This window comes from Numenius arquata, chromosome 9, assembly GCF_964106895.1.
Source record: "Numenius arquata chromosome 9, bNumArq3.hap1.1, whole genome shotgun sequence".
NCBI classification, from domain to species: Eukaryota; Metazoa; Chordata; class Aves; order Charadriiformes; family Scolopacidae; genus Numenius; species Numenius arquata.
The window spans coordinates 23250972-23321908 of NC_133584.1; the positions used below are offsets into that span (position 1 = coordinate 23250972).

General features: G+C 40.6%; 2 protein-coding genes across 4 annotated transcripts; one reads left to right on the forward strand and one right to left on the reverse strand.

Annotated features, from left to right (window-relative positions):
- Positions 1-4038: 4038 nt before the first annotated feature.
- PER2 (period circadian regulator 2) lies at positions 4039-46277 on the forward strand. Its single transcript, XM_074152984.1, has 24 exons — positions 4039-4205; positions 9507-9608; positions 10893-11367; positions 11932-12000; positions 14981-15135; positions 15637-15758; positions 17388-17589; positions 22406-22457; positions 23845-23987; positions 24321-24399; positions 28352-28458; positions 29072-29225; positions 29628-29736; positions 30095-30226; positions 31742-31835; positions 32579-32735; positions 32818-32945; positions 34576-34749; positions 35001-35261; positions 37235-38082; positions 40567-40753; positions 41261-41453; positions 42559-42709; positions 43797-46277. Exons 3-24 carry the CDS (start codon positions 10994-10996, stop codon positions 43944-43946), a joined length of 4041 nt encoding a protein of 1346 aa, XP_074009085.1. The 5' UTR covers positions 4039-4205; positions 9507-9608; positions 10893-10993; the 3' UTR covers positions 43947-46277.
- Positions 46278-60479: 14202 nt separating this feature from the next.
- Positions 60480-63000, reverse strand: LOC141468391 (transcription cofactor HES-6-like). Of its 3 annotated transcripts, none has more exons than XM_074153454.1 (4): positions 62894-63000; positions 62718-62804; positions 62555-62636; positions 60480-62458 (listed from the first exon to the last, which is right to left on the reverse strand). In XM_074153454.1, exons 1-4 carry the CDS (start codon positions 62972-62974, stop codon positions 62049-62051), a joined length of 660 nt encoding a protein of 219 aa, XP_074009555.1. In that variant the 5' UTR covers positions 62975-63000; the 3' UTR covers positions 60480-62048. The 3 variants fall into 3 exon arrangements, with proteins under 3 accessions (XP_074009555.1, XP_074009556.1, XP_074009554.1); XM_074153455.1 differs by having other exon boundaries at positions 60486-62458; positions 62555-62630; XM_074153453.1 differs by having other exon boundaries at positions 60486-62636.
- Between the last annotated feature and the right edge of the window lie 7937 nt (positions 63001-70937).

Below are 70937 nucleotides of genomic sequence, written 5' to 3' on the forward strand. Positions count from 1 at the left end.
AATAGAAGTGACTGGTGACATAAGCTTGGGACCATTTAAGAAACGTCACTTGAGGACTGAGGGATTTATTTTTTTCCTGTTTTGCCCTCTGGGACGTAGCTAAGGAAGGTTATTTCTGTGATTTTTTTTCAAACTGCTGTAAGTAAAAGAAGTTTTTAGTAAGCTGGGAACAGCTCGTGCTTTAAGATTGCATACTTGTATTTTGGAATATGAAACTACTCTTGGTCACGATGTCAATACTTTTGCTTAGTTGAATTAGCTCTCTTCAGAGTTTTTCATCTACTAAGGCTAATTTGGAATTTGTATTTCGGTGGTGAAATGCTTTAAGATTGTAATCTGTGGAAGAAGAAACATAACTTGAATTCAAATATGTGATCCCAAATTTCATACTAAATAATACTCATTCTTCAGCTTGAATGCTGAGTAGTTGATTTTGAAATACACTGTGTTGTTATCTGTATTATCTAAACAATGGTCTAACAATAGATAAAGATCACGGAGATGGAATTTTGGGGGGTTTCTTATGTTTATAAAGGGAACAATTCAGTGAATAGTTGTTCTGTGCAGTGTTTAAGGAACTAATTGAGAAGTTAGGTTAAAATAATAAAATAATAGTAAATATTTTTATCAGTAAAATTTCTGGCCTTTCTCTCGTTTTGTATGTGTAGTCTTTATAACTGTTCATCTGTGGCATATGCATTTTACGTGATTGGACTTGCGTTGCTTTATTAAATGGACTTGATTTGTTTCATAAATAATGGGGTTTTTTTAGTATTGCTTATAAAAATTGGTGGGTTTTGTTTGTGTTTGTTTTTTTTTTTTAAACAGGAATATATTGATGACGCTTTCAGATTTGGAAAGATCTTGATTAGTTGATTCGTTAAGGTGAGTGTGTTATACTATCCCCAAGAAAGTGCTTTATAATATCAGTTCTTTCTCAGTGAGTTTGAACTTGGTTTTTTTTGTTGTTGCTTTGTATGATTCCTTTGAGCTGTAATGTCGGAATGCTGAAAAATAAAAATATATTCAGAGCATTACATTTTTAAAGACCTGTTATATGAATCATGAAGCACGTAGAAATGATGTGGCTTCTCTAAATCTTCAGGAAAGTGAAATTTAGTGTAGCGTCCAGTATCAAGTACTATATCTGCATTGTTTCCTGTGCAGAAGTTTATTAATAAACTTCCAGTCTTTTGGTTCCTCTTGCAGGTGTGTTAAGAAATTTTAATGATGAGGAAAATTCTGGGGTCCAGAAAACAAAGTAGCTAGTGTTAATCAGATAATCAAGATGATAGCTCCGGAGGAGAAAGGAAAATGTTATGCTTCTAAGCTTTGATTTAGAAAGCAGATCATAGCTTCCAACAGGACTTTTTGGCCAGTTGTGCTTTACTTTCTAACAGGCTGATACTATTCTAATCTGTTTCAGAAGTTGAATGCATGGCCTCAGAGATACTGATTTACACATGTTTATGTTCAATGTGTGAGAAGCTGATGACAAAAAACGCTAATTACACCTCAGGTGGGATGTGTGGTGGATTAAGAAAGCAGAATAGATGGTCAGAATTATGGAAATATTTTGAAAATGAAGAAAAGTTGATGGTTATTGAAGCAAAAAAATGACACAGCTGAGAGTTTAAAGGAGAAAGGTGGAGGCATGTCATCTGTGATGCAAAGACTATTTATCCAAGTGGTTTTGTTATATGCAATCTGATGATGGGACAGTATTGGCCCAAGATGGGAAAGGGAAGTACAGCAGTTCTGGATAGTACTGTAATATTGCAATACAGATGAAATTGTAACTGAGAATTTGAGGATTAATACTATAGCAAAACCTGTTTTTCTGTGGCTACAAAATGTGATTTGAATAGGTTCTTAAAGATGGCAATGTTCTTTTTTCAATGCTGCAGGTGTGACTTCAGTTCTCTACAGAAAGTGAACTTGGTGGCGATCCTGTAATACAGGTGTGTTCCCTAAAGCAGGTTGTTCATTCTTTTCTAATATTTGAAGTCTTCTATGCTTTGAATAGCTATATCTCAGTAACGAAGGAAATGTTGTCATAAGTTCTATATTCTTTTATACTGATCAAATTATACTTCTTTCTGTGGTAAAAACCTTCGTGAGATCCCATACATGGATGAACTCTTTCAGTTCTTTGGGATTTGGGCATACTCAGTCACCTATACATTTCCTTTGATAAATAATAGAAAACCAGAAGATTAGCTTTAACTACCTCTAATTCTACTCAAACTGATAAGATGCCTGGTTTGAATGACTTGTATTAGTTTTAGATAAAAATAATTTTGGCATAGAATTGTCCTAGCTTTCAGCTAAATTGTAGAAAGGCTTATCAGGAGAATTTTAAGTAGTTTACAAGGACTGTTTTTTCTACAGCAAATATCCTCTTCAAACCTAGACTCTGTTAAACTTTTTTTAATTTTTTTTTATCTATGAAAATGTCATGATGGAGGTCATCAAACTAGAGAAGTGTTATGTCACTTCATAAACAGTCAGGCAAGACATTGTGGCTAATTTCTTATAGATCTGATTAGTAAAGGTAGAAACTTAAACTTATTAAGGAAATACTGATTACAGGGAGATGAGTTAGTGTGAGGGAATTGGAAGAGCTGTTTTTCAAACTAGGATTTAACTAGGGCTGAAAGACATTCCACATTTTCAGCAACCAAGCTAAAAATTGCAAAATATGCAAGTAGCTCCAGGTACAGCAATTTCTAACAGTTCTCATGGTCAGAGATAGAGAACTTCTAACATAAATCCCGTTTTATCAATTTGTGATAAAGACAGAGGCAAAATATTTAAAGAACCAACATAAACAGATTTGTATCATAATCTTAAGACTTGTAGAATTCATATCAGCTTTGCAACGTTAGGCAGAATGGAATGTTGTGAATAAATTCTTCCTTAAATCTGGCCAACACAAATGTACTTTTAACAGTTGGTAGACGTGCAGCATTCTAAATTAAGGCATGTTAACATGGGCTGTCTTCCAAAATGGTTAGCTTGGGATTTAAACACTGTTCCAAATTTTTGTTCCAAACATTCCTTCTGCATATTCAAATGAAGCACTTAAAAGTGATGTAATTGTTTGCCACACAAATGTTAATCTTCTGAACTTCTGATTTTTATTCTACTATTTCTTTGTGTTACGTGGCAGTGGCATGTACCAGCACACTTGGCTTCCTAGATTTAATAGAAGAGCTTTCATATTTTCTTTTTCCTGCTGAAATTCCTGGTGTCTTTCTTGGGGAAACTGTTTTTATTAGGAAGAATAATAGTGTTGTTGGATTTTGTTAGTACAGACTTCTGAATGTAAGGAAACACTTTTTTAAATTTTTTTTTTTTTTTACACACTCTGAGGGTGAGTGAGCACCAGAACAAATTGCCCAGAGAGGCTATGGAATCTGCATCCTTGGAGATATTCAAAAGTCATTTGGAGATGGTCCTGGGCAGCCTGCTCTAAGTGACTTTGCCTGAACAGGGAGTTGGACAAGAAGACCATCCAGAGGTCACTTTTGGCCCCAGCTGTTCTGTGATTCTGTGAATTGAAATTTTGTAACTGCCTAGTAAATTCTTTAATGCTCATACCATGCCATCAGCAATGTAGATGAGTTTAGATGAGGTGTTAAAATGGTATTCTAATCAAACTTTTTGAGCACTTGGAGCTTCCGTGAACTACATCAGGCATTTTGCTCTATTATCTGCTGGAGAGGTTGGCCCTTCATTCTTAGTGGCTGCATCAGCCCATGCAGACATACATAGTATGATACAATACCAATAGTGAACAGGAAGGGTTATTTTATCTAGTGTTGAAGATTCTGTTGTTTTAAAACTCTATAAGACCTTATTTTAGACCAAAAGTGTTTAAAATGCAAATTTGTATCTGATTCCTCTGCCGGATGACAGTGTCATGTTTAACCAACATTTATCTGCATAGGCATGGCATAACTGTGAGCATCTCTCTGGTATCTGTTTGAAGAGGACACTGTTGGGGGGCCCAGGTATTTCTTTTATATTTTATAGTTATAGAGGTGTCCGGACTCTGTAATGGTCAAAGATTTCCAGTAGAAGAGGATGAGACAAGAATTAAATGCATGTGGGAGACTCTGGACCTAGGCACTTCATGCTTTTGATGCTAGCTGAGAGGGAGCTTGATAAACAGTTTTACCAACTTTTCATAGAAAAAACAGGTAAGAAACATGCATAATTGTTATGATTCACGTTAGTAGAAAGATGCTTCTCCTCCCACCCACCTAGAACTTACGCAGAAAATATATTGTTCTGTGTTTATCTTAGAACTGTGATTTCAGTCATATATATATATTCATTGACAACTATTTTTTAGGTATAAACTGGGAGTTGTGTTATTTGAAACTAAAATGTTTTTAGCCTAAACCCATACTTACTCTTTAATTTGGGTTTGAGTTTCTTCGCTCAAGAAGAAGCATCTGTTCGGAAGCATCCTTACTGTGGATGCAGGGTCCCTGGCCTAGTGCTTATGCTGACCTCTTCCTGTATAGGTGCTGTTATAAATTCAGGGCGGCACTTGGGTGGCTCTGGACCAAGGCTATGTCTTGATCAGCTCCTCTGTTGTAAAGTGGCGGCTGTAAGCAATGCTTAGTTAGGATCACCTTTATAAAAATATTACTAACTTTCATTTAAATAGCAGTCCTGTGTTCAGGATTCTCTTGAACTGAAAGTTGAATCCTTATCAACAAATTGTGAAATGAATGCTGTGAAATTCAGTTTTTATGGAAGCACTTGCGATATTCTAGACGCTGTTGATAATTGTATTGATATAAGTAGAAAATTGACTTACATCTCATTCCTCGTCAAGAAAAAGAGCGAAACTTCTTTATGATGACTTGCAGTGAGATGAGGAATCTATTAAAAAAAAAAAGTCTCCCAGGATTGCCATCCTTTGCTTTTTCTTTCCCCTTCCTAGAAAGTGTCCTAGTGAAGGTATTCTGTTAATTGTTCTGTCTCTTGCCACAGAAAAAGTGAAGTTCTCAATGTTATTGCTGCTGAAGTAGTGCAGTTAGACAAGTCACTTCTTGGATTATTGTTTGTTTTTCAACATTTTTTCCTAACGTTTTGCTACTGCCAAACACCTAATTATTGTCTAATAGCACTAGGAGGATGCATTCATTGTAGATGTTAATTTTCAATTTTCTCTGAAATTGCATGATATGATTAAACCCCTGCTAGTTATTTGTCATACAAACGAGAGAACTTTTACCATTTTGCAAAACAATCATCCAGAAGACCTGGGAACTTTTCTTGTTCATAAGATCCTCAGTAAAATTGAATCTTAACCATTAGGGATGTCTCCTATTGGTGCTAGTATGGTTAAGAGTCCTCAAATACGTCTGAAGTGTAGTCATGAGCAGGTACCCTCCTGCTTCATTTGGGAATGTTGCTGAGTTCATATTAGTTACAAATTTAGACTCAAATCTTCAGATGTTTTCCTCTTACTCAGTTCTTGAATTAGATTTTGACTCAGGATTTTCAGTTTTTCATTCTTTAAATGCCAGTACTAGACATTATATTTTTTGTGTGAAAAGAAATCTGGAAAAATCTATTCTCTGAATGTAACCACATCTCTGCTGAAACAAGATTTTTGATCTTAAATGCCATAGTTTCAAAAGAAATCTGCCACCTTGGTGTTCTACAGTCCTTCTTAGGAGGGTTTTTCAAAAGCATAAAGCCATTATTTCTTCAAGCGTTTGTCCATATGTATCTTGGTGTGTTTTTCTGGTAACACTGAAGTTCAGGCTGTTTCCATTGTCTAACTGCAGGATAAAGGAGCTACCGTAGCTAATGAATAACCAGGAGATGTTTTCTGCACATCTTACCTGGCATATTAATGCCTATGTTTGCCATTAGTGCTCAGTGGAATTATGTTGCCTTTTTCATACACTGCATCAGGATCTTAAGAGTTCTAGTTTTTGCCAGAGTGACTTTTCTAGACAGAGCAAACCCCCCACAGCAGTTTGGTTTTTGTGAGCCGCTTGCCTTAAAATCAACCTTAACTGGTGCCAATTTAAGATTAAAAAGAAGTTCTTTTTCACAGAGTCAAAATAGACAACCTCCCTTAGAAGTTTAGAAAGATGGAGCAGAAAATTAAGAACGAACTGGCTTAATGTGCTTCTCTCAAGATCAAACCTAAAAGAGCTCTTCCTCCGTTTCCATGTGACTGTCTGCACTTGCACTGAACTTGGTATGAAGTGCAATTACTGTCCTCAAACGGCAATAACAGGAGAGAACCTCAGATTGGGAAAGCGTGCTAGCTTTTGCCTTTTCATTCTTGTTTGGTTATTGATTGGAAACTTATTTGAGCATATAAGTGGGATGAATATGTGCAATTTATTATGGCATTTTGACTGAGACTAGTTTCAAGGTTAATTAATCTCTCTGGGATGACTGACCCTCTGTGCTTCTGAAGTGTTTGCATGGTGCTTGCGTATGCATGCAGATGTTCCACTTAAGGTCTTTCTCTGAGAGTAAAGTCTAGCTAGATGCATCAGTTCTTACCTAAATTACAGGCACAGAGCATGGTGTAGGGTAATCGCCAGCCTGTTCTTTTTTCACAGTTGTTCCAGTGTCATCTTAGAAATCTCTCCAAACTTATGGAATATAATAACATTGCTACTTTGAGGCATATTGGCTTTTTTATTTATTATACAAGCTCCTGTTTTAGAAACACTCCTTCCTTCTTTCCCCAGAAGCTCTTGGAAGTCTATCATAATGTTTTTCTTGTTCCTTCCTATTTATTCTTCCTGTATTCCTTACTCTGGTATGTGCCTCTGGCACTGAGGCTTTTGAGATTTTGAAACAGAAGAAATTTGGTGCAAGACTGACTTTCAGTGACACTAGTCTTCCAGTCTTGCCTAAGAACACCATTCCAACTTAAGGAGTTGAGCCGATTCTTCTTGAAAGATGCCTTTAAAAATGTCAAACTTGTATCTGCTCCATTACTGGGATACTCATTTTGGTTTCTGGCACCGTTATCTGTGGGCTCCATATTGTAGTCACTGTAATGTAGTTATGTAGGAACCGCGTAGATACTTGCTGTGGGCAAAGCTGCAGAAGCTCTGGCACGTTGCTAGTGAGAGAAAAAAGTAACACAACTTAAGCGTTTTCTGACACAAATTTCTGCCAGGTATCAAGAGGAAGAAAATTCACATGGTGTCTCATATAGGCCAGTACCTATTTCTTTTCTGTTGGCGATTGTCTTAATTTGAACTCATTGATTAAAATAAAAATAGTTTTAAAAACCCTGAATCTTCTCTGTCGTTGAATTACTCAACTCTTGTTCAAGGAGGCACAGGAAACTCCTCAAAAGTTATTGGTCAGCTTATATAGATACACACACACATATCTATATGTGTGTGTGTGTATCTATATGTGTGTGTGTGTATCTATATGTGTGTGTGTGTATCTATGTATGTATTTTGGGAACTGTTCTCTCCCACCTAAAGAAGCACTGTTGAAGTTCCCTACAAATACCTGGGCAAAGCTAGCCTAGGTGTCAGGGAAAGAAGAGAAGAGACAAGGCAATACATGATATTTGGAGGTGGAAAAAATTACTCATCAGTGGTTTAACATCTCGGAATTTCAAGCTGTAAGAATCCACATGCTTGCTATGGCACAATTCATCGTCTCTTAAATTTCCAAAGATTACAGAAAAGACTTTGGGGAAATAATTTTCCAAGGAAGGGTTGTTCCAAAAAAATATTTGCAGACAGCTCTTGAGGCTGGAAAAATATTATGGCATATGTAATACTCTTTAGCTTCAGAATTCAGGAGAAGAGATTTCTCACGCTTAAAGACTGTGTTTGCATTGCAAAATGTTTGCATTCAGAGTAGGAAAGCTGTGGTACAATCATTGTTCTTCCCATAAATAACACAATTTTCCTGATATGTGTTACTGTAATATTGCGCTAAATATCTTTAGAGAATTTAGGGCTATGCGAAGAGCCTGTCCTTTGGCAGTTCATGCTTATGAACATATGCATATATGCATATATGAGTAGTGATTTATATGGCTTTCTTTAAGGGATTTAAGTATAGCAGCCCGAAGTTGGGGTTTTGGTTTAGTGTGGATGTTTTTTTTTTTTTGTGTGTGTGGTTTTTTTTTTTTCTTTTTTTTGAGAGAGCTTTATTACCCTACCTCTAAAGAAATTATGTAACAGTTTGGTACCAAATAGTGTTGTTTTGGTTATGGCAGTATGGTTTTTTTTTTTTTTTTCGTATCTAAATTTAAGTAGCATTTGGTCAGCAAAGTAGGAGGAAACCCCTTCCTTGGACACAGATATAGTATGAGGAATGTTTGGTCTCGCCTTTTCAGGTGATGCTGTGGCTGTCTTTTTTCCAAAAGCTTAATTTTAATCATGGTGGGGTTAATTTGTGTAATTTTGGTGTGCATAAGGCACTTATTTGAAGTGCACAAAATGCTGTAGATTATCTCCAGGGTTACTCTTCACCTTCACAGAGAAGGTAAAAAGCCATCCTACTGCTAGGTGAGTAGTGTGCTGGAGTACCTTTACTCAATGAATCTTCTATAGAACTTTACAGCCTCAGCGTGCTCTGAGAAATAATAGTACGAATGACACATGAGAAGGGGCTTCTTCAGAGCGGGCTCAGTTATTTAACCAGACAGATGCTCTTATTTCTGTAACACTTGAAGTAGTGGTAAGAGCATTTCCTGGATGAGAATGGATGAACACATTTATAAAACGCTCCTTACCTTTACAGTAACAGGATGTTTGTCTCATGTACTGTCCATGTAGGTATTCCCGGTGCCGCCACCTGTGTTCACTCTCCTGAGCCCTTTGGTGTTTGCAGTCACTCTCAGACAAAATGAGTCACGGGTAGTCCTGCATGGTTAAACATAGGCCGTGATACTGCTGGTAGTAGCATGGGTACTACTAATCAGTCAGGTTCATGAGGAGCATGTGTGGCCAGAGTGGACTATAAGCAGGGTAAAATGTCTAGATAAGTAAGGCAAGTGAAAGTGTGAGCTCTATCAGAGAGATTAAATCAAAGATGAACTGTCTGATCTAGTTAATCATTGGCCACCAGAGTATATGCCATTGTGAAATACTACTAGAGTTTCATCTATGAGTAAATATTCTTTTATTGTATGTTCCAGTTATGTAATTTTTAAGATAGAAGTGGCTTACTTAGTTCAGAAAAAACTGTTAGAGGTACGAAAGTGTAATTTACAGTGTAACGTACTGTTCAATACAACAGCATAACAGGATGTCTATTTAGTGTGGGTTAGAGTACCTGAAGTGAATACATGCAGAAGTAAAATGTCAGTATATTTTACTCTACCAAAGGGTTTTTTGATTATTACCTATAATGAAGTACTAGTGAATAATCTTGTAAAAAAAAATATATATATTTATTTGTCTATGTTTGTATACCACTGCTGATAGCTTAAATGAATGTCCTTAAACTACACTTCCTCTTTCAAATGAAAACAGATATCTTGCGTATTACTTTGGCCAAACGAGGAGACGGGTAGTGTTTTCTTCTGAAAAACTCAAAATAAATGTAAAATGTCTGGAAAAACAGCAATTAGGAGGGTAAGAAAATAGTTTCAATTTTTTTGGGGGGGGGGGGAGTTGAATCATAGTGTGTTTTAAATTAATATTAAGTTCATGTTTTCTGTTACAGGCTTTCTAAAAAAAATATATATATATATTTGTGTTTACAAGGAAGCTGCTGTGGTTAATATTTGCAAAACTTAATTGCAGATTTTTTTTCATTGACTTTGTCATTCCAGTCAGAGGTTTTTTAGTCAACAATTGTAATATAGAGTGTTTTAAAGGAACAAAGAGGAAGGAACAAACATAGCTCTGTTTTAAAAACAAACCGTTTCTTTTCCCTGATAATGAATTACATTGTTCAGAGAATCTTAGTTCATGGTTTTGCAGTATTGTCTCTGTGGGTTGCTGAAATGGACAAGGAAATGAGTCAGATTAAATATCTTTATTTCATTCACAAAGTTGAACTGCTCTCTAGTACTAGTTCCTTCAGTATTAGTCTGTTCTTAGTTCACTGCCTTATACACTCTGATTTTGAGCCTGGTACATTAGAATTTGCTTTAAAAGCAGGGACTTCTTTGTTTGTTTGTTTGTTTTAAGCTTACTTTTCTAAATAATGCCGTATTTTTCTTTACCCCTGAATTTGTGGTAATCAATAGATAAAATTCTTCTCAGGCTTATTTGTGCCTTAGAATTTTTCTTGTTGATAAATAGGCAGGTTCATGTACGTAGTTTTCCTGTTCCTACTGTATGTTCAGTCTGTCTACCTACGTACATAGAAAGAAATGAAGAATTGGTCAAAATGGCAGAACTGATATTAAAAGAAAAAATCAAGACTAGGGATTGAAAAAAAAAAAACAACCACAAAACCAACAAACAAAAAAACCCACCCCAAACATCCTCCAAACTAAGTAAGGAATCCTCTGATGTCTGAATGGAATCCTTTTGTTTATCAAGGTAAACTGGAAGCCAGGGGAATGGTTTTACTGGGAGTAGTAATAGCTATTGCCCAAATCCAGGCAGTAAAATTGTTAACTGTTAAGAAGGAGAGTAGAAAATAAGTGAATATTTAAATTTTTAAGGAGTTTTTCTTGTTTATTCTACTTCTGGTGTGGGTTTTTACTTAAAAATAAATACCTTTTCCATGATAGAACATTGTTAGGTTTGCAATTATATTTAACTTAAAATTTTCAGTGTTCAAATGAATACGTTACCCATGAATATCACTTACCATTTGATTTCATCAGTCAGTAAGAATTTCAGTTTGTCAGCAAAGACAAACAAGAAAGTAATTTTTTTTTTCTTCCTTTCCTTCTTCCTCAGATTTGTGGGTCAGTACTTCTAAACAGAATTTGTACAGAGGGAGAATTCTGAATATGGCTTGATTTGCTCTTGATCTTGGCAGTGTTTCTAATGAGTATCCCATGGACTCTATCAAGTTCAGGGGGTTCTACTCTAGCACTGAGGAGCAGAACCCTGAGCAGCAACCTGGTATCAGTGAAAACATTTCTTCATCGTTCTCTGTAGAAGAGCAACAGAAAATGAGTGATTATTCTGGACTTGCAACTAATCATAGCCAGATGATTGCTGAAGATTCAGAAATTCAGACAAAGCCTGAACACTCTCATGAAGTTCTTCAGGAAGATATTGAAATGAGCAGTGGTTCCAGTGGAAATGACTTCAGTGGAAATGACACAAATGAGAATTACTCAAGTGGGCATGATTCTCATGGCCATGAATCTGATGAAAATGGGAAAGATTCAGCAATGCTCATGGAATCTTCAGACTGTCATAAAAGGTAGTTGCTAATCTTAAATAAATATCATTTTTGTCACTATAGACATTTTTCATTTGAATCCAATATGAATGATAACTACAGTATAAAGTGTATATTCAGATTGAAACTGAGTGTTCTAGTTAACTTATACACTCATGTGATGTAAATTGTGTAATATTATAATTCATAAAGAGAAGGTCTGTAGTATTCGTGGGGCCAGCTTCATTTGAATCTTTCTTCTTATCATCCTGTGTTTAATTATTTATAAATTTTCTTGTAAACCAACTTCTCTAATTGTATATCAAAATCTGTCAGTCTGTTCTTATGTGTAAGGCTGCAACTGTGCTATTTTCATCTCTTAAATATGAAAGAAAGTGAAAGAGCAAAGCTACTACAGTAAGAAGAACCTTCTTAAAGAAATGTGTAACAGCTATAGTTTCCATTTGCTGTGCCAGGCAGCAGCTTTTAAACTTGTTGAGTTTTGTTTCTAGATAGCCAATCATTAATAGGAATAGCTAAAATGAATTAAACAGTTGATTGTTAGGTTTACTAATAATTATCTCTCTGTGTCTTTCCTTATTCTAGTTCAAGCTCAAATGCGTTTAGTCTGATGATTGCAAACTCTGAACACAATCAGTCCAGCAGTGGATGCAGGTAAATTAATGTGCATATAGTTTCAGTAATTTGCATGTATCTAATGCTAAATGCAGAAAACTAAATAGTGTTGTGTTCTGTTTTTTTGTTTTGTTTTGTTTTGGCTAAACCTTGAGGAGTACACAAGAAATCCTATCTTTGATTCTCTTCCTGTCCCTAAGCGGTAGCATGTCCTATTAACCACTTAGTTGAATTAGAGCTTTTCGTTTCTGTTTCATGCGAGTTGTGTGATAACCTTTCAAGTCATCTTACTTTGTTTTGATTTAGTAGCTGGGCTCTGTAATTTTATTTTTGTGCTTCACTTTGAATATTGCTTCAACTCTAGTGGTTTTCTTGAAGCTTTTCTTTAAGTTTTCCACTCTTCAGAAGTTAGTCTGAAGTCCTTGCCTGAGGACAACCTAATAGTGTTTTAACATCAGAATTCACCTATTGAGTTGGATGTGTTCTGATGTCCAGCAGCCGTATCCTCTCCTTCTCCTGTGTTCCATTCACCAGGATTCAAGCCTCAAGTCTGTAAGGATAAACCAACATCAGCTGCAGGAATCCCTCTGTATGAACTGTGCTTCTGGCCCTGATAGCCTTGAGAAATGTGGTGGCATTGAAGGCTCAAATCTGGACACTTCAGGGTGCCCTGCTGTACTTACTGACTTTTTTAAGTCAGCTTCTGATCAGGAGACCAAAACCTGATCCCGAGTAGATCAAGGATATGTAGCTATAGTGTACTCATGTTAAGACCCTTATCTACATGTACCTATGTGAAAGTATTTCTACCTGATGCAGTTTCTAGAGAAGTGATATATTAAAATTACCCTTACGCACCTTTTGGTGCTTGATGAACTTATTTTCTGTGTCTGCCTTCCAGGCACCTGGAGATCTTGTTCCATGCTGTATTTTCAATTGGAAATTGTGTTCTGGAGTTCATGTTGCTTAGTATGAAAGAGCGAACCAAAGGCATTTATTAATCTTCCTTTCCCATTGATTTCAGTTTCTTCACTGCAAGATTTTTGGAGGGTTACTTATTACAGTTTTTCTGATACCTCTTTATTTTAAATTTCACTAATAGCTCTCTGCTCAGAAATAAATATGAATCTGGATGCCACTGTGTTTTCCCTTGCTGTCAGGTACAGTGCTAGAGGGTTACAGAGCAGAATCTGATCATCTTTTGGGAATGGGAGACTGAGGACATCTAGAGAATGATCTTTAAGGAGAAGACTAAAATAGGCTGATAAGCCACACGTTTAGCTCCTATTTTTATAGAACTTGCTTATTCTGTCCTCTGCTGCTCACACCTTCCCTGTAGTTGGCTACTGTGCCTGATACTACTGATCTTTGGAAAAACATTTTTGAGTTGTATTGTGTTTCCAAGGAGGTCCGTCTTCTATATTTGCTGCTGCTGTAGGCTGATTTGGAAAGGTTTCTTTTCTTGCAAGAGTCTGACCACTCTCATGAAGCATACTCAGAGAGCACAAAACCAGCAATATGCTCAGCATAAATCTTTTCCCTCTCTCTTTTTCCCTACTGCCAGTGTAGAGGGTTCTTCTATTAACAAGGCCCTGTTTGATTGCATCAGTCCATAACTGTCAAGCCAAGTTGTAAATGTGATTTTAATATACAGCACGAACATAATGTTTCCCAAGGGAGTACTATACTCTTTTGTCTTACTCCTTGCCATTATTTCTCAGTACAAAATGACCACTGATTAAGTGAATGCTGTGTTTCTCATAGTACATTGTGATGTAAGCAAGAACAATGTGTATTCTCTAGTACAAGCCAGCTTTGTCACTTTCCAAGCATTTTTTGTAAAATGCACCCAACACCTGTCAGATGATAGACCTATCTGAAGAACTTTTCGAACTTCCCAGAAAAATGTTCAGAAATCCTCTTGAAAATTACCTGGAAGCTAAGCTACTTTAGTGAACACTTCAGACAGGGCAGTGCAGTTGCTAAGACTATGGTTTCTACAGTGGTACTTAGGGTAGCTTCGCTTCTTAGAGACTACTAGCCATGACAATCAGGTGGTAAGAAAAGACCTTCCTTTTGATGGGAAATAACTTATTTTCAGGAAGATTTAAGAAAAGCTCTAGGAACCTCTTGATTGTTGTGACTGATTAGCTTTTAAAATCTACTCCAATGAGAAAGACAAGGTGATTTCTTTTTTTCATTTTAACTGCTTCCTACCCACCTGCCACCCATCCTTGTCATCCACCTCCTTCCTTCCCTTCCCTTCCCTCCTTTTCCTTTTTGATTTTGTCAGCACCTCTTAGTAATGGGGAGAGGTATCAGGAACTGCAAAGGCAGGCAATAATTTTCTGACGTTGACGCTGATAATCTCTCTGTAGTTTGACCTTCTGCACTGAGACAGCACTTCTGAAAATGCACCTGAGATGTGAATGCAATTTCTGTCTCCATCCTCCTCTGATTCTTTACCCTACATATTTAGTCGAGTTTCTTTATCTTATTTAATGTATTGCTATGCTTAACTGGGATACGTTGTTCCAAGGATTTCTCCATTTGTTTTGTTAACTTGATGCTCTCCCCCTGCCATTCCCTTTTCAGGGACCTTTCTTATGAGAACCTGCTCGAACAGGAGGTGAAGACTTGAATGGACCTCCTGCTTCTCTCCTTTGAAGTCCATGAACATTTCTATGAGTTTGAATTTGAAAGGAACTAAGGAAAATACCACTAAAAAGGGAGGAGGGAGACTGTGGCAAAATAAATAAAAAATTCTTTGGTGCTTGGGTATATGTACTGTTGCACTTACAGGGTACATTTTACAATAAGACTTCAGGTGGTGGTAAATATTTCATTTTAAATGATTCTCGCTAATTTAAGAATTATTGTAAGTTCTGAATGTTGATACTAAGTACTGGAAAAGTTAACATGGCTAGCTGTACAAATTCAGGTACGTGACAAGTGTCAGAGTTTATTTGGGCAATTCAAGCATTCAAGTGACATTTTATTTTTTTCTTTAATCTTACAGTAGTGAGCAGTCCACTAAAGCCAAAACACAAAAGGAATTGCTGAAAACATTACAAGAGCTGAAAGCTCACCTTCCTTCTGAAAAGAGAATTAAAGGCAAATCTAGTGTCCTAACGACGTTGAAATACGCCCTTAAAAGCATTAAACAAGTTAAAGGTAATCAAGTATGATAATGCCAATCTGAATAAAAGTAAACATTTAAAATAGGAATTAAAATGTAGTTGTCTGTGTAAAGCTAAGTTTATTATGTTTGAAAACCTCTCTAAACAGGTATTTTCATGGTGTTCCCACTTACTGGCTCTGTTAACTTGTGTTCCTTTGGGAGTTAAGACTGATGATGCTTGATATTTTACTGATATTTGTTGAGTTAGAAAAATAATTTAAAAACCATTTACAATGTCATACTATTTGAACTGTCAAACAGACCAAAATAGATGATCACACACATATGGGTATATTAAGATGGGTAAACTTATTTGGGTTACTGATGAGGAAGCTCTACCAAGGAAAAACTAATTTGGAGCAGTACCTTGATTTCCCAACTGCTCTTTCTGTGCTTATGCCAAAAAAGGTTTTGTCCATTTACCGCTTCCAGGCTGGATGTTTATTGATGAGATTTTTAATTCTTAACATAAGTTGTTTAATATTCTTATGTAGCCAATGAGGAGTATTACCAATTGTTGATGATTAATGAATCCCAGCCTGCTGGACTCAATGTGTCATCTTACACGGTGGAAGAAGTGGAGGCTATAACCTCAGAATACATCATGAAAAATGCGGTGAGTACGGTGACCCAAGTCTACAGTGTGTATTGAAAACGTTTTCTGGAACTGGAATTCTCAGGCTCACCCTCTTTTTACAAGGTAAGAGTTGGTGGCTAGGCCAGTAAGCTGAAGAAGCTGGCTTTTGCCTTCCAGTGAATGTTGAATAGAAACTCTGAGCCTTTGCAGACTTTGCCCATAGGAGCTTGATCTAAGCTTTTTTGTCAGTTAGGTGTGAAATAAATAATCTAAACTCCTTGGTCCTCTGAATTGTACTTTGTACTTAGGGATGATGGTGTGACATATCTCAACAACTGTGTGATGCAATGCACTGTGAGACATTAACTTTCATTTTAGAGCAACTGCTAAAGTTGGAGAGTAGCTCTTTCCAAATTTCAGTCAAGGTACACCTATGAATTGTTTCAGCTTATCCTTACCAGTAGGGGTTATTTGATGTTTCACCAGTTCTTTGTGTTAATGTGACTGAAAAGTGATGAAAGTGCTGGAATCACTGTTTGTTGTATTCTTTTCTGTAGCATTTGTCTAGTCTTTGCAACTGATCTTTGGCATACTGTGTGACCCAGTGATGCTATCTCTTCTTGTCTAGATAAGAATAGCTATGACAATCAGCATAGTTCTTAGCAGTAAAATGATAGTCTGATTTTTATTTTTTTTTAAAATTTATTCTCCACATTACCACTGTGTTAGGGATCTATTATGAACTCTTCAGTCTTCAAAAAATAATTGCATGTAAACTTATTAGACTACCTTCCCCTATTCCGCTTGCCCCCCGAAGCCTCTGCCTGAATGTATGAAGTTCTGAAATCAATAAAATAATGGCATGGTAGGGGATGTTCTCTAGCTTGAAGTAGGTGGGTTTTGTTGTTATCTATGGGTAGTAAAGGTTGCCCACAAGGTAAAATAAATAGGAAGTCTAGAGTACGACTGAGAACTTCAGCCAACTATCATAAACATCGTTCAGTTGATCTGAAGCATCTGAGTTTGTGAAACCGGTGTTCTGACGACAGCTCTTAAGTTTGTGTATAGTGTTAGTGGATAGAGCACTAAAGGTTATGACGCAGGAAGCTCTTCTGTGTCAAGAAGAAAAGCAATGTGAAATGATACAACTGGAATGGAACTGATACAAGTGGAATGTGTGTATGGTTGTGTGGGACTTTTTTTTTTCCACCTGTCTACTCATTATTTTACCAAGTGGTATAGAGTGCTCTTTTTCATTTTGCAGTGGATGGACAAGCTAACATAAACAGCCTTTCACAAACCAGTTGAATTTCATAACTGTAAAATAAGCCTGTAATAAGCACAAGGAAAACATGCAGTTTTATAGCTGGGAGCTCTTTAATTCTTAATTTGTAAATTCATTCTGCATCATAAAATTTTGGGGCTTGTAACCCAGTAAGATGATACTGTGTTATTATTGCATAGTTCAAAAAGTGTACTGTCTGTCTACTTCTTATGCAGATTAATTTGATTTTATTGCTCCCTAAGCAGATGCGGTTTAATATTATTTCCTTAATTTTTATTTTGAACTTATTAATGCTTTTATATTTTAAATGTTTGTGTAAGAAATACATACTGGGTTGAAGAATGTTTTAAACTGTCTAAATAATTTGAGATTTTTATTTTTAGGATATGTTTGCTGTAGCTGTTTCTTTGATTACTGGGAAAATTTTGTACATCTCCGATCAAGCTGCTTCTATTCTCCGCTGTAAGAGGGGTTATTTTAAAAATGCCAAATTTGTGGAGTTCTTGGCACCTCAGGATGTCAGTGTGTTCTATACTTCTACTACCCCGTACAGATTACCATCATGGAATATTTGCAATAGAGCTGGTGAGTGGTCTCAACAGCACATTTTTCTCTGACCTTTCAGTCATGCAAATACAAATACTTGAACTGATTTTAATATCCTTCCATCCTTTTTCCATCACTTTTTGAGGGTATTACACAGATGCATTATTAGAACATCTCTGAACAATACTAGATGTATAACACACTTCTATGAATCAGCAAGGCTTGTCTGTTCGCTTAAACTCTTCTGAATGTCATTGTTTGTTGGCTCTTGTGCCACTTTCATCCAAACGATGAATGAAAACATAAGTAGGTGTTCATGCTGAGTAGTGGGTTTGCTTTACACTTCACAGAATCACAGAATCTTAGTGGTTGGAAGGGACCTTTGAGATCATCGAGTCCAACCACATTAAAAAAAAAAAAAAAAAAAACAAAAACACACAAACAAACAAAAAAACACAACACAAAACCAAACAAACAACAACACCCCCCCCAAAAAAAAAAAAAAAAAAAAAAGCAGCATCCATCAACTAAACCCCACACACAACACCCCACCACAAACCAACAATCCCGGGCACTAGAGCATGCCCTGAAGAGCCACGTCTACACGTTTCTTAAATACCTCCAGGGATGGTGACTCCACCACCTCCCTGGGCAGGCTGTTCCAGTGCTTGACCACTCTCTCAGTAAAGTAATTCTTCCTAATATCTAATCTAAACCTCCCTTGCCGCAGCTTCATACCATTTCCTCTGGTCCTGTCGTTATTCCCTTGGGAGAAGAGGCCAACCCCCGCCTCTCTACAGTTTCCTTTCAGGTAGTTGTAGAGGGCAATGAGGTCTCCCCTCAGCCTCCTCTTCTCCAAACTAAACATGCCCAGTTCCCTCAGCCTCTCCTCATAGGACTTGTTCTCCAGACCCCTCACCAGCTTGGTGGCTCTCCTCTGGACACGCTCCAGCACTTCAATGTCTTTCCTGTAGTGAGGGGCCCAAAACTGAACACAGTACTCGAGGTGAGGCCTCAAAGTGCCGAGTACAGAGGCACGATGACTTCCCTGCTCCTGCTGGCCACGCTATTCCTGATACAGGCCAGGATGCCGTTGGCCTTCTTGGCTGCCTGGGCACACTGCTGGCTCATGTTAAGCCAGCTGTCCACTAACACTCCCAGGTCCTTTTCTGCCGGGCAGCTTTCCAGCCACTCTTCCCCAAGCCTGTAGCGTTGCTTGGGGTTGTTGTGGCCGAAATGCAGAACCCGGCACTTGGCCTTATTAAACCTCATCCCATTGGCCTTGGCCCATTGGTCCAACCTGTCCAGGTCCCTCTGTAGAGCCTGCCGACCCTCAAGCAGATCAACACTCCCACCTAGCTTGGTGTCATCCGCAAACTTACTGAGGGTGCACTCAATCCCCTTATCTAGATCATCAATGAAGATATTGAACAAGACTGGCCCCAAAACTGAGCCCTGAGGGACACCACTGATGACCGGCCGCCAACCAGATTTTGCTCCATTAATCACAACTCGCTGAGCACGGCTATCCAGCCAGTTTTTTATCCAGCGGAGGGTACACTTGTCTATGCCATGATTCTCCAGTTTCTCCAGGAGAATGCCGTGAGGGACGGTGTCAAAGGCCTTACCAAAGTCCAGGTAGACAACATCCACAGCCTTCCCCTCATCGAGAAAGCGGGTCACACGGTCATAGAAAGAGATCAAGTTGGTCAGGCAGGACTTCCCTCTCATAAACCCATGCTGGCTGGCCCTGATCCCTTGGCTGCCCTGCACGTGCCTTGAGAGCTCACTCAGGATGATCCTCTCCATGATCTTTCCCGGTACCGAGGTCAGGCTGACAGGCCTGTAGTTTGCAGGATCCTCCTTCCGGCCCTTCTTGTAGATGGGCGTCACATTGGCCACCCTCCAGTCATCTGGCACCTCTCCTGTTGACCAGGATTGTTGATAAATAATGGAGAGAGGCTTGGTGAGCTCTCTTGCCAGCTCCCTGAGAACCTTTGGGTGAATGCCATCCGGCCCCATAGACTTATGCGTGTCCAGGTGCATAAGCAAATCATTAACTACTTCCTCATGGATTACAGGGGAGTTGTTCTGTTCTCCATTCTTATCTTCCAGCCCAAGAAGCTGAACTCCCTGGGGGTAGCTGGTCTGACTATTAAAGACAGAGGTAAAGAAGGCATTAAGTATCTCAGCCTTCTCCTCATCCTTGGTTGCAAGGTTTCCCCCCGCATCCAGTAAGGGATGGACATTCTCTGTCACTCTCTTTTTGTTGATGTATTTATAGAAACTTTTTTTGTTGTCCCTTATATTAATGGCCAGGTTGAGTTCTAGCTGGGCTTTTGCCTTCCTGATTTTTTCTCTGTATGACCTAACACAATCTCTGTACTCCTCCCGAGTTGCCTGTCCCCTCTTCCAAAGGTGGTAAACCTTCCTTTTTTCCTTAAGTCCCATCAAGAGCTCTTTGTTCATCCAGGCCGGCCATTTTCCCCGCCCTTTAATTTTGCGCCTCATGGGGACAGCCTGCTCCTGGGCCTTTAGGATTTCCCTCTTGAAGAGCGTCCAGCCTTCCTGGGCTCCTTTGTCTCTCAGGACTACCTCCCACGGGACTCTCCCAACCAGGGTTCTGAACAGGTTAAAGTCTGCCCACCGGAAGTCCAAGATGGAGGTTTTGTTAATCCCCTTCCTTACCTCACTATGAATGGAAAACTTAACCATTTCATGATCACTAAGCCCAAGACTGTCTCCGACCTCCACGTCCCCAACTAGCCCTTCTTTATTTGTGAACAGTAGGTCTAGCAAGGCACCTCCCCTGGTAGGCTTACCTACCATTTGTGTCAGGAAGTTATCCTCCATACACTCGAGGAACCTCCTAGCCTGCCTGCTCTCTGCTGTGTTATATTTCCAGCAGATGTCTGGTAAGTTGAAGTCCCCAACTAGAACAAGGGCTGGCGTTTGCGAGACTGCAGCCAGCCGCTTGTAGAATACCTCATCAGCCTGCTCATCCTGGTTGGGTGGTCTATAGCAGACTCCCAGCACAAAATCACCTTTGTTAGCCTTCCCTTTCACCCTTACCCATAAACACTCCACTTCTTCATCACTGGAGTCTATCTCTATAGAGTCAAACAACTCCCTAATGTACAGAGCCACACACCCCCCCCTCCTTCCTTGCCTATTCCTTCTGAAGAGCTTATAGCCACTTATTGCAGCATTCCAGTCATGACCATCGTCCCACCACGTTTCCGTGATGGCAACTATGTCATAGTTGTCCTGCCGCACCATGGCTTCCAGCTCATCCTGTTTGTTGCCCATGCTACGTGCATTAGCGTAGATGCACTTGACCTGGGCTACTGATTTCACCCCCATCTTTGGCCCTTGACACTCAGGTTCATTACCAGCAGGCCTGGTTTTATCCCCATCCCCCTTAACTTTCGGCTTAAAGCTCTGTCCGTGAGCTTTGTTAACTCTTAGCCTAGTACCCTTTTCCCCTTCTAGGAAAGGGTTTTCCCATTGTTCTCTAGCAGTAATTTCTAAACGTCTATCACCTTTCTCTGATGAAATGTCAGAGTGTGAGTCCTCACTAATGTGGCCTCCTTCAAACCGTGGCATGCTTTCCTCAGGCTTAATCTTGATTCAGTAGTAATCAAATGACCGCAGTTTTTCTTTAAAAATCCTTTTCTTCACATATAAGGAGGATAATATTCTCCCTCCTTCCTTTTAAAATTTGAATACTGGAAACCTTGATTACAGTGCAGAAAAATGTACTTGAGCTACCATCACTGTGCATTCCTCAAGTGTAATCGTATCTCTGTTCTTTTAGCCGTAGAAGAATGATGTTAGGCATGCTAATGGTGAAGGATCAGAGGTCTTGGGGCGCTTGATATTTGTTTGTGGGAGGATTGTTTTACTAGTGTAGCTACAGCTGTTAGAAACTGAGAAATAGCTGCCAACTGTTTTAACCAAACATTTGAAATTCAGTGTCTGCTCTAAATGTTTGAATTCCAATCCATTTTATACTAAATCTATTAAGTAAGTCAGTGTGAGCCATATTTATCTGAAAAAACAATTAGCAATAAATATATACTAAGGAATGCATACATAAAACAGGTTGGAAAGGACCTTCTGAGGTCTGTAGTCCAACCTCTAGCTCAAAACAGGGTCAATGGTGAATTCTGACCATGTGATCCTAATTACTAGTATTACTCAGGCAATATTTTTTTTTCTGAAACATTTTCTGTAGTTTTATTATGTTTATGTATAGCTTTAAATTTCAAAAATGCAGTAGGTGGAACTACGCACACTATCTCATCAGCTGCCATAGAATATAATATGTAAAAGTACTGTGCAGTGAGGCCTTTAAATGACCAGAACTTGCCTTGAAAAATCAGCCTGTGGCCACTCTGGAAAAGGAGGGAAATAGGCTTAAAAGATGAGAGGAAGCTGTCATGAAAAATACTTTTTTGTGAGAGGGTAAGTGGATTTGATGATCTAGCTTTTCTAGGAAAAAGGTAAAATTCTGGGGTTCCAGATAATCAAACGTTTTTGGTCAAAGCTACAAAGTAGAATGGAAAAGCTGATAAGAGTAAACAGGTCAAACTGGAGAACTGTTTGGATATGGTTTTGACAAAAGGCTTAATTAGCAAGCAGCTGTGATTCATATGCCAGCCTCAGAATCTGAGCGGTATTCAGATTTAGTTGCTTATGAAGTACATTGTTTAGCAAATACATGTGGAGACTTCAGGGTATATAAACTTTTTAAAGAATTCAGCCTTTATCACGTAAGGAAAAAATTTTGTTTTACATATCATAATCTCATAGTGATTTGTAACTTGTTATGAAATTTGTTTAATATTTCTAGAGTCTTCCACCCAGGATTGCATGGAGGAGAAATCTTTTTTCTGTCGCATCAGGTAAGACAACAGTATTAAAAAGCTTAGTTTTATATTATGAAACCATGCATTACAAAAATGTGACTTTTATAAGAACCATACGGTATGTAAGTTTCTTACTTTTCCATAATGTGAACATGAGGCGAAACGTATGCATGTCCTCTAGTTGATTAACTCCTAGAAGCTACAGAGAAAACTGCAAAGTGATTTCAGGAAGTTGCATCTTAGAAGTTAATCCGTGTGAATATTGACCTGTGCACCATAAAGAAGCTGATACGGTATCTCCTACTGCTATGGAAAGTCTTCAGTTCATGTTAACTAAACTGTTCTGTTCAGCACCTGCTACAGAGTCTCTTTCATTGTAGAATACGAATGTCTAATCTTAAATTTATCTCAAGCGTCTCGTAGAGAAAGATGCATGAGGGTAACTTGACTTGTCTCCCTCACAGTTACTGGATGACACCTCTCCTTTTGGTTTTCCTTTACTTCCTTCTTTTCCTACCCCCGCTTCCTTTAGTTGCTTTTATTTAGGAAGTGTTGGCAACTTATTCACGTTCATTCTTGTACAATTTGATTTCTTGCTGCTTATTGCCTCTCTGGTAGCATTTCCAAAACCAAAAATTGTGAATCCTACTACTTTATTACTTCTGGAGAAAATAAATACTGATCATTAAGGGACAAATAAAGTAAAAAAAATTAGAGCCAATGCACTGCTCCGGAGCGTTGGGTTGGATCTATTGTTAACAGTACTGCTGGTGTTATTGTAGACTTTTTTTTTTTTGTCCAACTAACATTGGTTCCAAAAGCTTTAGTTTTATAAAGCTGGGCTGTTGTATTAAAAATGAATTCTTTTTTTGGTCACTGTGTAAATGGTTTTTATTTTCATTACTATACTTTGGATTCTTATTAAGTAAATAACTGGTATTATAGGTAAGAATTTCTGAGTCGTCGTTCTATGTAAATTAGTATAAATAATGACTAAAAGAAGGTCTTTATGTTAACTGAGGGAATATAGCAGTCTTCATAAAATACAACTATAAATTCATCCCTCTGAAGGGTATAGTGTCACAGATTAAGATTATTGGATCAACAAAATAGTTTATTATAGAAAGTGGGTATTTTTTTTCAACAAATTTCCATTTAAATCAATTGTGCATCTTTTTATTTCAGGCAGTAGAGAGGACAGTGGTTTTTTTCATTGCAGTTGGTATGCAAAGGATGCTATCAGAATTAGCTTCTCTTATACCAAAAAAAAAAAAAAAAAAAGAGAATTCAGAAAGTTAAGTTCTTGGGTGCTATTTTAGGAGCTATCATGCAGTCCTTGTGTCATGAGGAAATTACAAAAGATACATTAAAACTTTAACATAAGATTAATCTATTGAAGTAATTAACTCTTTTTAATTATTAGTGCGGGAAAGGAGCGTGAAAATGAGATTTGCTATCACCCGTTTCGGATGACTCCTTACCTTATCAAAGTGCAAGATCCGGAAATAGCAGAGGACCAACTTTGCTGTGTGTTGCTTGCGGAAAAAGTACATTCTGGTTATGAAGGTAATCCTTTGAATGCACAAAGACTCATTTGGTTTCCTGAAAGTAAGAACTGTTCTATGTTCTGCTACAGGAATTTCCATGCCGGGTAGCACAACAGAATTTCAGCCTAAGAGAAAGTCAACTATATGAGTTACTGTCAGTGGTCTCAGGTTTTATTAAAGTAAAAGATAGCTGGTTCTGCTCTCTGCCCTTGCTGAGAGGCTGTGAGCTAGCAACCTGCTTTCCTATATGCTCTTAGACTTTTAGACTTTGCTTAGTATTATAGTGTCACTTGAAGTATTTTATGTACGCAAAAAAACCCCACTTGTTAAGCTGCTTTTATTTTTCTCTCAGCACCCAGAATTCCTCCTGACAAAAGAATTTTTACAACTACACACACACCGACCTGTTTGTTCCAGGATGTAGATGAAAGGTAACTTTTCTTTTTCGATCTACTGATGAGCAAATGGTATCTTTACAGGTATTATTAAGATTTGGTTAAGATGTCTGTGCGGGGCTAAAAAATTATGTGACTACTGAAGAGTAGGGAACCCAAGAAAAGTACCTTCCTTAATTTTCACTAAGCATGAAAACACATTACACTGGGGTATTTAAGTGGAAAACTATTTGCCTTCTGCATTTTCCTTTCATCTGGGACAAATCCGGACAGAAATTCAATGAATCAAACCCACAGTCGGGAAAATTCCTGTGCTAAGAATCATTATCTGTAGGAGATTTTTAGGTGGTTTTGGTTTTTTTTAAAGTTTGATCCAATTATGCTGCTGTCACTTTGTGCTGGCCCAGATACAACTAGAGGTCTTTTAAATGCAACACTAGATATTATATACACAATATTCTGTGTTCTCAGTTCAAACTACAGTCTTCATAGTTCTTGCTGTTGTTGTCTGTATACAAAAACTGCTCAAATTCTACTGGCTGAAGACTTCACATTGCTTTGACAGCCATGGAAGCTGATTAGAGTAAGTATTCACATTTCAGAGTAGAACCAAATATACTGCTTGTGATCTTAAGACATACACAGAGACTCAGAGATGAAGATGTAAGCCAGGCTTTCCTTTAGTCCTCCGGACTGCTTTTGCCTGGGACCTTTCAGAGGATGTTTAGGTGATGGAAACACAAGGTCTATGAAAAGAATGGAAGATGCTCCTTCAGAGTTAGGAGTGTACTTGGCTGAGGAGGCGGCGATAATCTCAACAAGCTTTTAAGGACAGGGAAGCGCTATGGAATGTCATAGTGTTTTGAAGACTTGACTTGACAAGAGAATTCACTTGTTCCTGAGTTGAAAACACAGGGTGCCTTTTCTCTTTCTTTCTCTTCCTCTTACCATGTTTTATTTGATATTTTCTTCATGATGGTTTCTGATGTGCTGTATGTGCAATTTTATTTTGTTGGGTTTTTTTTCCTTAGTGAAAATTAAATTGGCTGCAATAGTAGCATCTCGCTTCTGAGATCTCCCCTCCTCTGTTTTTAAACATTGTAAGAATGCTCCAAGCCAACTGCAACTTTGCAGGGTGGGTTTATCTTTCCAAATTGGCTAATGGCACAATGTAAAGCTTCTCTTCCCCTGTGCACCCCTAGCTCATTTATTTCCAGTAGTCATTTAACAGAAATGGCAATACTATTGAATGGAGAGCTTTGCGCTTGTTCTTGGGCGTGGGTGCAGTGACTATGGAAGATTCCTTTTCTATGGCTACTATGGAAGCTTCTTTCCTGTTAGTCTGGTGTTATCACTTAAATACCATTTTTGAACACTCACAGTGAGATTTGATTATATCTTGGACCGATATTAGGATTTTGTTTCATTTATTTGTGTTCTTGCGATATGTTTGGTTGATTTTGCTTTTAATTATTTAACTCCCAAGAGCATCGGCAGCCAGATAAATGTTTACAGAGATATGCATATTCATTTATTACTGTTGAGCTCTACAGAGTTAGGTGTAATGCACAAAACAATAGATTTTTAGAGAAAAAGGAGTCTAATATTTAAAAATATACAACTGAACACCTGCTGTCGAGTGAGAATTATTCATAATGTAATACTGAAACCATTGCCTGACTTGCATAAAACAAAGTTAATTCTGTAATCAGTATGTGTTCATGGGTTAGAAACATGCTTATTTGTCCTAACTCTGCAAGTGGATCTCTGCAGAGAATAAGTAAAGTAAGTATTTTCCTGAAATTAAATGGATTGTTCCTGTATATATTCATCTTTGAAATATATTTGGTACTTGATGTGTATGATGGGTGTAAGGACTTCTATGTAGTTCACAGTGGAGTGATCTAAGTAGATGAGGTTAGAGCAGTTTTCTATTTCACTTGCAATAAGAGTATAAAGAGACATCTTATTCATGTTGTTTTGACACTTTAAATGTCATTCTATAAAACACAAACTAAACTTGCTGCCTCTCCTCATCAGCCGTTTTTATGCCATATGTGCATTTGCATTCATAAAATGAGTTTATTAACTTAAACTCTGAATTATTTTGAGTTATTAACTATGAGGAAGCATAATGATGCTGAGGAACTGCCTCCAGTAGATAGTAGATTAAGTATTCTCAAATACAGCATTATAAGCTTACAGAAATGCTGGTTGGAAGGGACTGTTGGAGTTTTCTGTCCAGCCTTTTGCTTGAGAGGAAACTGTTGCCCAGTTCTAGGTTAGGTCAGCTGTGACCTTGTCTCAATAAATGCCTAAAAACCTTCAAGGACTGAGATTACACAATTGGTAAGGGAAACTGTTCCTGTGTTGCACTACTCGCTTTGTTAAAAAAGTTTTCCTAACATCCAGCATAAGCTTTCTAGACTGCAATCTGGGGCCATTGCCCCTAGTTTTATTGTCTGGCACCATAAAAATGCATAGAGATTTTTTTTTTTTGCATAGAAGTGACCACACTTGCATCTTTCTTTATAACTAGGTTAATAAATAACAGCTTTAAATTTGATCCCTTTTAAGGTAGGTGTTCTGTCGCAGCACAAACAAATGTAGTTTGCCAGGCTTTCATAAAGCAGGTGGCAAAGAATAGAAACAGTGTGAACAAAACCTCGTTTTCTTCTACTTCTTACAACATTATTTGATGATGTCCTAACTGGAGTCATTCAGAGTTGATGGGTATTTTAACAGTTATGCTGCTCAAGGAGTTTATGTGCTTTGAATCTGGCATTATTTTGAAATGTCAGTGTGTCAAAATGATATGATTTGGTATGAGTTTCAGCTTTGTAAAGTTGTTTTAGATCATCCACAAGCTTTTAAGACTCATTATTGAAGCAATTAGTTAAATAATAAGGCATTAGTTGCTATCCTAGTTTTCCCCTGAATATCTCAGCCTCTTTGCGAGAATGGTGTGTTTGATGTTTTGGGGAAGTGATCTAATCCCTGTGAGTTATTGGAAGTGCAATGTTGAGGGCATTTGTCCCATAATGCTTTTGAGTTCCAGCACAACACAGATCCTGAGTCTGTGCTGCCCTGTGGCGAAGTTCTTCGTTAAAGCTATTCAGATACCCGATTATCCTTCTGCTTCTGGGCCTTTGTCAGTGAACAGGGCTAGGGGAAAGGTATACAGCGCTTTGAGTTTACCAGATGATTTGTTGGCATCTGGCAACTTTTCAAACATTACTGAGTTGTATTGACTTAATGTGTTATTTTTTTTCCAAAGCATGATTAGCTTTCAGGGTAAGGTGCAAATTGACACTTGTGAATTCTCACTCTTTCTTCTTAGTATGAATGCTCTAAGTGAGCAATGAACATTATTTCATCACATAAATTAGTCGTTTACATCATCAGAAGTGGTTATTGGTAATGTGCAGGAATTCAGTAACATTACTTTTAATTCTCTATTTTAATTAATAAGCTTGCTTCCCTGCAGCTCCTTTATGAGTTGAACTCTTAACCTGCCTGTGAGAAAGTCCTAGTCAACTACCCTGTTGCTAGTTCAGCTATAGTAATCCTATGATCCTTAGCCTTGGCTTCCAGCCCATAGATTGGGGTACTACTTACCTTCATGAGAGTTTTACAAGATTAAACTTTATTAATGCTCTTTTAAAATTAGGTAAGTGTTTATCCTCTAGAGCTGGGCAGCATAGAAAACACAGAACTGATGTAACAGACTCCTTGATTTGGTCAATAATGTTGTTTTGTCAAGTTACCGCAAAAACCAAACCACTCCACAAACAAAGAGGAACACGGTTGTTCAAAGAGTACTACTGCTCTTAGGTTGGCACTGCTATTTCCTCAAATTTAAACTTAAAATTATTCATTCTCTTTATAGGAAAAAGAGCAAAGAAAACTTAAAATGGAAACATTTTAAAGATTAAATACACATTTTTTTCCACTTGATTTTTATTTTTATTTGTTTTTCTCTTCTCAGAGCAGTACCTCTGTTGGGATACCTACCTCAGGACTTAATAGGAACACCAGTCTTGGTGCACCTTCACCCAAATGACAGACCCTTAATGCTAGCAATTCACAAAAAAAGTATGTAATCTCTTACTGTGGCATAAATATTTTTTTTTCTAAAAGTTAATAATAACAGCTACAAAGACCTCAGCAAGTGGAAATTGTGACTGTGATATTTTTTCTGAAAGTAAATACTGAATCCTTTACTCTACAACTTGATTCTTAATGCAAATAGATGAAAATGAGAGATCACTCAATTTCATGTTTGCTATGAAGCATATGTGCCTGCTGTAAACAAATTAACTGTAAATGAACGTTTTGTACATAAAGAAAATTTTCTTGGGAATGCAATAATAGAAGTTGTCACACTTTAAATGGTAATCTTTATTATTTCATAGAGAAGAAAATAAGAGCTATTCCGGCAATGTTGATTTGTTAAACTTTGAAAATGTAAAGCTGTTTCTTGAGTCATTTTTAGCTTGTGTTCTGAAGGTGATTTTCGTGACATAGTTCAGTAAATTATGAAGATCTCCTTATTCTGGTAGCCCAACATTTCTAAATGTATCAATGTGTCTGGTATTTGTTCCTTCAAATATCATCTCCCTCCTTTGCAATTCATTGTAAAATTGTGACTCATTAAGTAGAGTTGTGCAACTGTTAATCTGAATTCCTTTTTGAATCGTTCATACAGTACTTCAGTATGGAGGACAGCCTTTTGACTACTCCCCAATCAGGTTTTGCACTAGAAATGGGGATTATATAACCATGGACACTAGCTGGTCCAGTTTCATCAATCCTTGGAGTCGAAAAGTTTCATTTATTATTGGAAGACACAAAGTTAGGACGTAAGTCAATAAACTGTTGGGACTTTTAAGATATTTTTTTGAATTTATTTTTATTTTCCCTCCCCTTGGGTTTACATAGTGATCCTTAATTTCAGGGAGGGAAAAAGGTCACACATACTAATTGCTTCCTTTTTAAATTTGGGGTTTGTGATGTAGTAACTGCTTTAAAAAGAAATTTGAAGTTCTTCAAATCCTGCTAATACTGTGAAGAGTTGCTTCAGCAGAGGGAAGCCATGCTCAAAGTGACTAGGGGTATGAATTTTATCAGATTCAAAGGTTGTAGATGCAATTGAATAAGCATCAGGTTCTGCTTACTATATATAGATAGTAAATTAAAGTTGTGGTCTCGCTGTGATTGAAGTACTTGCATTTGTAATGAGCTGTGATTTTTGGCTTATGCAGGGGTCCCTTAAATGAAGACGTCTTTGCCGCTCCCAACTATACAGAGGATCGAATCCTTCATCCCAGTGTTCAGGAAATCACTGAGCAAATATATCGACTATTATTGCAGGTACAGCATGTGCTGTAATGTTACCCTTCTCATTTCCCACTGAAGAAAGGGCATTTATCTTTGTGTGATGTTTTGTTTAGCTGTCAACTAGTGTACTGGAGTTTCTGGCTACAATCCTGGAAATTACTTACACTCAAGATTACCAGACAAGACTTACTGAAGTATGTTAAAGCTCTAGTTGGTATTTTAAAGATTTCATGCAGCTATGGAGTCCTCGCTAAAAAAAAAAACCCACCCACCCGCTAAAATAAATCCTTTTTTCCTCACATAGAATTACTGGTAATGATTTCAGTTTTGTTTAAAGCTGATGTGCTGAGTAGTGTGTGTGTATGTATATATATTTTGTTGTTGTTAACAGCCTGTACACAACAGTGGATCCAGCGGCTATGGAAGTCTCGGTAGCAATGGTTCACATGAGCACTTAATGAGTGTGGCATCCTCCAGTGACAGCACAGGAAATAATAATGAAGATGCTCATAAGGATAAAGCAGTAGGTTTGGGTTTTCTTATTCAAGTATGTGACAAAAAACAAACTAGTAAAAGTGGTTTTTTTTTACTTTTGGCATAACGCTTTCAAATTAAGGATGGAAGAAAGTACAAGGAAAAAGTCATCTTTCTTTTTTGTTTAACATGGAGAAAAACCTTTCTGTCTAGGGGAATAAACTTTTCTGGTGTATGTGAAGTCTCAGTGTACTGAAGCGTAGTTATAGGCATGAAAGTCAGTGTGCGTTTAAACCTGTACAGTGTGTTAACTTATTCTAATGTCTGTTATATGTCTGGGAAAACCAGCCGGGTATTTGGAAACAGTGTTTTTGGGGAGTGGAAAGTCTGTAATTACTCTTTTCCCAAATGAAACTCAGAGGATAAAAATGCAGTAATACCTGCGTTACCAAGTGATAGCTTGACCTTGATCATTTTGTATGTTGTAAAAATACACTATATAATGTCAAATGGAATAAAATAATTTTTTTTCAGCTTAAAATTTAACTTTACTGTAGATTGGGCTATTGCTGCATCTAGTTGATAGTGATATGTAACTTTTTAAATTCCATTGGTTTGAACAAAACAGCAGCATTAAATTTATGCCTATGCTTAACAGAACTTTTCTATAGGCAAAGTAAATCAGACAGACAGTGATGTACTGAATGTTTTTGCAGTCAAAGGAACTGTACCTTTTAACATCTCTAGTCATTTTGGCTTTCCTGTTGTTCTTTCCAAATTTGTCATAGCTCCCTGAGTTGCATTTAATTCAAGAAACCAAAATTTTCCTTTACTTACATGTATTGCTTATAGGCTAATTCTTCCAAATCTTATGCCCGCTTCTGTGATCAAGCACGGCAGACTGCAGCGCTTGCCAAGGTGGTCACTTTCCTGCCTTTCGGTCCTTAAACACTAGTGGCTTAAGCAGATGAAGTCTCTGGATTTTTTTTTTTGTTTAACAGATAACTTAGTACATTTCAGAGATATGCAGAAAAGTAATGTTTAAAGAGACCTTATTTTTGAGGGAAAGAGATACCTATCTTTCCTTCACTATTTCCACAGATAGTGAAGACTGTTATAGTATAGTTCTGTAACATCCTGTCAGTGCTTGCTTAAACTTCTAGCAGGAAAAGTTCTTAGTCTTAGCAGCCATATTTTGTTTACCAAGTGATACTGTTTTGGTTTTTTTCCCCACAAAGTCATCTTTGTAATATATCTTTATATTTTCCTATCTAAGTCATTCAATCATATTAAACAAAAGAGAATCATAGAATCATAGAATTGTCTAGGTTGGAAGGGAGCTAGAGTAGTTGTGTACAGAAAAACCATGCTTTATATTTCTTCTTTCTAATTCCCAAAATTCTGCTGCTGCACAAGAAAATTACATATATTAGGATTTCTTCCGTGATCAGACTAATTGTAAGATAGAGATTCATTGAGGTTAGATTTAGTTTATGGAGGAATCACTGGGCATGATGTTTTAGTCAGAATTTTATAGTAACTCTTTTTAATGACCTGCTTTCAGGAGGTTTGTCAAGATGCCCGTAAGGTCAAAAATAAAGGACAGCGTATTTTCACAGACAAAGCAAAACTGGAATATAAGAGAGAGCCTTTTGCAGGTAAGATATTAGCAAGTTAATCTAAGTATTGCACTGGTGCCTCGTATAATATGACAGTGGGATTTTTTTTCTAGTTTAGTTCTAATCAATCATAAAGACAGCATTTTCATCAATTCAAATTATATTGTGTCCTCTGTTCGCTGTGTTCAGGAAAATATTGTGTTCGGCTATGTCTGAATTGATAATGGTATAACAACAGTTAAGGCATGTCCTAAAGGTGTTGTTTTGAAGCATCTTAATTGTGGCTTGTTTTCATACAAGTCAAACATCATCTTTTCTGTTATGTGGAGGAAAAGGTTTGGATATTTTCTTTCCTGTTTGCATTGTAACCTTAGGAATTTTTAAGTTGATAAATGAAAATCTTACTAATGACATTTAAATTCTGCATCCATTAATAGGTTATTCTTCTAATAATTTGTTATAACTTATGGACACTAGAGTTGTCCTCATACTGAGTGTGTTTCAACTCTAATGTTATTTATTCTCTTACAGCCATAATATATATTCCCTTTGGATCCATATGCATCAACGTAACTAAACTTCACACCTCCAAGAATCCATAAAGACAAGAAAATATTTACACAATGTTCATCTATTAGTGTGCAAACCGCTTACTTGCTTTACAGCAGTTAACTTGTGTCCTGTTAAGAAATATGTATAAATGAGAACTTTTACTGTTGCTTTTAGGGGAATTTGCAAGGATTTAATGCCATAATTACATAATAGCGTATCTCTTTTCACAGAAAAACAAAGTGGTCCTGGTGGGCAGGTGAAAGATGTAGCAGGAAAGGATGCTGCAGGAACAGCTGCTCCTAAAAATGTGACTACTGAAGACTTGGCTTGGAAAGAACAACCTGTATATTCTTATCAACAGATTAGCTGTTTGGACAGTGTCATCAGGTAAGCAACCAGTGTGTAAATTACTCTTGAACTCTAGACTTAAGACTTGCATATCTAATATTGTTAAATCACTGTATTTTAGGTACTTGGAGAGTTGTAATGTGCCTGGTACAGCAAAAAGAAAATGTGAAGCTTCATCAAGCGTTGCATCACTGAATTCTGGAGTTCATGAACAAAAAACAGCTGATAATGGTATACAGCCCTTGGGAGGTATCTCTACATCACAGCTTTTTCTTGATTGGTTTTTGCTAGCTGCCATTTGGATATTATTACTTTGCAGAATAATGACAAGTGTAGTTTAAGCATGACATCACAGCCATTGTCTCAGTGTTGGATGTTTGGAGATCTGAGTTTTATTGTGAAAATCTTCCCTACAATCAAAATACTGAGTGTTTGATTGACTATCTGGATTGTAGATGCGATAAGCTTATTTATACTGTACAGCAGTGTAAATACAGCAGGATTTTGGGTTTGACAACTTGAATCATTATCAAACGTAAAAACTTTGTTTCACAGTTGGGACTTGCAGGAACAACCAGCTGAAGAACCTGGCAGCTCATTAGTTGCTCCAAAAATACGCATATCGCACTTCTATTTCTTCTTTCTGGACATTAAAAGAGAAAAGGAACAGAAGACTGTAAAATGCAGCATTGGACTGCTCTTAGTGTTGTGTAAGGCACAAGAACCCATTTGAAAGGAATGTCCCACCATGAAAATAAAAGATGGGGATTGTTGAGGATAGCTATCTAAAAATTCTGCTGTAGGCAAAGACATTAACTTGATCTGCTAGGATTTAAATGTAGCATTTGATGTGCTCCCTGTCTGGATGGGGAGATAAAGTGAAGAACATAACTGTTTGGTTAGTGCAAGAATTGAGACTGGTAAAGAGCTATACATATATGAGATGCTTAGTGATTCAGCCATGTCATTATAGGAGGCTGAAGGGGAAGTGTTTAGTGGAGTTTCTTAAAAATTGGTCTTGGGAATGATCTTGTTTATATTTCTTTTTGATGAACTTCAGGAAGAAGTTCTAATGCAGCTTTTAGAATCAAATTGGAAGGTATCAGTATACATAGGAACAAAGCATCCTGTAGAAGAAACTGGAAGGCCTTGAGAACTAGAGAGGAAGAAATGGTGGAACTAGCATCATGCAATTAAGAACACAGTTTCTGCTGTCATTTGGAGTCTGTGCAGTTCTACTTGGCAGGAGATGATGTGGATTCACTAGCTTTTTGGTGCACTGATGACTGAGGATGACGAAGCCACCAGTGTACTCTAGTCAGGAAAAAAGCAAACTTTAGGTGTCAAATATGTGTTATGCCAAGTATTCCTATTAGAGAAGGAATGGTTTAATGCTGTTTTAGGAGGCACTGGTATGACCTCTGCTGGATTATTGTGTATAGCTTTCAGGTGAGAGAATCTAAATAGGCGGCTGCTCAGAGCAAAGCTGTTAGGATTGCCAGCTAATGACAGAGATTAGTGTACAACAATATGGGAGCTGGGTAGGACTTAATTTTAGGCTGCAAAAAGACTAGAAACTTTCTTCTAAAACTGTGCCATGAAAGAAAAGCGAAGAAGTGGATACCAGGAAAGAGCAAAAAGTCCTTCATCAAAAAGATTTGGTTTGGCTATATGTGAAAGTAGAGGATTGGATTTGGTTGCTGAGAAGTCGTTGTGTTCCTAAAACGTTCTTGGTGGAATGCATAAAGTTAAATATAAAGTTCATTTTGTGCTTTGTCAAGCACAGTTTAGCCTCTACTGTTTTACAACCCTAGCAACATATAACTTGTATTCGCTATTGTTTATGTTCAGTAAACTACAACTTTATTTCTTGTAATAGGTCCTGCTGTGTTGAAGGCATCTGGTAAATCAAATGGTCCCCCAGTGGTTGGTGCTCACTTGACATCTTTGGCTCTACCTGGCAAGCCTGAAAGTGTTGTCTCTCTCACAAGTCAGTGCAGCTACAGTAGCACCATTGTTCACGTTGGAGACAAAAAAACACAACCTGAATTAGGTATGAGTTTTGCTAATAAACATTCTCTAAAATGGCGAGTGCTAGGAAGTTTAAACTTCAGATGTGAACAGCTAGTACCTGCTTGTGACTTACATTTTCTTACAGCTAAAATATTCCTGTGGATATGGAATAAATAGGGACAGAATTTGTATCTTAAACTTACGTCAAACTTATTACATAATCGTAATAGCTTAATCTACAAAGCCTTTTTTACTTCATCTTCCTTTATTTTTTTCCTCCTATTTCTGCAGAAATGATAGAAGATGGTCCAAGTGGAGCAGAACTCTTAGACGGCCAACTTCTTGCCCCTCCATCTAGCTCTGCGCATATAAATCAAGAAAAGGAGCCATTTAAAAAACTGGGACTTACAAAGGAAGTCCTTGCAGTGCATACGCAAAAGGAGGAACAGAGCTTTTTGAATAAGTTTAAAGAAATCAAGAAATTTAATATTTTTCAGTCCCATTGCAATTACTACTTACAAGATAAACCGAAAGGACGGCCTGGTGAACGTGGTATGGCAATAGTTTTCATGATAAAACTTGTATTTATATAGGAAGTACATCCTGTTGAGAGGGCATTTCCATTTTTAGCTATAGTGTAGGGCCACTGTGAATAGTGACAGTTGCATGCTATTTTTAAAGTCGATAGAAAAACTCTTTCTGGTAAGTCTTGCTTGAAGATTGAGAGTAGAATATAGCTTTCAATTTAATAACTGACATTTTAGAAACTAATGTTTTGATTTTTATCTGTTCATTATAGTATAACTGTCATGCATCTGTTTTCAAGGGACAAAACCCATGCTTTAGCATGTTTGCTTTACTGTATCTATGCTTGTGTTCCCTCGCTTTTCTTTTCCTTCTGTCTTTCCATTTGTCTTTTTTTCAGGTTTGTGGTTTTGTTTTATTTTTAGCCCCTTTCTTTTACATCCAGTTTTTCCTCATTCTGCTATTGTGTAATCAGTGAAGTAATCTGATAATTGTTTGGTTGCGTTTAAGTTAATAATGTTATCAGTGGGATGGAAATGGAACAGACTAGCCGTAATAGTGAGATTTGTTTTATTTATTAGGATTAGGAACTCTGGATTGCATTTTCAGAAGTGCTTGATACTGATCTGACTTTGTTCCCATTTCAGTCCTGACTTAACATGGAACAGAAGTCAGACACCGCGAAGCATTTCTTTTTGCAGATTCTTATCTTTCATTTTTTTATTTAATAGTTATGCAGGTCCTTGATTTAGGAAACCTGTTCTGGAATCCTTTAGTCCCCTTGCATTCTTTACACTTGATAAGCTTTCAGCCTATATAAATGAGCTTTAGACAAAGAGAAAATTTGAGCAGATTTTAGTGCCAGAAGATTCATAGATTCATAGATTCATAGATTGGTCCAGGCCGGAAGGGACCTCCAAAGGTCATCTAGTCCGACCTCCCCGCAGTCAGCAGGGACACCCCCAACTAGACCAGGTTGCCCAGGGCCTCGTCGAGCTTCACCTTGAATATCTCAAGGGAAGGGGCCTCAACCACCTCCCTGGGCAACCTGTTCCAGTGTTCCACCACCCTCATGGTAAAGAATTTTTTCCTAATATCCAATCTAAATCTCCCCTTCTCCAGCTTAAAACCATTGCCCCTCGTCCTGTCGCTGCAGGCCTTTGTAAACAGACCCTCCCCAGCCTTCCTGTAGGCCCCCCTCAGGTACTGGAAGGCCGCTATGAGGTCTCCCCGGAGCCTCCTTTTCTCCAAGCTGAACAACCCCAGCTCCCTCAGTCTGTCCTCATAGGAGAGGTGCTCCAGCCCCCTGATCATTTTGGTGGCCCTCCTCTGGACCCGCTCCATCAGGTCCATGTCCTTTCTATATTGAGGGCTCCAGACCTGCACACAGTACTCCAGGTGAGGTCTCACCAGAGCAGAGTAAAGTGGCAGAATCACCTCTCTGGATCTGCTGGCAACACTTCTTTTGATGCAGCCCAGGATGTGATTGGCCTTTTGGGCTGCGAGAGATATTTTATGGATTTCCTCATGTCTCGAATTGGATGAGCTGACAGCCTTTCCCTTGGGAAGAGTCACTTGGTGCAGACTTCTAAAATAAGTTGCAAAGGTAGCATGCTTTTTTCCCCTCAGGAAATTACTTTCTTTGTGTACTTTATCTCCTTCTGCCTTCCCCCCTCTCTGGGAGCCACTGTTTTGCAGCTTTATGCTGTTTGGGTGACACGTTTGAGCCTGAATTCATCCACTGCTGCTCTCTTTTCTTCTATGGTGTGTCAGGATGGTTTTCGTTGCCCAGTTAGCTCAGCTCTTGTGCTGGAAGTAGAAGTGGGCCTGACCCCTTCCCAAATGCTTCCATTTGAGTTGGCTAAGTCCAGAACTGCAGTTTTGAGCAGCTTCTAGGGATGACAAGGTGAAAGGGATACATCAGATTGCAAGTAAGATCCTTCCTGATGTGTGTGGGGTTTTTTTGTTTGTTTGTTTGGGTTTGTTTTTTTTTTTTGCAGGTGGCCGTGGACAAAGAAATGGCACTTCTGGAATGGAACAACCTTGGAAGAAAAGTGGAAAGAACAGGAAATCAAAGCGCATTAAACCACAGGAGTCTTCAGACAGTACAACTTCTGGAACTAAATTCCCCCATCGGTTCCCTCTTCAAGGTTTAAATACTACTGCTTGGTCACCATCAGACACTTCACAAGCGAGCTATTCAGCAATGTCTTTTCCCACAGTTATGCCTGCATATCCACTTCCTGTTTTTCCTGCAGCTGGGACTGTGCCACCAGCTCCTGAGACTTCACTTTCTGGTTTTAATCAGTTGCCAGACTCTGGAAATACTTGCCCTATCCAACCGTCCCAGTTCCCTGCACCCCTCATGACACCTGTTGTAGCTCTTGTGCTCCCCAACTATGTCTACCCAGAGATGAACAATAACTTACCTCAAACACTTTACCACAGCCAACCCAACTTCCCTGCCCATTCCGCTTTCTCTTCACAGACAGTATTCCCAACACAGCCACCATTTGCTACACCCAGCCCTTTCCCACAACAGGCGTTTTTTCCAACACAGCCATTCCATTATAATCCACCAGCAGAGAGTGAAAGGGTTCCTGTCACAGAGCCACGAAACGAGCCATCCCGTTCCTGCACTCCACAGTCAGTAGGTCCTCAAGACCAGGCTTCACCACCTCTGTTCCAGTCCAGGTGCAGTTCTCCCCTAAATCTTCTACAGCTAGAAGAAACCACAAAAACTGCTGAAAGTGGACCTCCCGTGGGTTTACATGGAACTTTAAGTGAGGAGGGAGCCATAGGCAAAATCATGACAACTGATAACTGTAGTGGAAAGGGATCCCTACCGGTAAGAATGCTGATGGTTTTGGGGTGTTTTTGGTTTTTCTTTTTGAAGTGTTCACATTCTTGAACATATCTGAAGTTGTTAATATGTAGAGATGCCTAAAATGGATTCCCCCCATGCTTCTGTTTTCCTGTCTCTGCTACATCGTTTTCAATCCTCTCCACTCACGGGACCTATTTTTTAATGATAGACAGCAACAGGTCAATAAATGCCAAGGAGATGGACTCACAATTGTAGTTCGTACATTCAAACTTCAGCAGACTGAATAGAACATTAAATCCAGTCATTTAGAATAGTCTTAACCCGTAAAAATTAAACCCACCTTGTTGTTCTTCTGAAGTTACACTAGGGAGCTTGGAAATATATCCTGAAACAGTTCTACTTTTTTGTTTTTAAAAAAGAAAGAGTATGGATAAGCCCATTGGAAAGCCTTTAAATAGATTTAAAATAATATAAGCACTTAATTTTTAGCAAAAAGTTTTGGGCTAGTGAATTTGTGTGGAGGGGGAAGTAACCTATAAGTGGTCTGAAAGAAGCTGTTTTAAAATAAAATCACATCTTTGTTTCAAACAGGCAACCAAAGTAAAGGAAAAATGAATTATTAATTGCAGGCTGTAACTTTATTTTTGTTTTATTTGGTGCACTAAAACTATCCCGAGCTATTTGGTAACTTCAAGCTTTTTTATTTCCTGGCTCATTCAAATCTGATGAATCAGTTTAACAAATAACCTTAAAGAAACCTCAGGTGGAGTAATATGTCCGTAAAGGTTTCTATGACATAAATATGTAGACTAACATTAGTGTTCTGTAAAGGCGCTATAGAGTATCTTTGTGAATGCTAAGTCTCTGATGGGATGGAGTTACAACCTAAACCTTTTAGACTGGCTCCTTCCAGCTTTTCTTCTACTGTGGTTTGTAACTGGTCTCTGCATCTAATGGTGCAGTTACAAAGTAGAACTTGCGTTTGCTGCTGATAAAAGGAAAGCAGGCATTGGAAGGGGTGGTTTTTACTTTTAGGCATGTCTGAGATCTAAACTACTGTAAGTAATCATTAAAAAACATTATTAGTGTTGATTCTAGCAGCTGATTAGATGACTTTGTGCAGGGAGTCATAAGCGTGTATTATCTATGTTAGAAGTTATAAAGGAGGAAGCAGGAAAAACTTCTGAAAACGCTTGTTCCCCACACTGTGGCGAACATTAGGATCTCCATGTTAAACTTTTCTCCCTGGTTAGTTTCCGGATTATTTATTTGACCTAATATTCTTTATATAGATACTTAAGGGGGGGTGAATGGAGGGAGAACAGAGAGAAATGGATTTTGTTATCTTTGCTTTTCTGTAGCAACTTCCAAACTTAATGGATACAGTGCAAAAACTTATCACATTCTGTTATTACCTGCCTGTTATCTCATGATCTTGAGAATAAATCCATTGATTTTCATTAAAAAAAATTCTCTATCATACTAGTCATGCAAATCCCACTTACAGAGAAATTTTCAGGGATATATGCATCCAGTGCCATATTTGGACTAATGAATTCTGTGCACTACATAACATCTCTGAAATCGTACCTCTAAGGGCTTGTGGCTTGTGCTGTGGCATAACAGTGCGTCTCTGACAGCTGTAAGTTACAGCATGCTCTGAGGTGCCTCTGCTGGATTAAAAGCAGCTTGGTAACAAAACTTAATAGTAACAATTTTGCTGGCAAATTCTTTTGAATTTCTTCAAATTGTTAGTTCCTATTCTTTAGAAACCTGAAAAATGTAACTTTCTGTAATTTCCTCATCACTTGCTGGAAAATGAGGACAATACGGGTATTTGTTCAGGAATGTGTTAAGGTAAAAGCTAGTTCTTGCCATGGTTATGTATTTTGTTAAGTTCTATCAACCATTTCTAATATTTAATCTTCAAACTGACTTGCAGTGAGTTTTTCCTTATGTTCAAAATCAGTGTAGTTAATGCACTTTCCCTTAAAAGCGTACAAATACATTATCTTGCCCAGGAGACTTGCATCCGGGAACACCTTCCTTCTCATGATGCAGTGAGAGTAGGAATAGCGATGGGCTGTTGATGCAAATCTCTTTGGGGTAGATTAGAGTAGGAGAAACTGCTAGTATGCCTGAAGTGGCTTGGATAAATTCTGACTTGTTCAGGACAGTATGGGCTGTTAAGACTGAATAGCAAACACCTTCCTTAATTACTAAACTGTATATATTTTTAAAAAGAGAAATTGGTTTGAAATATCAATCTTACTGAAGGATCACTTGTCTATCAGTCCACTTCATTATTCCTCGGTTGGTCTTGGCATATGTTATTGGTGGTTGTCTGTCTTTGAATAACTGTGCAAACATATTGAAATATAAAGGGAAATGGATTAATACTAAATGTAAATGATTAGTAATGAAATAGCCTGACTTTGGGCTTTGGGTTTGATTTTTTTTTTTTTTGTTAATTTTATTTTTTTGCCCTCCCCTTCTTATCACTAGGCTGAATCTCCAATGGACGCTCAAAATAGCGATGCACTCTCCATGTCTAGTGTCCTGCTTGACATTTTACTTCAAGAAGATGCATGTTCAGGCACTGGTTCAGCCTCTTCAGGGAGTGGGGTATCTGCAGCTGCTGAGTCTCTGGGGTCTGGATCCAATGGCTGTGGCATGTCAGGGAGCAGAACAGGTAACACTGGCAGCGAGTACTCTCCTAGCATTTTAGAAGAGTTGGAATGTGAGGTATTGCAAAAACCACTTGAACATCAAGTGCTTAATGTAAAAATCTTTATTGTTTTTATTCCTCACTGCATAATTTATTCTTGTTTTCTTTTCTATTACATAACACGAAAGTTTTTCTATTGTGCTTGATTTACAGTATAGAACCTTTCTTTAAGTGTGTGTAAAATAGCTATTAAGATATCATGTAGGTATGACAGAATAATGAAGACAAAATAGAGTACTCCATGTTTCATTTCAGAGTTTTTAACTTAAGTAAGCTAATTATTCTTTTGAAATTTAATGGACGCTTAGCTTGAGAAGTTGAGTTGTAAAACTACTGATGCAGTTACTTAGGGGTGGAAGTTCCCTCTGTTTAAAAAATGAAATAAAATAGTGTAATCTTCTGTTTTCAGAAGTGTTCAGTTACTCTATGTATTTGACAATTTATAATGAAACTTTAAATTTCTTTTTAAAGGTAGTAGTGAAACTAGTCATACCAGCAAATACTTTGGGAGTATTGATTCTTCAGAAAATCATCATAAAACCAAAATGAAGGCAGAAATGGAAGAAAGCGAGCACTTCATTAAATATGTCCTTCAGGATCCTATATGGCTTTTGATGGCAAACACAGATGACACTGTTATGATGACTTACCAGATACCTTCACGGTAATTCCAATGTCGTAGTCCTTCATGAACTGTATTATATGTTGGGAGGAGCAGAAGGAAAGATACATATGAACCTCTGTCTCAATAGAAGTAAACTGGTTTTAATGTTTAGCTCAGTGTCAAGAAGAGTTCATGCTTTCTTAATGTTTTAGTATACTATACAAGAAGTTCTTAAAAACTAAAAACTATTTGATTAGGCTTACCTGTATTTTTAGATCAATTACCTGAGTTGAAATTAACTGTATGTTTTTTAAAGCTGTTTTATAGTTAGTGATTTGTAACTACTTGCCTAGAAATCCTGTAATCTGATTAATAGATCCTGGTAAGTACACTTAGATCTAATGAGGGTCTGTAGCATGAAAAATCTGTACTCCCTGGCTCTTGTCCTTGAGATGCCACATTCAATGGCAAAGAGTTAAGCTCACTGTAAGAGCGTGTTGCCTAAGAAGAGAAGTGTAAAACCAACCTGTTCTTAGGTATGCTGTAGTACTGGGTTTCTTGGAACTTCCTTTCTATTGTCATCTTTTATTAGAGGTATTACAGCTTCTAAATGTTTGGTGTGGTGCAGGGTTTTATTAAGTTTCCGAATCAAGGTGAGGTATTGGGGGGAGAGATAACTCTGGCTGCTGAAACAGAGCAGTGTATTCTACATTTCTCCCTCTCATCCTGAAGTTTAATCCATTCTAGATGACTTTCTTAAACATATCTTACTATTTCTGCTTTAGTACCTCATGTGCATCTAGTGTCTGTTTTGAGTTCTCCTCCCAGTGAAGGGGAACTTGGAACTTACTGCAGCAGCAGCAGAAGGAAACTGGAGTTCTTGGTGGTTTCATCAGTGATGCTGCCTGAATATGTCTAAGAAAACTGTTTTCACTGATGGGATTTGAAAAGACAATGAGCCAGCAGAGATGTGCTAAAGTTGTCTGCAAATGCAGAAAGCTGCTGAAATAACTGCACTTAATTTTCTTCCAATATAAGATTTGTAAGCTTAGCATTCCAGAACAAAAATAGTCTTTAAAAATGTTAGTATTTGACTGTGTAACCTTATATAGGCAAAAAGCCCAGACACAGTTGAAGCTCACTTGCTAAATACATTTTATTTTAGAGATTTGGAGACAGTTTTAAAAGAAGATAAGCAGAAATTAAAGCAAATGCAGAAACTACAGCCAAAATTCACAGAAGAACAAAAAAGAGAGCTAATTGAAGTTCATCCATGGATCCAGCAAGGTGGACTGCCAAAAACCGTTGCTAATTCTGTAAGTTTAAATGAGTTAGTTACTTTTGCATGTCTAACAGTGCTTAAATTATTAGCTACCTATGTTAGACTTTTCCTGTTGCTGTGAAAGCTTGGTCAATTATGCAGAGAAAAAAATTCAAACTTCTCTGCAGTGGTTTCTAGCTTGATTTAGTTTACCATAAGTCTTCTTTCCAATGGGAAAGTCAAAGTAGTGGTGAATGCAGTATAAGAAATTTCCTTCCTGTTTCTAATTTTCTGTGTATCTGAAATCCTTTATCAACAAACTCAGAAACTTCACTACATAAAAAAAAAAAATCTCCATTTTGTGCCCAAAAATTTATTCCCAGTGCTTTCTAGAAAGTACAAAATTAATGGGACTACACTCTTGCTTTTTTTTTTCTATCAGACTTCTCATGCAGGATCATCTCTTGCCTTGATTCTCTAAGTGGATTAAAGGCTTGTAAAGCAAAAAAAAAGAAGAAAAAAGCCAAACAACAAAACCCAAAACAAACCAAAGCATCCTTGTAGTTTTATTTGTTGTCTGTGCATTTTACTTATTCATGCACAACTACCTGATTACATTCTTTTCCCTAAGCTTTCCATCATTTGTAGATTCTTTTTTTTTGCCTGTAAGTTATCAAATGCAGAGGCTCCCTTTGCACAGGAGTATTACAAAAGTCAGTGTAACAGAATTGCAGTGGAATCCGAATCCGGATGTTAATTTTACTGCAACATTAATACTATAGTGTCCAACTTGTGTAAGTGCACAGTGGCTTCAGTCTCTTAAGTGCTGCAACTGACATGAACATATTACTGCAGCGTTAGCGATCAAATGGAGAAAAAGGTGATTGGAAGTGCATGTAAAATGTCAGCATTATAAATGATCTGTGACATAACTGCTTCCAGTAGAGTTCTCAAGTACCTGTATTGATTTACTACACGATATAAAAAGATTGTGTGGGGAAAAGTCAGGGATTGGAATATATCTGGTAGCTGCAGCACAGATGTAATGGTTGCCTTGGAATCGGGGATTGCGTGCAAATGGACTGTTTGGAAGAGGTTTTGTTGTCTTTGACTTACGAGTGTTTCTATATTTTTCTTTGTAGGAATGTATCTTTTGTGAGGACAATATTCAGAGCAATTTTTATACATCATATGATGAAGAAATCCATGAAATGGACCTTAATGAAATGATTGAAGACAGTGGGGAAAATAACTTGGTTTCCCTGAGTCAAGTCAGTGAAGAACAAACATAGCCTTTGAGTCTGTTTTCAAAGCTGCTTCAAAACTACAGTAATGACCCATAAAGGTTTTAGTCTTGTTTCCAGCAAGATGAATCTGGTTCATAAAAACAAATATGTTTTTCTTGCTCTAGAAGCGTCATTTGTGAATGAATCTCGTTTTAAATGGTGGCAATCTCTTCCCAGTAAGGACCTTGTTGAAGATGGTATAGCTTTTCTTTAAACAAGAAAGACTCATATTTTGCACTTACGCCTCAAGTATTTCTTTATAAACTTGAGAAACTTTCATTGATGCCTACTGGTTTTTGCAGAGTGGGTTAATGAGTACTGAAAATCCCCTTACGTACATACGGTTCTTCAAATCTCCTTTTGGTAATGATTCAGCGTTACAAATTGTTCTAGCAATTCTGCGTAGTGGCTCTTTAGCATTGTTCTTAATATTTGAAGTGGTCCAGCATAGTAGAAGAGGTAACCTTCAAGCAAATCAATTTGCAGTTGCCCATCTCATACCAGTTAATCCCATCCTCTTTATTTGTTTCCTATAGTTTTGAATGTAGGAACCCTTTTTGTCTAAGAGAAATGTTGAACTAATTTTGCAAGACGGTCTTGGGTAAAAATACTTACGTGAATGTCTGAGAAAGTATAGTTGAGTGCTGATGACTTTGTAGCCTTTTATTTAAATGGACGCTGCAATACTATGAACTGTTTATTACCTTGAAGCATCGTTTATGAGAATTTATACACAGGAAATCTTTATGCTCAAAGATTTGAAAAACTAAGACCACAGAGGATGACTGCGTATGCTCCAGTGACTGTTAGACGAAGCTTGGTATAACCTTAACCTTTATTTCTGATTTGTTCTGTCAGGAGGTCAGCCATCAGTTTTTCCTGTGTGGCTAAACAAACATCAAACTTGTATGTGGCAAGAGAGGATTAGATATCTCTTGTCACTTGAAGATAGTTCTTATAAAAAAAAGAAGTGATTTTGAGAATAGTGTTGACTTTCACTATATATGAATTGCATAATCAAAACCTTAGTGTGGCTGGAATCCTTTGCTGCAAAGGATTTAATTTTAATGCCTCCGAGATTGTATTGACTTGAATATGTGTACTCTGTCGTCTTGTGCTGTTTATACATGTTGGATGTGGGAAGCGAACACAAAAGAGCAGCTTTAATGTATTGGTTCGTTAAAGGACATTTAATTGCAGTATTGCTAAATGTCAGTTGCAGGTCTTGGGGTGAAAAACATATGGAGAAATTCAATTGACTTTGATATGTTTGTCTTGAAATATTTTTCATGGAAAGCATTTCCTTTTTTTATTAGGATAACGTTTCTATTCACTGAAATTTAAGGTTATTTTCATTCTATAAAAATATTTCTCTTTGCATACAAAGAGGATGTGAAGTTAGATCTGACACCAAAAACATGCAGAAGTGACTGGTATTTGCTTAGTGGAAGAAATAATTTGTGTAAAGCAATTGGTTATTAATTGGACAGTGTCATGAGGAAATTCACATTGAAGACAGGTTCCACAGGTAGCAGAGAGTGTGAACTTGTGAATCAAGTAGAATCACAATTTAAAAAAATAAGTATCTTAAATGTAGTGTGAAGCACTACTCAGCAAGATCTGATTCCTGTCTTTAATAGTTTAGCAAGGTCAAACCTAAATATATGTAAATATAAAGTGAATGAGAAATTTTAAAATGTTGGTGTTCAAGTCCGATGTATTAAATGTTTTCATCATAAATGGAGCAGTGCAGCTATACCAACATATTAAATATATTCCATTTTTACATGTAAACACAAATAGTTTTAATTGGACCAGGGTTTGGGAAAAGTAAAAGCTTTATATAAAAGGAGTGCATCATAATTATACAAATTGTTTTCAGGGACTTCTCAACCACTTTGAACTTCTTTGCTTTAGCATGCTTTTTTTTTTTGGTGTTTTTTTTATTATTATTATTTGTTCTCATTTCTTCTTTTTTTTTTAAGTGACCATCTTGTAACCATAACTTAGTGAAAGGAAGAGAAAAGTATATTTAGAGCATTTTGTGGATGTGCTTACTTAAGGACTTAATCTTGCATCCTTAAAGTGTTTGCATTTACAGGGTGGTATTAAAATATTTTCCTGTAACTTTAAATCTACATGCCTCCATTTATAGATAAGATTCTGAAGCTGTAATTTTTCCAAACTGTTGTAAGATGACTTATTTGTGATGACACTTTGTCAACATGTCAACGATGTTTTCTGTACACTGTGCAATATATTTTGGTTTTGCCACTTGTGACTAATTTTTATGACTTTGCTTTTTAGAAAACTGGTAAATAAAACAGATATATTTTTAGTTGCCTTTTTGTTCTCTACTCCATCTAAGAAGCAAAAGTATATGCGTTACTGACAGGATGTGAACTGGTATTTCAAACTGAGGAGCTTGCAAGCTATGATTTCAGTTGTGGCTGACTGTCGTGAAGTAAAATTACAGGCCAGAAAAGCTGGCAACAAGCTTAGTGGCCAAATGGAAGATTGAATCTTTATATTTACTAGTCATTCTGAAAACCGTTTACAAATTTACTACCTGGAAGAGCTATGCAGCTGGGTTCTCTGTGTTTGTTGTTCAAAACCACCAGAAGACACACGTTGTCCTTTCTACTTTGTTTAATGTCAGCTGTGGATACCTTTTCTCCTGCAGCCCTCTGTGGTTTCGTACTGGTAGCTTAGAGCTGGAGAATTACGGTTATGCCCCTTGAATTTGCTTTGTACAGTGATTGTTAGTCTTGTCGTGGTGTGAAGTGTCGTGTTTTCTGAAGATTGCTGAAACTCATCAAGGTAGTGTACCTTCTGGTGATATTCTTGTTTTATACTCTGATGAGTGGAGAAGGTGGAGAGGCTTGAAGATTTCTATTTTCTCACTATGGGCTATGCTGTAGTTTAGCGGGATGCTGCTTTGGACCACCCCTCCAGTTTAGGAGGTACTTGGGTTATGAGACCCTCGTTAAGTCTTTTTTTTCCATGACTGTGTTTTGAGAGCTGTGTGATCTTTTTAAAACAGAACAAGCTAGTGCAAACCCTAGTTTGGTCACGAGCAGCCCAGATACTTCTGTGAGCTGCAAAATCAAGGTGTTTCTGTACTGCAAAACCGATCACCCCACAGGTGGATTGCCTTCACACCAAGGGTAGAATTGCGGTGTTGTGCGCTCTGTTGCCGAGCCATGCGTTTTAAAGCATGCTTGTTCAACACACCACCCGAGTCCCTTTGAAGTCTTCTGAACGGACCCTAAATACGTGAGCCGTTCTGTCCATGTGAAGTCTGAAAACACTTTTGTCCTAATAGCACCTTGGTTCCTTGCTTAGCTAAAGGTGCAGAGGAGAGAGGTATTGATGAAGCAGTTTATAGAACTACAAACCCGAGTGTCATGCACACGTACAGGGTATCTGTGCAAGTCAGCAGAGAAGGGATTGTGCTAGCATTTGGGTGTAAGTTTTAATAATAGATATATGACATTGGGAGAACTCAAGTGCTGGTGATGCAATAAATTCCCAGGTAATGTTTCACGGTTATTTCTGCTTCTGGTAGGTTTTTGCAATTGTACATGTAATAAGAGTACAAGTTATATGTGGCTTCAGGTATTCATATGCTCCTCCTTGGTGACGTGCCTCCTGTCAGCACTCAAAGATAACGGCTTGCTGTACACTGCAACTGTTGGGAGCAGCCTTTGTCAGAGAGAGTTTCTTCCATCTCAGTAGCCCCTAGGCGTCACTGGTGTCCTGCAACTGTATTTGGCAGTTTTGCCACCCCTGTTTTTTCCTCTATTCAGCTGCTTGTGTTTTGGGGCTGTTGACTTCGCTATGACATTTTTTGATGTAAAAGGAAAGATCTGTGATTTGCATTTTAAATAAGACGATAAGAAAATTAATAATAAAGAGCTGTTGGCCCAGTGATAGTGAATGCAAATACAAACTTTCCGCTTGGAAAAGGGAAAGCATCGGATTTTAGTCCACTTAAAGCTGTCATGCATTTGGAGGGGAAAAAAAAAAGCTCTCCTTACTGAGAATTAAGATCCTTGATTGTTCTTTTGTCTCTCTAGCAAGGGTGGAAAGAACGTAATGGATTGATAAGCCTCTGACTCAAAGAACACGGTGAAATGAGTTGCATGCTTCTGGCAAAGTGACAAACAGATGACTTAAAAGGAGAATAACATTTGTGGCTGTAACTTCCAGAAATTCCAGTGTCTGCTTGTTCACAAGCGGTTAGAAGCTTGAGAAATATATTTGATCTATTGAATGAGGTAATGAACAGCTCATCAGCTCCTTTTTCTTTGGGGCTGTGCAAAAGGACAGCATTTTTAGAGATGGTACACAAGGTGTGTAATTACTTTGTGTGCTTCAGTGGTGCAGCTTGAAAAAAACAACAACAACAACAAAAACCAACCAGAAAAACCCACAAAACAACCCTAACCTCCCCACAAACACTCCCCCACAAAACCAACCCAAAAACCAACTTCTGCCAGGCTTCCAAAGTGGAAAAGTATAAGACTGGGTACAAACTGAGACAACTGAGCCCTCTTAATCATGGGTATTTCTCTTGGCATGTGCTGAAAAAATCTGAGGTGGTGGGGTTTCATTCTACAGTGTTTCTGGCTCTGGATTATATCTAGTAGTTGCAGACATAAAAAAGGTGCCGTGGCAGCACACGAATACTGCTTAACCTTAGTGGATGACATGCAAGTATGAAAACACTTGCTATTCACTAATAAAGAAAATGCTTTTTTACTGAAGAACACATTGCGACAGAGCTCCAATGTCCCGAGGCACTATGAACGAGCCGTTCAGGTGGCAGGCCCTTTGCTTCTGTTACTCACAGGACTTGTGTTTACATCTGTAATAAAACCAAAAAAAAAACCCCAACCAACAACCTCCTCCTCTCTCCCCCAAAAAAACCCACAACAACAACAAAAATCCAAAAAAAAACCCTGCAAAACAATAAAACAACCTAGTAGTGTTTTCAGCAGTGGGTTAACCAAAATGAGTAGGTGCTGTGGCACAACTGTGATGCATTTCCAGTGGCGGGTACAATGATTTCTGTGTAGTACAGGATGGGGAAATCAGTAGCGAGACAGTTCTGGAGCCCCTGCTGCAGCCAGGGGAGATTCTTGGCAAGGGAGCGATTCACCATCAGCCCTAGAGAACCATACTACTATGCATTTCATTTGGTGTTTTATCTAGACAAAAGGAGACCAATCTGGGGATGGATTGGAATTTCCTGGTACTCTAGGTAGGATTTGTTAAGGTGCGCTTCTGGATTGGAATTTCCTGGTACTCTGGGATTTGTTAAGGTGTGCTGCTCTCTAATCTGTGTATTAATACAATAAAATGAGTATAGTGAATTTATTACCTTTAAAGTGTTATAATGGTCTAAAAGCAAATTGCTTGTGTTGCTGTTGCACTGTCAATTTCAAAAACTCTACTTCTGTCCAAGAAAGTATTGGCTGTGCTTCTTTATTTTTTTTTTTCCAGTGTATTTGGCCATTTGCTTGTCTAAGGTAAGGTCTGCTGCTTTCCCTTCTGTCGTCACCAGCTGACTCCCTTTGAAATCCTGTGCCTTTTCGTGTGGGGGGAAACAAAAGAAAACCAAAGCTAGAAACCAGAAAACCCAGAAACCCAATCATACAAGAGCTGGATAAATCGAGCCAATGCATTTCTCTAGCAAGCTTTAATCTTTAATTTTCTTCATTGCAGGAAGAGGAGGAAGGGTTGGGTGCCCTGTGCTTGCCTCTGCTCTGGTTTAGGTGTGTGCTGGGACTGGTGTGGCTCAGCTCTGCTGAGCCCTGGTGAGACAGGCTCGGTTCTTTCAAATTCCCAGGTAAGAGCCACATCCGTGGTGTGAGTTTGTACGCAGGCCTTTAGACTAAGGATCTAATCTGAACCATCTGTCCCTTCTGTGTGCTGTGACTTGGGCTCCTGCTGACTGCATCGCTCCAGCTTGTGGGCGTTTACCTTTTTGTCGGGAGCGTATACAAAATTACTGGAACATATAGAGGCTGTAGCTGGTACATAAATTGGTCTTAGTGCTTCTCTTGTGCTTGTGTTAGACTTTGCCCACCTCCCTTCCAGTTTGAATTTTGAATACTGACAAATATGGCTTCCCATATTGTGAAAAACTGTTTTTTTGTGGTTTGGTTGCATTTCTATATTTGCCAAAACTGGAGGTTTATGGTGAAAATGCTTAATTAGATTGTAAACCAGCTTCTTTGTGCTTAGTAATCAGGAGTGGCAATAGCTGCAGTGTAGAAGTACTGTTGCTTCTGGAGTCCTAAAATACATAATTTGTTTCTGCAGCAATATAGAATTCTAAGAAATAAAATAACATCTTGTTATTTATCTTTTGCAGCAACAGAACACATGTAATTTACTATACCAACCAGGATAGTTTAGTATCAGATGGTATTTAAGTGAACTTTGTTGTAATAGCTATCTGTTGGAATTGTTTCTCTTCCTGTTTGGGCTAAATCAGGTTTTAATTTGCCACCAAAAAAATTTAAAAAAAAATCCAGGAAATAATGGAATTGAAGAAAAAATTATGTGTCTGCATCAGGGCATGGTTTTCCCAAGAATGACCTGAAACCACTCTGGCTGCAGGATGATCTCTGGAGCGGCGTGGAAGGCTCAGTAACTGCCCCAGCCCTCAAACCGAGCTTCGCGGGCTCTGGGTATGCTCCGCCTGGGCCTTCAGACCCTCCTACAGGAACTCGGTTACCAGCCTGGGGCCAAAAGCAGCGTCCCAATTATTGCACTTTGTGCATTTAAAAAAAGCATATGGTGTGACACAATGCAGACAGAAGTGACGATGTGAAGAATGTGGCCATCAGGAGTTATTTCCAGTGTCTGTATGCAGTTGTCTTGACAAGCCCTTCCTTTTTTGCGTGTTCTGAAGAGCTGCTGCCTGCCTGTGAATAGTGAAGACTTTGTCCCAGCTGCTGGGTGGAGGGCAGGGAAGGATGGGGAGGATCTGAGCCTTCTGTTCAGATCTGGTTGCTGGGAAGATGCATACCTCTTCCTAAGCTCCACCGCCCTGCAGGCAGCTGAAGGCTGGAAGACTTTTGTTCACTCTTGGTTGCCTTGAAGTTCTCTTTTGCCTCCCTGCCTTTCAGAGACAAACCCAAATATAAATATGTACATTTTAGAATTGTGTTGAAACTTGTTAAGTGCTGAAATCCCATGGCAACAATGAAGGATTCCCACATCATGTAAAGAACTAGGAAATTCTTCTGTTGTCTTTAGCTATGCGTATACAAAAAAGATGGTTACCATACTACTTCGAATGGAGGGTCCTAAAGCTTTGGGTGTAGTTAGGCAGTGTATTTAATATTCTTTTAATAGTAATTGCCTTGAGTTACATGAGCAGTGAATTTAAATGAGGTCAACTGTAAAGACCCGATTATGAAAGCACTTACGTACAACATTGTTATAATATTCCTACCAGTCCACATAAAATTCCTTCCCTGTGTGTGCTCTGCCATTATGAGGTGATGCTCAAGTCTTAAAGAATAGACTTTTCAGAGATTTCTGGTTTGGATTTTTGAGGAAAATCTGTTTGTTTGCTTTTTTCTTTTTTTAAAAAAAAAGGTTGTCTGATAGTTGATATTAGCTACCAGACTAGTAAAATAAAGGTGTCTGTATCCTAATCTGAGTAAACTGGTGATAGTCTTGAATCAATTTCACAGCAGAACGATTGAACCAGAGTGCATACTGTAAATGGTTTTACAATTACAATTTACAATGGTAAAAAAATGGTTTTACAGATTTCACTTAATGACAGAATTAGTTTGATGAAGTGATATATGAGTGCCTTTGTCACCTACTTTAGTGTTCATAGGCCTGTGAAGTTTATGGTGTTAACTTTTACCCATTACGCTGACAACAGTGGCTTTACAGGTAGAGGCTTTTTGAATGTATTTGGCAGGATCAAAGGGTCCAAATGCTCAGGAAGTTGTTGAACAGTGACGCTGCCCATAGTGCCTTCCGAGGGGACAAACTGCAGTAATGCAGAGGAGGGTCGGGATACCTTGGCCACCATAATGTAAATCCTCCATGTGTCTGAATGAGCCGGCGGTAAATGAGGTCCAGGAAGCGCAGCAGTGCGTTATCATGGGTTTTAAGAAGTGTCTATAAATGGAGATGGTGTTTATCACCTAGTTGATTTACATAGTCTAACTTGATTATTCAAGCATTTCCAAAGAAGACTTTTAAATCTTTCAGGTAAAAAAAATTTGTTTTTCAATTGAGAGGACAGTGTGAAAGAGAGAGAAATCTGTATTTTTTTGTTTGTTTGGTTGGTTGGTTTTTTTGTTCTGCAGGAGTGTTCCCAGGACTGTGGGTGCTAACAACCTTCCACAAACTTTGCAGACTTTATCAACGCATGTAGTAGTGACTTGAAGCCGATTGCCAAAACTTACTGTGAGTAAATTGCTGCAATTAAATGTATCCACAGCCTTCCAAGCATGGTGTGTTCTATATGTCTAAGCCCCCTAGATAAGACTAGGCTGAACTGCGGCCCTGGGCTATATATAGAAGGTGACAGTTTGCTGCTCTGGAAACATTTGGGTTGTTGCACTCTGGTTTGTGACTTTCTTGAAAGAATTGGAGGAAGAGGATAATAGCACAGTTCCAAAGGGCACTGCCTCCTCTTTGAAATAGCTTAATGCTACCTTTTTAAAAATACTTTTATCAACAGCAAAACATAATTTTATCTTTTCTTTGGGTGAGATGTAGTGGTTCCTTGTCAGAGAATTTGAGAAAGAGATGAAGGCAAATGTCTCTTGAGTCATGTTGATATTTGGACGTTTAGGAACAGTTTAGTTGAATGGAGTTGTTGTTAAAAGACAGACACAAAAGGAAGGCACAGGGTTAAAGCTGTGTGCCTCCATGAGCTATGACCATAACAAATGAGAAAATTGTCAAAATAGGGAAGGTTGGAATTGCCCTGTGTCTAGACAAAAAAAAAAAAAAAAAAAAAAAGGGGAAAAATAAGGAGGAGAGAGAAAAAGTGACATTTAGAGCTTTTAGCAAAAGAAGCTACAGCCTCAGAACCCAGCCTCATGAAGGGCTATGTTCACCCGGGTTCTCTGCTAAACTTCATTCCTAAATTGTCAGTGTCTCGGTACAGATCTGAACTCTAAGGTAACATCTAGAAACTGGGTCAAATCAAAATCATGTGTCCAGACTTTTACTTCAGATTTTGGTGTCTTTGAAAATCAAACCCCAAATAAGTAATGAGGCCACTTGAATCTGTCTTTGGCTTTATTCAGAGTAATGTATAAAATAACTTTGTCTAAACAGTATTTTAATATTAAAAGTTCTCTAAAAACAAAACCAGTAAGTACAAAACATGTAAAAAACTATACTCTTTTGTTTCAGGGGAAGGACAAGGGAAGTGGAAGCCCTTCCGCTTTTGAAGGTGTGTGGTTTATTTCTTGCTGCTCAGATGCCATGGTTACGAGCACTATGGAAAACAAACCAGTGGCACCAGGTAGGCTACTTTGCTATTTTCCAGCAATCCTGATTTCTCTGCCCGCTGGTGGGATTCTAACAGGAAATGGAGAGGAAATGATGCGTTTCAGCAACGGAAAGGATCAGATGCCAAAGTCTTCTAACTTCAGCCAGAGACCTGAATCTTCCCCATCACGCTACAGGATTCTGCTCCATTTCTAGAGGGAATGTATTGTGAGCAACAGTTTTGGTTTGGTTTCTCATCCACATGAAATGAAGTAAAGGTGAAGGCAACACACTTAGCTGGAGGCTTCCCCAGAAACTGATAGGTTTTCCCAGAAGTGGTGAAATGGGCTGGGATCCACAGCTAAATCCCTTACTTTTTGCTTGGCCACCCATCTCTGTTTTCTTGCGGCAAGGACCTGTTTGTTACAGGTGATTTAATGTGTTGAATGACCATGTAGTGACTGCCTGTATATGCTGTACTGTAAAAGTGGCTAACAGTAGGATTACCAGCCTCAAGAGTCAACCTCTTTGTATATACAGGATTTCAAAGTACCTGGTGGGGCATCTAATATATTCAAGGAGGGAGGTAATGCTTAAGAATTCCCTTGGTATTGCCGATACTACGGGGATCCATTTTCCCAAAGCAGGCAAGCAGTATGCTCGGGAGCATGCTATTTGGGAGGAAAAGGCAAAGAACAGAAAACACCACAAGCAAACCAAAAAAATGCTTGAATGCATGTTACCTTTTTTTCCTGATTTACTAATTTTACATGACACTAATTTTCTTTATGTTTGTTTGCATATTTCCTTTCCCATCTGGCCTATGTCATTTACATCTATTAACTTAACATGCGTGTGTGTGGCTGAGTCAGGGTGGTCATTGCTAGGCTGGCCAAAGAGAACTTGTCTCTGAAGTGTTCGGGGTTGGATGGGACTTACAAAACCTGTTTGGGTGACCAAATAAAGCAAGAAGATAGAGCATATACATCTGTCATTCACCCTAGATACATCAACACTTGCTATTTATGCACAACCTTAATGTTCCACTCAATATCCGAATCTCATAATGTTTTAGTCAAAGGAGACTTCAGAACATAACTTTCGAGAAGGTTTTTCTCAGCTGAATTGGCCAGTTAGGCAATAAAAAAATGTACCTTGAGAGACATGTGACCAGTTTTTCATTAATGTAATTCTGGAGTTAAATCCAGACTGCATGATTAGAGGATGGAGGGAGGAGTGTCCAGCGGCAGACGCAGTTCTAGGAAACAGACGCCTTTACTTGCTGAGTGTACTTAGTTGATCTCATGTGTAATACAAATTAAAGCACAAGAAACCACTGGCTACATTCAACAGCAGTCACTCCTGCGACTGGCAGCAAAAGCCTTGATTTCGGGGAAGATTTGACAGTTTTGAGAGATAAGGAAATGATCTGGCCTTATAGATTCATTCTCCTCATTAGTCTAAATGAGCGTTCTTCACTGTAGTCCCCTTCCCTTTTTCCTCTGGCAATGGGAAGGCTTTTTCATCAGCTCATTTGCAACGTTTCCCCTCCTGTACCTGTGCTATAAACTGTTTGATTGAAACAGCTCTAAATCGATGTATAACTGTATAAACCCACAAAAGATGTGGGCAATTTGTTGGCAGATTCTCTTTTTATTTTCTCTTCCCCCCTCAAAAAAGCCCATATAGATAATACTTCTCGTTTCCTTGTGAAGCCTTGCTAGAACTATGCAAGAGCAAAATTATTGGTTGTCATTATAACAACTGGTGCGTCAGTATAATAATATTTTCATTGCATCCTTTAAAACTTCTTAAAAATAAATGAATTCCAAGGTGTTAAAATAAGCAGGTAGGTATTACTGTTTGTCCTTCCTGGAAATCCAGCCAGTAGACCTTCTAGCAAAAAGTTGAGAGGTAATAATCTGGCTCGTGGCTTTTGGTTATTTTTTGGTGTTTTTGGTGGGTTTTTTTTAAAGAGGTTAGGGGAGTAGATTATAATTTCACAAATAGAAGAGTGGTGCTTCTGGGAAGGAACGGGGGTTGGAACAGACTCCTAAGCCCAGAGCATCAGGATCTTGGGTTTTGGCATTGTATTTTGAAGACTCCCTTTGTCACTGGAGTTTTGGAGCCTTGGGATGACACTCTAGTTCAGCATTGGCTGAAAGGATGTGAATCATTTTTCCTGCTTCCTGCAACAATTGAAAGTGCAGTCTGTGGTGCTGTTACTGAGTCACCCTGACTGTCTGTGCTCTGTGACAGCCAGCGTGGTCACTGCTAAGCAGCCAAGTGCTGCTGATAACATGCTGCAGCAGAAGAGCAGCTGTGTAGACCTGTTGGTTGGCTTGGTTGTCCCTGTTGTCCCCATGACAGTGCTGCTCTGGGCAGCTGCCTGTGCACATCCGCACAGGGCATGTGCAGTATCATGTGGGAGTAGTTGTGCCCTTTGGGTCTCATATACCTCTTTTGGAGACCAAGCACACTCAGGAGCTTTCCAAGTTGTGTGTCACTTCATATAAAGCTTTCTGGGAACTGGAGGACATCCTGGGAGCTCTGTACAGGCATCCCAAAGCTCCTGAGGAGCACGTCACTGCTCGCTTGTAGGTTGCGGTTATGGACTCCACTGAGAACCTGTCTTGGCTTACTGAGAAACTGCCGGTGCAATAGAGGGGTCAATGAGTGGGAGGCTTGCAGATGCATAGAGACTAGCAGCTACTCAGTAGAGATTTGCTCCAGAATCCTAGATTTTGGTACAAAGCTGCACAATCCCTCTGTCTGGACAAGGGGATTCAATTACGCTTGTTTTCTGACCGGTTTTCTGCTCCTGTGAAGGATAGAAAGACCCTGGACCAGGCTCAGATGTGTATAACGTAGTCTTGAACTGCTGGTACTCTGCAGGCACCTGCTGAGGGTCCGTTGAGCGGGAAAGGAATTTGTGTATATTGTTTTGGAAAGGGGCAATGTGTAGGGTAGATACCACCCATGTTGGAGGCCAGCCATGAGTAATGAAAGACACCTTTGTTTTATGAAGGCTGGTCATAAACACCAAAGAGCATTTGCAGGCCCAAAAGGAGAAAAATCGCTAGGAAGTTGTGCGATTCAGACCTTGGTGAGGCATATGGGTGTTGTGAACAACCTCTCCCAGTTGGTGGGAAAAGTTTGATGGGGCTGATAATGGAGTTGATGTGTCTCTTCTGGGCTTCCCCCCCGCCCCCTCTTCTCAATCTATGGAACACAGATTGCAAAATCTGTTGCATGGTGACAGTAGGGGTTTTACAGTGACTTTGCTTAGCTCAGGTTGATTCTGGTGTACTCAGTTTAGGGTCAGGAGGATGAAATTCTGAAGTTTTACTAATGTGCCTCAGCCATGGACAGTCCAAACTCTGAAACACAGCAAGGCTTCCGCAGGGGGCCACTGGAAGCTGCAGCCCGTTTTGAAACACGTATCTGAGTGGAAATGCAGGCTCCGGGCGATGCCCAGTAATTTCCCTTTCCTCTCAATGGGCGCATGATTTTAAGGGTACTTTAAAGTGTGCCTCTGTGGTGGTGATTTTAAATTAGGCTGCATTACTTTGTACTTAAACGGTCTTGGAGCTTTGCAGAGTTCAGCTGAGGGTGAACGAATCTGGGCGATTCCTGTCTGCAAACGTATGTTTGAAGATGCCCTAGGTCTGCACTTTCTCAGATGTAAAGAAAACTACTCAACGTGCTTTCAACCTGCATTTCAGCCTGAGATCAACGTAAAAACTAAAAAAACCACAAATTGAGGTAATTTTATACTTAAGAAATCTAAGGCCAGAAAGAATCAGCTAATATAATTGCTTGTATGTTGTCATTTTACTAAGTAGTTTTTGTTTGTAACCAAAGCAACTTGTATTTGCTCCTGGAAAAATATTCTGCCTCGCTTGACCTGATGACATTAAGAGAAAAGGAAGTTCATGGCTTCTTCCAGTGTCTAATTTCAATCTTTTTTCTTCTCATTTCAAACAGCGTGGACCCAGTATCTAGCTCTTGGCATTTAAGGCTCTACTTCACTGGCTTAAAAGACTTTTTGAACCCATGGCTTCCTCAGCTGGTAAGTGAGCAATATAACATATGTATATTATAACATAAGCAGTATAACTAATCAAATCACCCTCAATCATCATCTTGTTTAATTAAATTAAGCTTCAAGTCTCTTGCTGTAAGGTGTATTTTCATATTTGAATGTTTTCTGCACCAGCTTTGTGTTTTGTTTTGTTTTGTTTTTTTAACCTTCTTAAAATGCAGTGCAATGAATTGCACTTGCTGAAAACAATAATGAAATGCTAATGTTGCATAGGGAGTTAAAAATCCCATGGGAAGAGAGAGACTATTTTTCCCCTTTAGCTTAGCTCGTGCAGAAGCCTGAGAGGCTTAAAGGGTACAATTTAGTGACACTATCCATTTAGAGAACTGGGGACACAGGAAATCTCTATAAGAAAGAGTATAAATGCAACTTGGAACCATGCATCTCATATAAGAAAATGAAAATATGTCTTAGGAAGCAGAGGAAGGACACGCTTCTGATTAAGACAGCTGGATTAGTGGATTGTATGGATCCTCGAGTTTGCCATGTGCTTCTTGCATAACCTTGTTCAAACCATTGTGTCCATGTGTGCAGCAAAAAGATGTTCTCCTGTTCTCTTCCTGTGTCCCATCCATACTGGTTTGTGGGTTTCCATGGTCCAAGTGAGCACGGCCCAAGCCGTGGCTGGTGGGGCAAACTGTGGAGAGTTTACCATAATGCAGCAAGGCTCTGGGTGCTGGGATTAACCAACATTCATCCCAGCACACTTCCCATAAAAATAAATCCTCCTTGTTTGTGACTTGTTTCAATAGCATTCTGGACAATAAGAAATGCAGGCTGCTCTCTGTGTTACGGACAGGAGTGAACTGTCTGTTTAGCAGAAATTTCCCTCGTGATGTCTGTGTGCATCCCCTAACCCTGCTGCTGAGAGCTGGACTGGATTTTTAGTCTTCTGTTTTATTTTTTTAATTGGAATAGAGACCAAAACATTTATTTGGAGAGGAAAACTCTGTAAAGAGCTACCTGATACTTGCTAGTGGGAGACAAAGGAAGATGTGAGTTGATTTAGACAATCTGAAAGCTCGATCTTGCCTCCTGGCCAGAGGGCTCCGACAAAAGACCTGGTGCGTGTTGCCAAGAGGTTAGGAGGGGCTTTGAACCAAAGTCCTCCCAGCTGACCTGGTCTAACAAGGAGCAGTCTTCCCCTGCAACAGGTGTGAGTGACTAACATGCAAAGAGAGGGGAAAATGAGCCCTTCTATTATTCTTCAACTGCATATCAAACGAGAGTCCTCCTGTCAGTGTGCTGCTCCTCTCTCCTCTTACAGGGTGGCGCACCGTCAGATCAGATAGTCTGTTTGTATTACTTTGGAATGGGAAAGAATAAAGGCAGTTTCTGCAAAGAAGGACTTGAAAAGGCTTCACTGGTTTTTCATCAGAGCTGCTGGAAACCTTCCTTTTCCCTCATTGCCCTTTCCCCAGTCCCACCCCTGAAAGGCTCACCTCTTCCTGCCTTTGTCAGGGAAGTGTCAGATTTGACACCTTTGCAGTAAGGTACAGAAATGCAAATGGAGAAATCCAGCAGCACCTAATCAGAGGATGTAAACTTTCTGTGAACCTAATTTGTGGATTTAGAGGGGGGAAGCCATATTGCTAGCCCATTTCTAAAATGCTTTTGACACTTTTTAAAAAACTCTTAATAACACTGCTTTGACCTGGCTTTTTCTTTTCGGCTAATACAGGACAGAGAAGCGCACAGGGGAAAGATCTGTTATCCCTCTGCTGTGGTTCTTCCTAGCCATCCTGGCTTTGGGAGAACTCGCAGCCCCTCTGCCTGTTTCCTTCTGCAGTGGATGGGATGGACTGTGGCCAGGTCTCCAGGCGTGGTGGCAGATGTGCAGGGGGCTGTGCGGGCCCACCAGCTGGGGAGGGTTACCCCAGGTGTGGGAAGTGCAACCAGCAACATCCACAGGGATGGGAAAGGGAGCAGGTAAAGGGGGAAGGGCAGCTTCACCTCCCGTTCTCTAGGGCCAGTACAGGAAAAGTTAAGCAACATGTCTGCAATGCTCCTTCACAGAGGTGACTTTGCTGCTACCCACCCCCACACCCCGCCCCCCCCAGCCCTGATCCACTGCTGAACCAAAGCTGGCACTTTTATGTTGACTCTCAGCTGTGTTTCTGTCACTGAAGTGTCAGGATTTGCACTTGCTTTCACAGGAGTGTTACAGAAGAGCTCTAACCCGGGGGTCTTTCATCTCATGGAAATGAAGCCAAGCCAGGCTGCCTGCGGTGTTCCTGCAGCAGCGGAGGGGATGGAGCGGCTGCACCAGCCCAGGATCAACCCTGGATGTCACACCTGAGGACAGCCAGCTCAGGCAAGTGTCTGCAGCTAATGCTGCTGTGTGTGCGTGCTGCTGGGGGCCACAGGCTGGGCTGTGGTGGCTGCTGTTGTGTTAAGGAAACAGGCTGTGGCTTTACCTCCCTCTCCAGAGCGCCTTACAGAAAGGGGCGTTTTCTAGATGTTAAAAGCAAGGGGCTCTGTCTTAGTCTAACAGGGTAAGGTACTGATGTGTGAACCACCCTGGGTGATTACAGTGAGATATTGTTGTCTGGGCTAATTAAGCAAAATTGGAGACTGAAGTATCAAATACTTATGTGATACCTGGGGGAAATAGCTTTATAAAAATAAACCTGGCCTTGCGCTGGGGCTCAAGAGGTGCAGGCTCAGCCCGAGAGGTCATCTTGTGTGTAGGGTGTTACTTTTAGTGCAAGTGTCCCAGGTTCCTCCTTCATTTACACTTCAAAATGCTAACCTCCCTCCCTAAAGCAGAAAGGTCACTACAGAAGCTCTCACATCCCTCTGCCGAGCTGGTTTTTGCCCTTCTCCCCCCAGTTCAAAGGGAATTTAGCACAAAAGGGGAGGAGAAGAACCAAACAAATCTGATGGCCATCTTTGAATAAGAACACCAACCTCAGGTAACTTAAAGAAAACTACAAAGGAGAGGTCTTACCAATATCTTAGTTTCCACTTTTATTATTCCATAGGGTTGTTAACAAAAGAAAGTTACAAGTCTAGTCCCTTGGTAGTTCGGTTGCTTCCTTTCTCGCTTGTTCTATGTTTGGGAACTTCCACGTATTAAGCAACTTTACAATCCTTTTGGTTTTCCTCTTTACAATGACAGCTCTCTGAAAGCTGTTATCACAGCATAAATAACCTGGCATCTCCCAGAAGCAGGAACAGGGGAGGTGTCAAACCTCATGCACGAGAAAGCTGAGGGTGCCCCCACAGCCCCCTAGAAACACTTAATTGTAAAGAATACTTTCCAAATCCATTGCACACTCTATTCAACTTTGCATTCAAGAGCAAAAAAAAAAACAACAAACCACCAAAAAACCAAACCCCAAACAACAAACCACCCCCCCTACGAAGTCTTGCCCCAGGAAAGGCTGTGCCTAGCACTTGTGAAGTTAGGACTGTAGATGTATGAGCAACACCTTCAGATGGCAGATCAAGTAGAGTAGGTTTGAGACTGGCATCCAGATAAACTAGCCCAGAAATCTGTGGCCTACAATCAACCCTGCACCAGTATGACCTTGCTTGCTGCAATAACTTAAGTGTCTTCTAGTATTAAACAAAAGAAACATTTGAATTCCAGTACTTGAGCTAACAATGATTAGTACAAGAATTAAGTGCTTAATTACCGGCATTGTTTCCACACTTTTGTTAATAGTTAAGAATAAGGAACTGTACTTTTAGTTTTTTAAACTGGTTAGAAGTGCATCATACTCCACAATACATGCAATCAGTTGTGAATTCAGTATTTTTTTATTAAAGATTAAGAATAAAAAACATTTGACACCCTAATATACATAAAGTCACAATAAACTCAAATGTGCTAAAAGCAAAATGTGCATAAAAGACACTCACTTCTAAAAGGCACCCTGCCACCACTATCTCTTTCATGTTCACCTAATTCTGCCAGGTTTCTAGTTTTTCTCTCCCTTCACTGAAGGCGAGACTCTAGACTGCTACCGCCTAGGGACGTTAGCCACACCAACCAACCCCTCTCAGGGATCTTCGCTATCACTAGAACACTTAAAACTCTGCATGCAGACTCAACTCCCAGCTTCTCCTGGAGTTCACCACCACAACTTAAAATGCACAAAGGCTTTTTCTTAGAAGAAAAAGGTAGTGATATTCGGGCCACTTATAAGGGCCAAAAGAGAAAGAGGCAGGGTTTATAAAATAACTGCTGTGTACCCACTGAAGAGCTTTGCTACTAAAAAACCAACTCCCTCCTCTCCCTCCCCGCCCCCCCCCCATAACCCCCATAAAACCAACCCCTAACATTACAAACGCGCACACACACACGGATGAAATGTTAATGCGTTTAGCTATTAGCCTGTCGGGGCATGACAGCGTATGAGTGCCATGGATGCAGCCCCCGAGCCCTGGGCTGCCAGCCACCGCCAGGCAGGCCGGCCGTCCCTGCAGCTGCTGGCAGGGGAAGCTGGGGGGGGGCCCGGCCGCTCTCCCCGCTAGGTAGGTCTGCTTCCAACTCCTGCTGGCTCCTCCATTTACCAGGGTCTCCACATGGATTTGGGTAAGCTGGGCGATGGCAGGCCCCGCGTCCGGGAAGCGTCCAGTCCCTCAGTGGAGGTCTGGCCAGGCTCGGCCTCCGCCTCCTCCGAGTCGGAGCAGGTCTCTTCGCTGGGGGAAGGCGAGGGTGCCGAGGCGGGGAGAGCCAGGCTGGCAGCGGCGGCCAAGGCCTCGCTGCCGGGCCAGGGATCTGCCAAAACGTCCGCCATCAAGTCCGGGAAGCCGCCCTCGTCGAGGGGCATAGACTCCAGCAGGTGGTTGAGCAGCTCGGCGGCCGTGGTGGCGTCGATGCCGGGGCAGCCGGAGACGAAGGTGTGCACCTCGTGCATGCACTGGATGTAGCCGGCGGCGAAGCGCTCGCTGGCCTCACGCTGCAGCCGCCCGCCCTCTGCGCCGGGGGAGACAGAGAGGGGAGCGGGGTGAGGACAAGACAGGCCCGGCCCGGCCCGCCCCCCCCCCTCGCCGCCGCCCCGCCGGCACTCACCGAGGGAGCGGCGCTCCAGCACGGCCTGCACCCGCCGCACCGTCAGCTCCAGCACCTCCGCGTTCTCCAGCTTCGCCTGAAACTGACCCACCGCCGTCAGCGCTGCCCTGGGGTGGGAGGGAGCCCCCGCCGCCCGGCCCCCGCCCTCGCCCCGCCGCCTTACCTCGCTGTCGGCCAGCAGCAGCCGCAGCTCCTGCAGGCTCTCGTTGATCCGCGCCCGGCGCTTCTTCTCCACCAGCGGCTTCCTCGTCTGCGGGGACAAGCAGCGCCGTCAGCTCGACGCCCTCCCGGTTCCCCCGGTTCCCCCCGCTCCGCCCCGCTCGCCCCTCCGCCGCTCACCCTTCTGTCGGCCCGGGCCTCCGCGCAGCCATCGTTCCCCCGCGGCGGGCGGCCCTTGCCGGGCCGGAAGGAGGGCGCCATTGCGCCCGCCCGCTCCGCTCTGCTCCGGCTCCACTCCCCGCTCCGCGCCGCCTTACTTATACTCTCTCATTTGCATGTCAATGAGCCCATTGGCCGCGCCGGGCGGGCAGCCGCCGGAGCGTTGGCCGAACGGGCCAATGGCAGGCGGGCGCTTTGTCTGCGGCGGGGCGGGGCGGGGCGGGGCGGGGGGGCGAAGCTGTGGTTGCCGTCCGCCGCCGGCGTTGTTGGCCCGGTGCGGGCACCGCTCCGCCGGGGGGGGTCGGTCGTCCATTCGCTCGGCGGGGCTTGGCGCGGCGGCTGGGCAGGGCCCGGGGAGGGGACGTGCCCCCTGCACCGCGGCCTCGACGCAGTGGGACGTGTCAGTCACCTTCAGTAAACCCCCCCGAAAAGCCCCCAACGCGCCACCGTGTTGTGGGCTCAAAGCCTCGGGGAGCCTGTGGGGGGGTTGAGCGTGTCCCCGGGGCAGCCGTGGGCGTGAGGCCCACCTGAGGCCTGAGCGGGAAACCGGCGGGGCCTGGCGTGGGTCCGTGTCCGGTCCCCACCTAAATGGATGGGGAGGCTTTTCGAGTCGGGCCCTCACGCCTTGGGGGCTCTGCCCGGGGGTGACGGGCTGCTGCCGGGACATGTCGCGGTGTGGCGTCGTGCCTTGCGGCCGCTCTCCAGCAGCACGAGGCCGTGCGGCCTTTCCCCAGCCTGGGGCGGGGGCTGCTGGCCCGCCCGGTGGCCGTGGGGCTCTGGGCCCCGAGGGTGGGTGGCTGGGTGCTGTCCCCGGGCGCGTCGCGGCCCTGGGGCTGCCGTGGCTGAAAGAGGCGGGCAGCCCGGCTTTGTGCGGGTAACTTGATGCTGATGACAGTTGGCAGCTGCAGTTCCCCGGGCCGGCCGAGGCAAATAAAAGCGTCAGGGCTCGTCCCCGAGGGGAGCGACAGGTGTTCGCTCCCGCTCCTTTGTTTCCTTCCTTTTATTCTCCTCGCTAATGCATGTCATATTTTTACCGCCCGAGGAAACGGGAGACGCGTCCCCCGCTTGAATCGGTGGAGCCGCGCGCTTGCCTCCCCGTACGTGTCTGGCATAGCTCCCCTCCCTCCTTCATTTCACCCTGCAAAATTTGCCCAGGGAAAACCCTCGGGTTTTGGTGGTACTGAGTTTTTCTTTGCTGAGAGGTCCGGCGTGAGCTGGTGTGCCCACGGCTGCTCAGAGAACCCCGGGACCCCCGGCGCTATTGCTTTTTACTGATCCACGTCTGCAGGTTGGTGTCTGACCTATCCCCTGTGGTCCAGCGGGTGATGGCACGTGCTCTGAGAGAGACTGGGCTAGCTCTTAGTTGGTCCCGCTATTACTTAATGCTGCTTTTCATCTTCAAAGTGCCATATAAACAGTATGCTAATCCACGTCCGATCAAAGAGCACACCCGGCTAGAGATGTTCAGCACCATCTTCTCGCAGCCATCACAGAGGAGCTCATCAGAGATAAAGCTGGCACATGGGACATCTTGGCTGGAGACCTAAGCTCAGAACACTCTGAGCTTTTTGTATCGCCACAGACAGGAGATTTTATTTTTGGAAAGGTGGTTCTGTTTACTTTCTTCCTTTTATTTTAAAGCAACGATGCTTAGATATTGGCAAAGAGTTTGCTCTGTAGGTGACACGTTTCCTTGCACCAGGCAGGAGCATCCTGAGGTGGGTAATGGAATCTGTCCTTCTGCTTCCGATGCGCCCAACACGCTGTGTAACGCAATGTGGAAACTGGCTCATCCCTTTCATTGATACCGTTAGGCCAGGCCAGGTATGTAACATTTTGGTCTTTAAGCAAGTCAAGACACCTGTGACTGCATTTTGTGTATAGTTTATTCATTGGTAGCCTAAACAGGAGGGGAAAAAAGACAATTGTATGGGTGCAAACTACAGCAGACTAATGGGTGTCATGGTGTTGAAGGTGCCATCTTTGTTCTGAACCAAAGATGAACCACGCAAATACACACACACGCATTTATAAAATGTGCATTAGCGCACTGAATGTATGTAATCATGTGGAAAAAGATGAACCCCGATAGCTTCTGAGCTTGTTTTCTCTTCAGAGAAAGCTTAGCTTTTCCCAGCATATGCAAGCAGAGATGCTCAAACCCTGGGTTTTACACAAGAAACATTGCACCGCTGTGGCTGCCGACACAGCCTCCACATCTGTTAGGCCTCTCTACTGCAGCTGTTTGTTTCAGTTGTGTTTCAGAGCTAACTTAGGTTAGAGGTGCTGCAGTGTTATTCTAGGAAAATGGCGAAGTGAAGGAGCTCCTGAATTCACCCGGGTCGTAGTTCAGATGTGTCAGGACTTGGGTGACGAAACGCTGGTGGCCGCTCAACAGCCATGATTTCTCACAAGCTTCAGATCTGCAAGTTTTTGAACGGTGAGGAGCCACAGGCACAGGGTGAGGACTTCTGGATGCACGAGAAGAGGAGACTCCGGCAGTGGGCTGCCAAATGTTGTCCAAGAATGGCCAGAGGGAGTTGGCCGTGGCTATAACATCCTATTTCTGTCCTGACTTGGTGGGTGTTGATGGCGAGGTATTATATACATTGCCAGCTCTTGCTCTGCAGCCTGTCCTTCTGTGTTTTCTTTGAAAAGCTGCAGGTCAAATGAGTTGACAAATGGTGGAGCCGTTTGTGCTGGGCATTAAAAATGTATGTGCCATAAATATCAGGGCTTTACTAGAGCTGCCGTTCTGGAGGAGGAAGCCACTGCAGCCTATCTGCTGTAGCCTACAGGGATAATGTGACATTTTTGTGCCACTTTAAACAAGTTCCGTCACATCAGGTGAAGCAATTCATGATAACCTCATGCATTTTAATGGAAATGTCAACTGCAATCTAATAAAAGAAAATGTTCCTTAGATGCCTTGTCTTGTACCTCAGTGCTTGCCCATGCACGGCGGTTCCTGAAGAATTCAGCAAACCCATCGACTTACCCATGTCGTTCTTTCCAGGTTGAACCCATCCTGCTGCCTGCTGATGAGGAGGTGTGTGGGCACCGCTTTCTCCTCAAGGGAGGGTGGGAGTTTAACCTTTGCTAGAGCAGGGGGCTCCGTCCTCCCACACGTGATATAAATTACAGTTTAGCCAAGGAGGAGCATAGTTTGAGTAGAGATGCGGGATCAGTGCCTTGTTGCGTGTGTTTTCCTGCAAGTCCACGCGTAGAGCAGTATAATGCAGCATATAATACCAGGTTTTAATTCCTTGTAGATCATGTATGATTGCTGACACAGCTGCGGTGACAGTGGCAAAGGCAACTGTGGGAGGCAATACTGCAGCCTCAGCTACTTGCCATGTGTTCTGGAGGCAAACGCTCATGAGATGGGGGCGTCTGGCACGTAATGCCTAACGCGCTTCTGTTGGAGATATCAGGTGCATTTGAAAGCTTTCCAGCTCCCAGAAGAAGCGCCACAGAGACATAATGCAACTCTGGAAAGTTTTCAGGACTCTACAGGCAAGTGTGCTGCCATCCCTGTTCTTGGGCTTGAGTCAGTAGGTCACCCAGGCTCTCCGTGGATAATATAATCAGAGCGCGGAATAAAGACATGATGAGCATGGACAAGGTCCATTGGAAATGCTTGAGTAGTTTCTTTCATAAATGGTATAACATCTGTTGTCGTCGGAGGCACAAGTTCCTGTCAAAGAGACACGTCATCCTTATAAATATTAATGGTGCATATAAATGGTGGTGGGTGTGAACTGTGGCGGATGTTAGGTTAATGGGTGAATTGCTCTGTAGGCATCAGTTTGCTGTCATCGTACTTATTTCTACACTAACAAATACAAACTGTTTAGGTGGCAGAGCAAGCAAAGCGCTATCTTCCCCCTCCTCCTCTCCCTGGGGTCCCTACACAAATGAAATGTGTACTGTAATTAGTCTTCTGCCTTGTCTCTGATGAAAATTAGTCCCGCTCACAGAACCGAGGTAGAGGGGAGCACGCCTGGTGCTGGAAGAGCTGAGGGCTGTAGGTGATAAATGAAGGGAATGACGAAGGCTGTTAAAGAAGTTTGCAGCCTTCCCAATCAGCTGTATCCTAGTCGCCTTTAGTGCTATCGATTTCTCTGCTGTTAAAAGCAGATGTTTAAGAGGAAAATCGGGTTGAATATCACCGCTGAGCTGCTCTTGGACTTGAATCTGTTTGTTACTGCAAATTGCATTTGCTGCCTTGAGTGCTGAGTTTCTGTTGCCCCTTTCAAAAACCATAAGGCTTTTCCTACCCTTGGTTTTTTTATTTATTTATCAGCAGACTTGGCAGCAGTGGTCGTGTTCATCGGTTGGGGCACAGAAGAACAGCTCACGCCAGCCACAACGCTAATGAGAAGCGTTCAAAAGGGTCTTATGTCCGTTCACAGAAGAGCCCCACGACTGAGGTTGCTGCCTGCGGAGGCTCGGGTTCCCCTTTGTCTGAGAGGATGGGCCCTGCTTTCTGCCATTTCAAAGGTACTCCTCGTGATACTCACATGCAACACACGGTGAGGGGCTGTGCTGAGCAAGCAGTGAGGAAAGCGGAGCCTCTCCCCGCGGGGGAGTGATGGATGGGTGTTGTGCACTGAGGGGGTCTCCCCAGCAAAACCCTGTGTGCCACTTCTATTACATTGTCATTCCTTCCCCTCAACCTGTTGGGCTCTGCTAGAGAGATGTCTGAACTCACACATCATTACAAACTGCTTCAACTCCTGCCACGTAGCCTGCGGTCCGTTACCTGGTGACCGTGGCAGGGTCCTGTGTCCTGTGAGGTTAGAGGGTCCGTCGCTTGGTCACACTGTGTTGGTGGAACTTATTTCAGGGAGGTGGGAATAACTATCTGAAGCAAGTACAGAGTTTTTGTCAGTTGGATTAAAAAAACAATAATCTGCCTGTGATTCTTCAGGGAGAAGTTTCATGGTGTTTCCAGGGAAGCCTCTATTTGATTTCTCTAATATTTTTGGTATTTGAAGGTTATCCTCATTATGGGGCTGACTTCATTATTGGCTTTATCCTATCTTTGTAACAGTGATGCGTATATCACTGGTCCTCCTCTGCAAGATATTGTTGTTAGTTCCTAAATGACTGCCAGGCATCCTTGTTAAAGTACATTTTTTTTATGAGAAGGTGCTGAATCCCTTAAACGCGACCCTGACTGAGGCTGAAAGGTGCTTTAGGTGTGTGCCCTTCAGAGCATATTTCTCCTGACGTGCAGTGTATGGCCAGGGTAACTCCCAGTCTGTACCTCTGGCAATGACACTCCAAGTTTGTTGACAGGACACAGGTTTTATTTTTATCAGATTAACATGTACATAATCAGGCTCTGAACTTTGCTCCCCTGCGTTTTGTGAAATGCTGTAGAAAATGCCTGCTTTCATAGTCTCTCAGGGGTTTGCATTCACATTGCAAATGATATATCTGCAAGGGGGGGGGAAAGCCTTATGCTCTCAGGAGGATGTTTGCGAGATCCTTTTTATCAATGGCAGAATACATTCTGTGGTCAGTTGTGATAAACACTGATCTTTTCTAAACCAAAATAAGAAATGTTTTATAACAAGAGGCCAATCCCCTTTACTTGAGAGTCCTGATACCCATTTTTGGTACTTTGTAAAAATACTGGGTTTGACCCTATTGCAAGAGATACCTCAAATTGCACAGATACATTTCCTGGAGGTATCCATGGACAACCTGGGACGTGACCGCAGTAACAGATATTTGTGGATCTTGTCTTAACCGTGCCGTGCTCCTGCTCTGGCCTGTTTGTTTCTCCTAGGAGGTGACACTTTATAGCCCAGAATCCATTTAATGGTATGGAAAAGGACTGTTTTGAGGACTTGGTCTATTGAGCACTGTGGAAGAGGATGTCTTTTAACTACACTAAGTTTAGAGTGGATTTTAGCCTTGCTGTCCTGCACAGCTCATTTACTTGGCATATTGCTCAGCTGATTTATGTTGGTGGTTGAGCCCCTTAATCCACTGCAGAAGCTCCTTATGTCCATTTTGGTGAGGAGCCATCGTTTAGAGTCATGCATTGATGGGAGGTTGCATGAAGGAAGCTTAGCAAGCAGATTTGAAAGAGGTGATGAGTGCCATCATTCCTTCTTCTCCATATGTGTTTGCCCTTCTTTCTGGAGAAGCTTAGCACAGTTTAAGAGGAGTATAATGTTTTCGAATACTTGGACTGAGAAATAGCTCTGAAACTTCAGCACAGAGAAACATAACCCCTACAAGGTGCTTTCTGATGCAGGCAATGCGTGGTTGAACCCAATCAGCTACAGAGCAAGGAGCTGCTGCTGGCTCGAAACCTGCTGCCTCCAGTTCAACTGGGAGACCAACGTGGAGCTGGCAGGTTGGTCCCAGTAAATGTCCTTTGGGCTACTTGTGGGTGTCATTAATGGGGTGGAAACAAAAGCGTTCAAGACATTGCAAACTTCGGGTAGGCATATTTCTCTGTGGATGGGGCCAGTGACTGTTACCTGCTTGGCTCTCCCATTCCCAAGGCTCATGAATGTGGTGCAGGATTACAACTTGCAGAGGAGAATGTAATTCCTCTGCTTGGATAGTCATTTTTCTTCATGTCTTTTTCCAATGGGACATAAGTGTTGCAGGAAAATGCAAAATGTCTTTCTGCTGTTTTCCGTGCACTGACTTTCCATCATGTGGGGCTGCTCAGTACTTCCACTTGCCTCTCGGCAGTCATGCGGGGCTGATGGAAGGGACCTTCAGAGGGCTGAAGTGAAGGTGCTGTGCCTCCAAAATCTGTAAGAAATGATTATGCCTGTGTCAATAGCTCATGTGATTAGACACAAATCACATAAACAAAAAAGCTCAGGAAGGAGCAATGGAATCTCGAGAAGTCAGGAACATCATGCAGGCTCTTATTTGTGCTGTGCAGGGTGACTTAAAAGAGAAAAAAATGCTAGTTCATATAAGACAATATTATTTTTTCTAGAGAATTAAAAATGCTTTATTCTATATTGGTGGTTGGTTTGTTTTTTTAAGCTCTGGAGAAAGGGCAAGGACTATCCTCTGCAGCGTGCCTTGTTTTGTGGAGCACGTTAGGAAGGGGTTCATTTACTTGATGAATTCAGGATCCAGTTTAACTGGTCTCTGAAATGGCTATTTTTTGGGGGAAGCCATTTTATTGGCTTCTGGGGTTTACTTGATGTTCTCCGAACTCTAGTAAAAATTTCTTAGCACAGCTGTAGCTTCTGTGTCCTTGCAATTAATAGACAAAGCAAACACCAAGTTTGCACACATGCACAAACAGGGACTTCTGAGCAAAGTGGTAGGACTAGATCCACTAGAGGCTGGTGCATGTTGCTGTGTCAAATAAAACTCCCAATGATATACAGCCTAAAACTGTAATTAGAGGGCAGCTCTGAAAAACAACATAGAAACTGAAAATGCAGGCAACTTTGGTACACCGTCTCAGTTACTCTTCTTGGTTTCCTTCCCTCCAACCCCTTTCAGAGGTGTGGTATGTGGTCTGCCAGGGCTGCCTGGGAGCAGGGGTGGCTTGTCCCCAGAGCTGCTGGGCTGTCTGGATTCCGGCAGGCTCATTTGAAAAATGTATCATCTAAACTGTCTACAGATAAAAGTAGGACAATGAAAGGTAGGGGACCAGGTATTTGAAGAGCTGCTTGTCCTTGATTAAGTGTTTGGTGAGTAAAAGGAATTCAAAGAGCAAGACAGTGGGGAGCAAGGTCTCTGGGGTTGTCGGCTGGTGGCTTCCTGAGCGCATTTGTGTCACAAGAGGCACGTGCTGGCGAAGTCGCAGAAGGTGGCCCTTGCTCCAGGTGGTCTATAAAATGCCCCTGGCTTATAGGGATATATAGCACAAAGTATGTTAGGGATGTGGTTTCAGGCCATAGCAGGGAAATTGCTAAAGCTTGGCTTTAGAGACACCTCCAGCCCCTGCTCTGCTGGCCATCTACTCTTGATGCCTCCCTTAGCTTTGTTCTTGGAGGCTTTCCGG

What these genes read in the sequence shown, in the direction of transcription:
- PER2 (XM_074152984.1), top strand. Translation starts at nt 10,994, where the DNA reads ATGGACTCTATCAAGTTCAGGGGGTTCTACTCTAGCACTGAGGAGCAG. An exon ending in GCTAGCAATTCACAAAAAAA is followed by an intron (nt 28,459 to 29,071) that starts GTATGTAATCTC and finishes TCGTTCATACAG; the next exon opens with TACTTCAGTATGGAGGACAG. An exon ending in TATATCGACTATTATTGCAG is followed by an intron (nt 29,737 to 30,094) that starts GTACAGCATGTG and finishes TGTTGTTAACAG; the next exon opens with CCTGTACACAACAGTGGATC.
- LOC141468391 (XM_074153453.1), bottom strand. Translation starts at nt 62,974, where the DNA reads ATGGCGCCCTCCTTCCGGCCCGGCAAGGGCCGCCCGCCGCGGGGGAAC. An exon ending in AGGCCCGGGCCGACAGAAGG is followed by an intron (nt 62,805 to 62,893) that starts GTGAGCGGCGGA and finishes TTGTCCCCGCAG; the next exon opens with ACGAGGAAGCCGCTGGTGGA. An exon ending in TGCTGCTGGCCGACAGCGAG is followed by an intron (nt 62,637 to 62,717) that starts GTAAGGCGGCGG and finishes GCGGTGGGTCAG; the next exon opens with TTTCAGGCGAAGCTGGAGAA.